General features: G+C 36.9%; 4 protein-coding genes across 4 annotated transcripts; 1 reads left to right on the top strand and 3 right to left on the bottom strand.

Annotated features, from left to right (window-relative positions):
• Positions 1 to 3,648: 3,648 nt before the first annotated feature.
• LOC147369197 (olfactory receptor 2AJ1-like) lies at positions 3,649 to 4,605 on the top strand. Its single transcript, XM_086413804.1, has one exon. The coding sequence runs from the start codon at positions 3,766 to 3,768 to the stop codon at positions 4,603 to 4,605; it is 840 nt and encodes a 279-aa protein (XP_086269930.1). The 5' UTR covers positions 3,649 to 3,765.
• An 11,162-nt stretch (positions 4,606 to 15,767) lies between these two features.
• LOC147369196 (olfactory receptor 2W3-like) lies at positions 15,768 to 16,827 on the bottom strand. Its single transcript, XM_086413485.1, has one exon. The coding sequence runs from the start codon at positions 16,732 to 16,734 to the stop codon at positions 15,787 to 15,789; it is 948 nt and encodes a 315-aa protein (XP_086269611.1). The 5' UTR covers positions 16,735 to 16,827; the 3' UTR covers positions 15,768 to 15,786.
• A 26,082-nt stretch (positions 16,828 to 42,909) lies between these two features.
• Positions 42,910 to 43,881, bottom strand: LOC147369195 (olfactory receptor 2W3). Its single transcript, XM_086413484.1, has one exon. It carries the CDS (start codon positions 43,879 to 43,881, stop codon positions 42,910 to 42,912), a length of 972 nt encoding a protein of 323 aa, XP_086269610.1.
• An 11,003-nt stretch (positions 43,882 to 54,884) lies between these two features.
• On the bottom strand, positions 54,885 to 69,687 carry TRIM58 (tripartite motif containing 58). Its single transcript, XM_086413483.1, has 6 exons — positions 69,265 to 69,687; positions 64,878 to 64,973; positions 62,875 to 63,105; positions 60,743 to 60,765; positions 60,546 to 60,646; positions 54,885 to 55,672 (listed from the first exon to the last, which is right to left on the bottom strand). The coding sequence occupies exons 1-6, from the start codon at positions 69,685 to 69,687 to the stop codon at positions 55,083 to 55,085; spliced, it is 1,464 nt and encodes a 487-aa protein (XP_086269609.1). The 3' UTR covers positions 54,885 to 55,082.
• Positions 69,688 to 72,089: the final 2,402 nt, after the last annotated feature.

The following is a 72,089-nucleotide window of genomic DNA, read 5'->3' as shown; positions in this document are numbered from 1 at the left end:
TGATATGATATTCAGGAAATAGAATCACACATACAGCTGATTCACTTCATTGTAGAGCAGAAACTAACACAACATTATAAAGCAATTATACTCCAATGAAAAAAGATACATGTTGGCTGTTATATATGTCTCTAATTTGTGTATTTGATATGAGAGAAGGTAAAATAACACTGTGTGGATCAATTCATAGTCCTAATTATAGCTAGACTTTAAATTAATTTCCATATGGTGAAACTTTTATTATCCCTGTGCAGCTGTCACTGTCTTAAGGAATTTGAAATAATCGATTACTATTATTGTAACTGATTATCATTAATTGTATACCATTATCACAAAATCATATACGTGCATCTGCATCCTCTTATTATCCCATTTTATACATGAAGAATGAAAGGTCAAATAACATATCTGAGATCACTAAACAATGGTGAAGGCTGGAAAGAAGTCCACTTGCTCTCTGGGACTTCCCTGACGGTCTTGCAGTCAAAAATCCTTGCTTCCAATGCAGAGGGTTCAGGTTGGAGCCCTGGTCAGGGAACTAATAACCCACATGCAGCATTGCATAGGTATTAAAAGACACTATTCTACAGTCATATCTATTAAATTCTCAATTGGGATATTGACTTGGTAATTTTTGAGTTGTCAAGATGGGGGAATTTGGTGCTGATAAAAATGATTATGAAATTGATTGATATTTTTGTTCTTAAGAAGGCAGACATTTAATTGGGGCATTTGAAGGCCAATAGAATGACTATGTTACCTAAGGGAGAAGATAGGCAAACAAGGGATATTTTCCCTGAAGATCGTACAGATAAATTATAATTTGTCACACTCTTTATGGCAGAGAGATGTCTGATGACTATTTAACGTTCTTAGTTCATTGGTAATGTATGAACCTGACATTAAGCAATGAATCACTCTGAATATTTTTGTGTGCAATTCTTTTGTTCATGTTAATAAATTTATGTTGATATTTTGAGGGAAAAATAAAATTTATAGCTAATATTTCTGAAAAGAGTTGAATTTATTTGATACAAAAAAAATTAATTGAAAGGCTTGGTGATGCAAGGCAGTGTTCTACTTAGGTAAGCATTTACCTTTCCCAACATCATCAGCCTTGTTTTGCAAAATAGCTAAAAGTAAAATTAAGGAATAATTTATTCAAAATTTTAATTTAATGTCAACAATAAATGAAATTGAATAATACTTTTTAGTACCAGATTTGTGCACTTACTATGTGTAAGTTTTGGGGCTTCCCCAATGGCTCAGGAAATAAAGAATCTGCTTGTAATTCAGAAAACACAGGAGATGTAAGTTCAATCTCTGGGTCTGGAAGACTCCCTGAAGGAGGGCATGGCAGCCCACTCCAATATTCTTGCCTGGAGAATCTCAAAGACAGAGGAACCTGGTGGGCTTGTATAAGTTGGACTTCCCTAGTGGTACTAGTGGTAAAGAACATGCCTGCCAAAGCAGGAGAAACCCTTTCGTCATGTTAAAAAAAAAAAAAAAAAATATATATATATATATAGGCAGTTAAATTATCAGTCAAATCTGTAAATGTGTTTCTAAAAACATCATTAGCATATAAACCTATTGAGAATATAATTTTAACCATTTTATGGGCTATTATATAAAATATCATTTGTGGAAATCATTTGGACAATATTAGGTTAAACAAAATTCTATATTAATACTAAAAAAAAGTCTATGATTATGTCTACTTTCTTACATATTAATTTTCACTTTGGATGGGCAAACAGAACCAAATACTCACTTCATGAGGTCTTGGACTTCAAAACTATCATAAACCAAGTTATTTGGTGGTAAATAAGAAAAGTACCCTGTTTGAAGTAACTCAAAATTTCAAAATTCTTTCTGAGTGTCTAAAATCTTAATGGCCCTATAATAGCACTATTTGCTGGATGACGAACATCAAATTAAGAGATGGCTAAAGATATAGGATAGCCTTTTAATAATTTACTTAATATTTTATAGTTCCCTTATCCTACCTAGACTCCATCTGCACCTGCCAATGAGTAATATTCACTACTGACTCTGAAAAATATATAGTTTTATACTAAATGATGCATTTGTATTTAGATACAATACAATTAATTTACCCTCAGGGATTAAAGTACATGTGTGTGAGTTTTTCTTTTTGTTTTTTTAAATTTTCTTACTGAAGCATTTTTACTCACTTTCTCTTTTCCTTTGAGCAAAGTGTATGCAGCTTCACAGACACTTTTCATAAAGACATGGGATAAAAACAGACGCCAAATAAAGCCTGAGTAAAGGTAATCTTTTTCTTTTTTTCTTAATTGAGATGGCTTATTTAAAGAAATTCTCATTCAGGAGTCAATGCCAATTTTAGTGAAATTTCTTATGTAAGAACAACATAACTGATGGTCAGATTTCAAGCCATAAAAGCAAGTCACTATAGAGCATGACAACAAATAACTCATTACATTCTTCAAGGAGCAAGTCTAATAGTTTGCTATTCTGCTTTATTATGTCACAGTTTTGAGGGACATCTTGAAAAATATAATGTCTGTGCATTAGAAAATTACTTCTCACACTGTATTTGAACCTATCAATGGAGTTTTTCTTCACTTTTTCCTCTAAAGACTAGATTATTTCTTCATTATATTAATTACTGTATGTTTTTTTTACTCCCTAAATTTCACTGAACTATCCACACAGATGAAAATTACCAACCCAACTGGCTATATCAATAACAGGTGTCTGGTTGTTTGCTACTGTGTTTCTTTTGCATAATATCAAGAGTCTTGTGACTATGTGGTATCAGTATTTGGAATCTGACTCAGAAAGCAGCCTGTTCAACACTGAACTTCTTTCTGTACTTTCTGGATGGTCTTAGATTGTCAAATTCAAAAAAAAAAGTAAAGTAAAAGCAATCTTACACATTGTTTATTTAAAAACAGAAACCTTAAAGATTTCTCTTTTAGAGAAATTTGGTAACATGTTAAGACTAGATCAAAACATTTGCAAAAATTTAGATCTAGTTATAGTAGTTCTAGTTCCCTTACTCTATATCTGTATATGTTAGTTGACTCTTTGAGAGTCAAATTCATATTTTGAAATCAAAGAAAGTTATCCTTTGAAAGCTGTTATAATGATCAAAACATGACATATGTAAAATACTCAACACATTTTGTGTAGGTGTGTAGATTACTTATTCACTTAGGATTGAAATCTTTATTTTATCTTTAGTACTTAGAAATCAGAACTATCCAAGACCATGGAATGACTTTAAATATGTGCTGAATTTTTTATAGATAAATAGGCAGATCTATACAGATACATACTTTTTATTCTTTTAATTAAATTGTACTTAAAATTTTCAAAAAGTTTACATTTTTCTTAAAATACTGCAAGTGTAGAGTACTTCTTCAGACGTACTTATAAAACTGTCTTAAGAAATTTTGCACTAAACTTGTGATAGTGACAACATTCTGTGGTAAAGACATAGAATTAAATGTAGTCAAAACTTTATACATAAAATATATCATTGATATTTCTAAGAAAGAAAATGAAAGTGATACATTGTAAAATAAATGTGGACCTAAAGATATTTGTAAACTCTACCCAAGGAAATGAATTGGGATGGACAGAATGGAGATATGGAACAACAGGACCACTGGAACTGACTTTGTTCTCCTGGGGCTATTTCACTGCATCCTAATCCCCAAGCTACTTTTTACTTTCATCTTTCTAGTTTTTCTTGTGGCCCTTATTGTCAATATTATGATGGTGATACTCATTTGGTTGAACTCTCATCTCCATACTCCTATGTACTTTCTTCTCAGTCAACTTTCCTTGATGGACCTCTTGTATATCTCTACTTTTGTTCCCAAGATAGCCATTGACTTTTTGTCTGGACGAAACAACATTTCTTATACTAACTGTGGAATCCAGCTCTTCCTCTTCATGACTCTGGTGGGAGCAGAGTGCCTTCTTCTGGCAGTCATGGCTTACGATCGCTATGTGGCTATATGCCATCCCCTTCACTACTCAATTCTCATGCGCCCTACAGTTTGCATTTTCATGGTGGCTGGCACTTGGCTGGGTGCACTTATCAATGCCTTCGTCCATGTTGTCTATGTTCTGAATCTTCCTTTTTGTGGCTCCAGAGAAATCCATCATTTCTTTTGTGAGATCCCAGCTCTCCTGAAACTTGTTTGTGCTGACACTTCTCTTTATGAAAATGGTCTTTTTATCAGTGGTGTTATATTTCTCCTCTTTCCAATATCTGCCATAATGGCCTCATATGGGCAGATTTTCTCCACTGTTTTAAGATTAGAATTAAACATGGGGATGAGGAAGGCTTTGTCAACTTGTTCTTCCCATATGATTGTGGTGATTCTCTTCTATGGAACTGCCATCATCAAATATTTTCTCCCCAAAGCCTATCACACTGCTGAGCAGGACAAAGTGGTCTCTGTCTTCTATACCATCCTCACGCCCATGCTCAATCCCCTCATCTACAGCCTGAGAAACAAAGAGATGTCTGGAGCCCTCAGGAAAGTATTGAGAAGAAAAATAACCAAGTTGATATCTATTGAGAACAGGAGAAGAAAGAACTGACCTTAGTTACAGAAGGATTTTACAGTAACAGAGATGAGAAATATATAATCAACAAATGGCACTTTTCTGTAGACATCTCATGGCCAAACCACTTCAACCTTATCTTTAGTGGACTGCTAATGAAACATAGCGTGCCTTCCTTCTATGCTTCATAAGATCCTCACCAATTTATTAACAAAAATGCAATGTCAGCAATTTGCCAATCAGCAATCAATATAAAAAATAACTTTTTAAAAAAAAATTAGACAAGAGAAAAAAATGTGAATACTAAGTAATATTGATTCTCTACCACATTTTAAAGTAATTTTCCCTAAACCATTGAGTTGTAACAATATTTAAGTCAATATTTATAATACATTGGTCAGAACTTTCTTTTTTCAATTCTTACTATAACATATTTAATTTTGAGCATATGATTCAAGTGTGGCTCACAAACACAAGATTTTCTTCTTATTCTCACCATTTTATACAGGAACTGGTGTGTTTTTGTTTTACTAATTGCTATAACCACAATAGTTTAGCTTTGGTGTTATTTAACTAATTATCTATAGTAATTTGTCTTAACTAATGATACCAGTATACTTAACTATTTTTTAAATTTGTCATAGCATTTCTTTTCAATTTATAGATTTATTTCTATTAAGGGTTCCACTTTGTGTAAAATATTTTTTTCTTGATAAATTTTCACAGGTGAAAATAATGAATCCAAGGGAATAATTATTTTTCAATGTTTCTATTCTTATCAAATTGATGAGTTATGTACATTTATAACATAACAAATAAATGCATGTATGTATATGTATAGTTTATACAATCCAAATCATAAATTTAGTATATATGATTTTATACTTTTCATTTTATTGAGTTAGTAAATGATAGAGAACTTATTATAATTGAAAGATATATTTATTCATTTAGTTTTACTTGATTTGGAAAATTTCCTTGTGTGTGTGTTATGTAAACATTTTTATTTTGGACTTTTTCATACTATACTTACCCATTTATTATTTCTAATCTTTAAATATTTTTACATATTTGACTTATTTACATATTTGAATATATGACCTTTAACAATTTATTAAAAAATAGCCCATCCATTACTTATCTTAAGTTCTATGCTGTGTCCATAAATTATATATTTGAATTTATAAAGCTTTCATTGAGTAATTTTATTATTAAGAAATATTATTACTCCACATAATTTATTTGGTACTTTCACTTATCTTTCCACTGGTTATTGCCTTTTAAATGTAAATTGGAAATACACTACCTAGATTAAAAATATTTAACCCTTGTGTCTATATAAGACCTGCAGCTGTATAGTCCTGCAGTCCTAAAAAGCCACACACTAAAAAAGAGAACTAGACAACTATGTCATACCATACATAAAAATCAACCAAAAATGGATTAAAGAATTGAATATGACCTAATTTTTAATTTCTTTAACCAAATATATGTTGAAAAAAATAGTATATGTATTCTGTCTAGTTTTTTTTACTTAACATTTTGCTTGTCAGATTGTTCCCAAAGTTTTAATTTTAATTTATTTTGACCTTTATAAACTTCTATAGCATCAATATGCATAAATTATTTAACATTCAAATGTATTAGACATTGGGGCATTTTCTGTTATTCACTGTTATAAACAACTACATTATCAATACTTGTATACATATATCAGTAAAAATAAACAATTTAAAAATGTCTGTGAGTATATTTGCTAGGGAGAAGGTATGCACATTTTAAAATTAATAATGTGCATTAAATTACTAGGGGCACCATAAAAAATCAAAACAAACTTTGATGGATTAAAACATTAGAAATTTACTTTCTCACAACTCTGTAGTCCAAACATTCTATTTCAAGTTTTTGACTGGTCTAGGCTACCTGTGAATGCTCAAGTGTCAATCTTTTTTAGACTCTTTCACTTCTGATTGTTTCTCACATTCCTTGGCTTGTGTAGCATAACTCTGATCTGTCTTTTTCTTCACTTGGTCTTCTTTCCTTTGTATATTTTAATGTGCTCTTTTCTCTTATAAAAACACTCATTTGATTTTGAACTCACCCTAAATCCACGATGATTTCATCTTGAGATCCCAAACTAAGTACAAATGCCAAGCTCTATTTCCAAAGGTCACATACACATGTTCGAAAAGAACATGAATTTTGGGGAGCCATCTTTCAACCCACTACAATAGATAATGCCACAGTGTTTTCTAAATAATTTTAGTAGTTCAACTCATTCAAGCATGAATTCCTTTAATTTCACAACCTTAAAAAATGCATGATTTTCAAAATAATATATTTATGTGCATATGATGAGTGTATCTGTATGGTCTTGTTGCTATTTATTTTGCCTATTTTTGATTACCAGAAAAGTTGTGTGATTCCTCACATATTTACTGTCCATTTTTACCTCATTCTTTCAGAAGTTGCATTTAAACAGTTTGTCTTTTTAAAAAAAAAAATAATGAATTAGGCATTTTATTGTTAATTTTAGTAGTTCTTTATAAAATATGGACAAAACTCATTTCCAATTACTCATGCTAACTATATTATCCTTCCTTGATATGGGTTCTCACACTCTGAATGCTGATATTTATTAAAAATTAACATTATTGTGGTAATAGTTATCAGTTATTCCCTTCAAAATTAATGTTTGTATATGTTGCCAAATAAATTATTTCACATCCTTCAATCAAAAAGTTATTCTTCCATATCTCTTCCAAGACACTTATGTGCATGTTAAGCTATTTCAGTCATATCTGACTCTTTGTGACCCTATGGACTGTAGCCTGTCAGGCTCCTCTGTTCATGAGATCCTCCAGGTAAGAATTCTAAAGTGGATTTCCTTGCCTTCCCCCACCGGATCTTCCCAACCTAGGGACTGAACCCACACCTCTTATGTCTCCTGCATTGGCTGGTGGACTCTTTACCACTACTGCCACCTGGGGTAAGCCCCATGCTCTGTGTGTGTATATATATATATATATATATATATATGTATACAGACACACATATATAAATACATACCATATATGTATATGTATTTACATATACGTATATATGGTATGCATTTATATATGTGTGTGTGTGTATACATACACACACACACATATATACACAATGGAATACTACTTAGCCATAAAAAATAATGGAATATCATTTACAACAATATGGATGGATATAGAGATTATCATACTGAATGAAGTAATTCAGATAAAGACAAATATTATAGGATAACATTTGTATGTGGAATCCAAAAAAAAAATAAAAATAGATTTATGTAAAAGAAAAACAGACTTACAGACATTGAAAACAATCTTATGGTTACCAAAGATGGAAGAGGGACAAATTAGAGGTATGGGATTAACAGATACACATGACTATAAACAAAATAGTCATGTATAATTTTTATAAAAATTATATGCAGCATAAAAACTTCTATGCAGCATAAAATCTTTATTCAATAACTCATAATAACCTATAATGAAAAAATTGGAAAAAATGTTTTTATTATTACACAATACCATACTTCAATTAAAAAGAGGTCACTATTTCAAGAAGATATAACAATAGTAAATATATATTCACTCAACATGAAAGCACCTAAGTAACCTAAATATGTTAAGCAAATACCATCAGATCTAAAGATAAAAATAGACAAGTGTATAATAACAGTAATGTGTCTTCAATAATCTACTATCAACAATGGATATCTTATCCACAGAAAATCAGCAAGGGAATGTTGTAACTGGATACATTAGAGCAAATGGACTTAACAGACATATACAGAATAGTCCATCTAACAGAATCAGAATACACATTCTTCTCAAGTGCACACAGAATATTCTCCAGGATAAATCATATGAATGGACACAAAACAAATCTTAACAAATTTAAGAAGGCTGGATTCATACCAACTATCTTTTCTGACCACAGTGGTAGGAAACTTGAAATGAACAACAAAAGGAAAGCTGGAAAATTTACAAATGTGTAGAAACTAAATACACTGCTGATAAACAATGGGTCAAAAAAGAAATCAAAAGGGAATTTTAAAATTCTCAAATAAATAAAATGTAATCATAACATATCAGAACTTATGGAATTCAGCAAAAGCATCTCTGAAGAGATATTTTAGAGTAATAAATGCATAACATTAAGAAATTAGGGATATCTCAAATATACAATCTAACTTTTCACTTCTAAGAACTAGAAAAAGAAGAACACATTAAGCAGAATGATATAACAATGGATATAAATGGATATAAATGGATATAACAATGGATATAAAAGAATGGATATAACAATAAAAAGGAAAAAGTGAATTAGGGACTAGAAAAACAATAGAATGGATTAATGAAACTAAGAACTGGTTTTAGAAAAGATAAACAAAATTGACAAAACTTCAGCTAAACTAAGAAAAAAAGAGAAACTATTCAGATAAATAAAATTAGATGCAAAAGAAAAATAAGACCTTACACTAGATATAAAAGAAATACAAACAATCATAAAAGACTACAATGAGCAACTATAAGTGAACAAATTAGATAACCTGGAAAATAGGGATAAATTCCCAGAAACACATCAGCTACAGAGACTGAATTGGAAAAAAGCAGAAAATCTCAACAGATCAGTAATTAATATTGAGAATGAACTAGTAACCAAAAATCTCCCATCATAGAAAACCCCAAGAAACTCTTTTCTTCACTTGCCAATTCTGCTAAACATTATATTATAGCTAATGCTTCCCTCAAGCTCCATCAGTAAATCATCTGCCTGCAATGCAGGAGACCCAGGTTTGATTCCTGGGTCGGAAAGATCCCCTGGAGAAGGAAATGGCAACCCACTCTAATATTCTTGCCTGGAGAATCACATGGACAGAGGAGCCTGGCGGGCTATAGTCCCTGGGGTTGGAAGGGGTTGGACTTGACTTACTGACTAAACCACCACAATAATTAATGCCAATTCTTCTAAAACTCTTCTAAAAAACTGAAGGGGATGAAACACTTCCAAACTCTTATGAGACCAGAATAACACTTATGCCACAGTCATATAAGGAAACTACAAGAAAAACAGAAACCTATAAATGAATATCCCTAATAAATTTAGATGCAAAAAATTATCAACATGTATTTTAACAAAGGACTTCAAGAATAATAAAAGCCAATTATGACAAACCTACAGCCAACATAATACTCAGTAGTGAAAAGGTGAGAGCCTTCCTCCTAAAAACTGGAGCAAGATAAGGATACCCATTCTCACCACTATTTTTAAACAGAGTTTTGGAACTCCTAGCCACAGCACCAGACAAGAAAAATAAATAAAAAGGAATCAAAATTGGAAAGGAACAAGTGAGGCTCTCAATCTTTACAGATGACATGATACTTAACAAAGAAAATCTTAAAGACACCATCAAAAAATTTAGTAAAATTGCAGGATACAAAGTTAATACACAGAAATCTGTCATATTTCTACATACTAATAATGAAATATCAGAAAGGTGATTGAACTATACACATTACTATATACATAACATAGACAACTAATAAGGACACACTGTATAGCACTGACCTACATGGGGAAAGAATCTAAAGAAAGGTGGATATATGTATATGTATAACTGATTCACTTTAATTTACAACAGAAATCAATACAACATTGTAAATCAACTCTACACCAATACAAATTTTAAGAAATAAAATCACATCATATAATAAAATATTTAAGAATAAACCTGACCAAGGAGATAAAAGATTTATAAACTGAAAACTATAAAACATTGATAAAGAAAGTTGACGATGAATTCAAAAAATGGTGAAAAAGATATCAAGTACTTGGATTGAAAGAATTAATATTTATTAAATGTCCATGAAAACCAAATCTATGGATAAATTTAATGTAATCCCAGTCAAAATATCCATGACATTTTTCACAAAGCTAGATCAAATAATTCAAAAATTTACATAGACTCATAAAAGATGCAGAGTTGCCAAGCAATTCAGAGAGAAATGAGCAAAGCAAGAGGCATAACCCTCCCAGATTTCATAAAACAGTCCAAAGTTACAGAAACTAAAATGAAATGGTGTTGGCACAAACATAGGCATGGGGCCAATGGAAATAGAGCCCAGAAGTAAATCCAGTTAGAACCAAACATGGAACAATGGACTGGTTCAAACAAGGGAAAGGAGTACATCAAGACTGTATACTGTCACCTTGCATATTTAACTTATATTCAGAGTTCAGTTCAGTTCAGTCACTCAGTCGTGTCTGCCTCTTTGTGGCCCCATGAACCGCAGCACGCCAGGCCTCCCTGTCCATCATCAACTCCCGGAGTCCACCCAGGCCCATGCCCATTGAGTTGGTGTTGCCATCCAACTATCTCATCCTCTGGCGTCCCCTTCTCTTCCTGCCCTCAAACTTTTCCAGCATCAGGGCCTTTTCCAGTGAGTGAGCTCTTTGTATCAGGTGGCCAAAGTATTTGAGTTTCAGCTTCAACATAAGTCCTTCCAGTGAACACCCAGGACTGATCTCCTTTAGGATGGACTGGGTGGATCTCCTTGTAGTCCACGGGACTCTCAAGAGTCTTCTTCAACATCACACTTCAAAAGCATCAGTTATTCTGTGCTCAACTTTCTTTATAGGCCAACTCTCACATCCATACATGACTACTGGAAAAATCATAGCCTTGACTAGATGGACCTTTGTTGGCAAAGTAATGTCTCTGCTTTTTAATGTGTTGTCTAGGTTGGTCATAACTTTCCTTCCAAGGAGTAAGCGTCATTTAATTTCATGGCTGCAACCACCATCTGCAGTGATTTTGGAGACCCCAAAAATAAAGTCAGCCACTGTTTCCACTGTTTCCCCATCTATTTGCCATGAAGTGATGGGACCGGATGTCATGATCTTAGTTTTCTGAATGTTGAGCTATTTAAGCTAACTTTTTCACTCTCCTCTTTCACTTTCATCAAGAGGCTCTTTAGTTCCTCTTCACTTTCTGCCATAAGGGTGGTGTCATCTGCATATCTGAGGTTATTGATATTTCTCCTGGCAATCTTGATTCCAGCTTGTGCTTCCTCCAGCCCAGCATTTCTCATGATGTACTCTGCATAGAAGTTAAATAAGTAGGGTGACAATATACAGCCTTGATGTACTCCTTTTCCTATTTGGAACCAGTCTGTTGTTCCATGTCCAGTTCTAACTGTTGCTTCCTGACCTGCATACAGATTTCTCAGGAGGTCAGGTGGTCTGGTATTCCCATATCTTTCAGAATTTTCCACAGTTTATTGTGATCCATGCATTCAAAGGCTTTGGCATAGTCAATAAAGCAGAAATAGATCTTTTTCTGGAACTCTCTTATTTTTTCAATGATCCATTGGATGTTGTCAATTTGATCTCTGGTTCCTCTGCCTTTTCTAAAACCAGCTTGAACATCTAGAAGTTCACAGGTCACGTATTGCTGAAGCCTGGCTTGGAGAATTTTGAGCATTACTTTAGTAGCATGTGAGATGAGTGCAATTGTGCAGTAGTTGGAGCATTCTTTGGCCTTGTCTTTCTTGGGGATTGGAATGAAAATGAAACTTTTCCAGTCCTGTGGCCACTGCTGAGTTTTCCAAATTTGCTGGCATATTGAGTGCAGCACTTTCACACCATCATCTTTTAGGATTTGAAATAGCTCAACTGGAATTCCATCACCTCCACTAGTTTTGTTCGTAGTGATGCTTCCTAAGACCCACTTGACTTCACATTCCAAGATGTCTGGGTCTAGGTGAGTGATCACACCATCGTGATTATCTGGGTCGTGAAGATCTTTCTTGTGTAGTTCTTCTGTGTATTCTTGCCATGTCTTCTTAATATCTTTTGCTTCTGTTAGGTCCCTACCATTTCTTTTTTATTTTATTTTCTTTTTAAACTTTACATAATTGTATTAGTTTTGCCAAATATCAAAATGAATCCACCACAGGTATACATGTGTTCCCCATCCTGGTCCCTACCATTTCTGTCCTTTATTGAGCCCATCTTTGCAGGAAATATTCCCTTGGTATTTCTAATTTTCTTGAAGAGATCTCTAGTCTTTCCTATTCTATTGTTTTCCTCTATTTCTTTGCATTGATTGCTGAGGAAGGCTTTCTTATTTCTCCTTGCTATTCTTTGGAATTCTGCATTCAAATGGGTATATCTTTCCTTTTCTCCTTACTTTTAGCTTCCCTTCTTTTCACAGTTGTTTGTAAGGACTCCCTAGACAGCAATTTTGCTTTTTTGCCATTTCTTTTTCTTGGGGATGGTCTTAATTCCTGTCTCCTGTACAATGTCACGAATCTCGGTCCATAGTTCATCAGGCACTCTGTCTATCAGATCTAGTCCCTTATATCTATTTCTCACTTCCACTGTATTCTCATAAGGGATTTGATTTAGGTCTAGTGAATGGTCTAGTGGTTTTCTCCACTTTCTTCAATTTCAGTCTGAATTTGGCAATAAGGAGTTCATGATCTGAGCCACAGTCAGCTCCTGGTCTTGTTTTGGCTGACTCTATAGAGCTTCTCCATGTTAGGCTGCAAAGAATATAACCAGTCTGATTTCAGTCGACCATCTGGTGATGTCCATGTGTAGAGTCTTCTCTTGTGTTGTTGGAAGAGGGTGTTTGCTATGACCAATGTGTTCTCTTGGCAGAACTCTATTAGCCTTTGCCCTGCTTCATTTTGTACTTCAAGGCCAAATTTTCCTGTTAGTCCAGGTTTTTCTTGACTTCCTACTTTTGCATTCCAGTCCTCAATAATGAAAAGGACATCTTTTTGGGGTCACTTTGCTTATTTAGCTTATATTCAGAGTACAGCATAAGAAATCCTGGATGAATCACAAGGTGGAATCAAGATTGTCAGGAGAAATATCAACAACCTCAGTTATAAAGATGATACCACCCTAATGGCAGAAAGTGAAGAGGAACTAAAGAACATCTTGATGAAAGTGAAAGAGGAGAGTGAAAAAGCTGGCTTAAAACCTAACATTTGAAATGCTAAGATCATGGCATTTGGTCCCATCACTTCAAATGATGGGGAAACAATGAAACAGTGAGAAACTTTATTTTCTTGCACTCCAAAATCACTGCAGATGGTGACTGCAGCCATGAAATTAAAAGATACTTACTCCTTGGATGAAAAGCTATGACAAACCTAGATAGTGTATTAAAAAGCCGAGATATAACTTTGCTGATAAAGTCTGTATAGTCAAAGCTATGTTTTTTCAATAGTCATGTACAAATGTGTTATTTGGACCACAAAGAAAGCTGAGCACCAAAGAATAGATGCTTTCAAACTGTAGTGCCAGAGAAGACTCTTGAGAGTCTCCTGGATAGCAAGGAGATCAAACCAGTCAATCCTAAAAGAAATAAACCCTGAATATTCATTGGAAGGACTGATGCTGTAGCTGAAGCTCCAATACTTTGGCCACTTGATGTGATGAGCTGATTCATTGGACAAGACTCTGATGCTGAGAAAGATAGAAGGGAGGAGGAGTAGGGGATGACAGAGGATGAGATGGTTGCTTTTACTCCAGTCACACACAGGTTCAAAGGAGGACCCTGGGAAACCACTCTAGTACTCTTGTCTGGAGAATCCCATAGTAAGAGGTGCCTGGGTGAGCTGCAGCCGATAGGGTTGCAAAGAGTTGGACATGACTGAAGTGACTTAACAGGCACATACCAGTCACTTCCTTTAAGCACTAATTGCTCAATTTACAAGCCAAGAAATTATTCTTGATTCTTATCTCTTTTCACTCCATAAATTGCATCAGAAAACCCTTGGTTTGATCTTATATAACACACCATTGATTTAAATTTTTTCTCTTTTCACTGTTAATGCTTACTGTGAAACATCACCTAATGTTGCCTGATTTATTGCAGTAGATTCTTGATTCACCTTTGTTCCATAACATTCATTCTCTGCAGAGCAGATGAAGTGGATGTGTAACACTGTAAGTCAGATTGTTTACTTTCTAAACAGTTTTCTGTGCTTACACTAAAATTCCTACTCTTTAACATTGCCTGTAAAATTTTAATGCTCTGGCCTTTTCTAAACTCTCTGATAGTAGTATATACACTTATTGTCAATGATAGAATCCACATATAATGCTCATTATTCTGATTTGAATGCATGCAAAACTTACTCTTACCTTAGGAAGTTTGAACTTGACATCCCTTCTCCTGGCATGATTATTGCAGGTCTCCCTTTTCATGATCAAATGCAGCTGAAATATCTCACTAGATACCTCCAGGGAATATCTCATTTAAACAGCTAAATGGTTACTTTCCAACATATAATTCTGTATTTTTTCACAACATTAAATGAGTGGTTTTTATATTTTTATTGTCATTTATTATTATGGCACACACAGTAGGGAAATTTTACAAACACAGGGACCTAGTCAATATTGATCAGAAATTTAATTGCAGCACCTAGAATATAGTGCTTGAAGCAGAAAAGTCATTCAATAATTGGCATTGAATTAATGAACAGATAAAAAGGAATTATAGCCACCCTTTGCTTAAAGAGCTTTTATTTTTGTTGTAGGACAATGAAAGTAAGATGCAAATTCTTGTTCCTTGTTCCTAATAGCATATTATCAAGACTTCTAAAAAGTGGATAATTAGATTCCACTACTCAGTGTGCTCTTAGTGATCAAATATTTCTGAAAATCTGGTAAAATAGATTTCATTTCTTCTTCCAAAGTTTTCCTTCCAGATTTATTATTAATAGAAATGTGGTTTTACTTACTGTTTCTACCTTTTTAGAACAGAGTGTATTTGGATTTCTTAGATATTTATACATCAGCAGTGATTGAGAGCTGGAGAAGGAAATGACAACCCACTCTAGTATTCTTGCCTGGGAAATCCATGGACAGAAGAGCCTGGTGGACTACAGTCCACAGGGTCGCAACAGGTCAGACATGACTTTGCCACTGAACAACAAAAGGGATCAATAGACCTTACATTGAGAAATATTGATTTTGAATTATTTGAATATCAGAATTGGGCTACTTCATGATTTGCACAAAGAGTAGGAATGTGTCACAGAGTGTGAAGAATTTTGCCAAAACACTGAAAGATGGTGGTAATGAAAAATAATAAACATCCAAAGTTTTTAAAGAACAAAACATTTAAAAGGGAATTCCTAACATTGTCTTTTATTATAATTTCTTCTTTAAACTGAGATTTACCAAAGTCAATCTTCTCAATGCCCCCTTCACCTCTTTGTTTCTGAGGGTGTAGATCAGAGGATTCAGGAGCGGGGTGACAATGTTGTAGAAGAGGGTGAGGAACTTGCCTTGGTCCTTGGAGGAGCTGGCTCCTGGTTGCATGTACATGTAAATAATATTTCCATAGAAAAGTGAGACCACTGTGAGATGGGAGCCACAGGTGTTGAAGGCTTTGTGCCTCCCAGAGGATGACTGAATACTTAATACAGCCCTCACAATGTAGCCATAGGAGATCAGGATAAACACTAAGGGCAACAGCACAATACCTATTGCAAGAATAAAGGCAATGCCTTCAACGGCAGCTGTATTGACACAGGCCATCCGAATTAGGGCAGGCATCTCACACAGGAAGTGGTCTACCTTCTGGTACCCACAGCGGGGTAGCCACAGGGTCATTGGAGACATGATCAAAGAGTTGGCCACCCCACAGCCCCAAGCAAGGGACACTAAACCCAAGCATAACTGTGGATTCATGATCACCATGTAGTGCAGGGGCTTGCAGACTGCAACAAACCGGTCATATGCCATGACTGCCAGGAGTAGACATTCCACACCACCCAGACCCAGGAATAGGAAGAGCTGGATGGCACAGCCTGTGTAGCTGATAGTCTTGTCATGTCCATTTAGGTTATACAGAAGCTGAGGGATGGAGCTGGTGGTGAAACTAAGGTCCAGGAGGGAGAGGTGGGTAAGGAAGAAGTACATGGGAGTGTGGAGGTAACGATCCAGCCGAGACACCAGGATGATGGTGGTGTTGCCCACAAGTGTCAGGAGATACGCGATCAAGATAACCACAAAGAGGATTCGCTCCAGATGAGGCCGATCAGAAAATCCCAAAAGGATGAAATTTCCCTGGGTGCTTTCATTGGTTACATCCATCTCTACTGCAACTCAGCAAAACTGGAAAAAAAAATAATAATAATGTACAGCCTCTAACTGTTCTGTATGCCTATCATGCTAATAAACTTTGAAACTTTTAGTGAAAATATGTGACCATAGCTTAAAAGTTTAAAAATAAACAGAGAAAAATTACATAGAAATTTTATAATCTGGCTATAGGAAAACTACTTAAAGCAAAACACAAAACATGAATATCATTTAAGAAAATAAGTTTTAGTGCAAATTTAAAATAGAATAATTTTTAAAGAGAATAAAAGACTAGAGAAAACAAAATATGCTGAGGAAATTTTCCTATAAAAATTAAATATGAAAATCTTATAAATCTTTGAGAAAATAATTCTTAAAATTTAGAATTTGTATATTCTTCCTTTAGATTCTGAGGTAGCTGTACCATGATACACATAAAGAAAAAATTGCTCATTTGTACAATACCTTACCCTGGAGAGAAAGTTGGGGTGTCATTCTAAGATTAAATTTACTTCTTTTCCTTTTCTGTGAATACATTCCCTGAATGTTTCTGAAGCTGGTTGGAAGTGGTTGATAGCTATTGGCATTCATTAATCCTGATAAAGTTCAACTTCTCTGAAATTACTCCCCAAAATCTCAGACTTGATAGAACATTTTGGGGTCTCTTGTCTCTATGGTTTTTAAATACCTGGGCCAGATGTGATTTATCCACCTCTTAGATGCCACCACAGACGATGACTTCAGTTGTCCTCTATGATCAATAGAGCTTAGAAACAATGCATTACTTAGTCATATCCATAGCCCATACTTTACACAGGTTAATATAGCACCTTGTGAATGTAGCTCTTTTGAATTACTCCCACTCTCTCCTCCAGATCCATGTATGAAAGATGTAGAAAATTACATCCAGGTTCATCCTACAATTCCAGTACCTGGATATTTGACTTGTATTCAGTAAAAGAAGGCTTCCTTTGTGGCTCAGCTGGTAAGGAATCCGCCTGCAATGTGGGAGACCTGGGTTCAATCCCTGGGTTGGGAAGATCCCCTGGAGAAGAGAACGACTACGCACTCCAGTATTCTGGCCTGGAGAATTCCGTGGACTATCCATTTGGTCGCAAAGAGTCGAACACAACTGAGCGACTTTCACTTCACTTCACTCAGTAGGAGAACCACAATGATTCACATTTTAATTAGCTATTGTAATAGTTACTGAATTCTTAATGGATCTGGAGAAAAGATTATTTTTAAATCTGGATTTTTAATACTGGGAAAAGTTACAATTTCTTTATCTGATTTATTACTGCCAGGAAAATTTTTCACTCTTTTGGCAAGATTCAGCCTTCCTCTGTGAAGGTTCTATCATTCTTTATTTGCAATATTTTTCTTATCTTTCTCTTCTGATAGTTTGTGTGTGTGTATATATATATATATATATATATATATATATATATACACATATACATCCCCACATACTTATTTTCTTCTTAAGATACCCTCTGTTCATGTATATAGGCATTTATTTCACCAAACCTTGCATTATTCCTACCTTTTGATTATGATTATATTTTATGGACGTTTTAGGATTAATTTATTATTCTCTTTCTTGCATTGCTGTTGAACACTTACATAAGAGATGTATAATAAATAATACCAAATTGATTCAACTTAGAACAAAGTCACTTTATGCCCGTAAACTCTCTACCTAATTCTTTGGACTAAATTGTGTGTCATACTTATCTTTATACATACAATATCAAAAAATGCCATATTTCATTGCCATTCTTAGAACACAATTAGCTCGGTGGCAGTGCAGAAGTGGGTTCCTAGTGCCTGCTGTCATATCAAATAAAAATTTCGATTGGACATTCATTCATATTCAATTTTAAATCTTTACCACCTCAACTTTTGGCTTTTCTATATACGCCTATCCTACTACAGCTGATTAAATCATCTTGTTTTGGGCTTAAATTGGATGATGGGGTGGTTTTCTATGTTATTATCTGTTTCTTGGTCTGTTTTTTCCCCCCCATCTCGTTTCTTCTCTCTTGCCATGTCTTTCTATTTTCTCTCTATATCTCTACATATATATTTACTTAATTTATTTCAGACTGTTTTTTTTTTTTTTCCTTCAGGACATTTTTATTTGAATAACTTTCTGTAGTTCACAATCATCTTTACTTTTTGGGTCAAGGATATGAATATATTTTATCTATTTTATTTTGTATGCCCTTACATATAACTGCCTGTTATTTTATTCAAAATTTATTTTCTGTGGGATATCTATTAGAGAACTCTAATATAGTTTAAGCATTTGATTTTGTATAGTTTTGTGGTCCATTTAACTTCGAGTTTGCTAATATGTGGCATGTGAATGTGCCCTAGCATCATTTAACCTCTGGGCCACCAGGGATGCCCCTAAGAATAGAGCTGATTCTTCTTTAGCCCTTTGTATATCTACATTCTCTGGAAGACCAAAAAAAAAAACAAAAACTAATTAGCAATTTAATGAACAAACTAAGAAATGAAAAAGGTCAGAGGAAATAAGACATGAAAACTCTTACTCATTATTTTAGTGGCATGTTGCCAAGTGCAGAGTCAAAGAAACTAATGTTGTCTGAGTACAAAAGTAAAAGAGACAGATAGTCTAATTCCAGCAAAACACTCTGCTCTGTAATTTCTGTCTGTCCTTTGTCCTCTTCCTCTTGTGCCCAGGGAAGGTCCAGCCTGAAGCTAGTGGGCTGTGGGTGACTTCCTCCAATGTCATAAACAAAGGGAGTAATCCATGTGAGAGAGGAAAAGGGGGAATCTCTCCTAAACTTGGTCCTTTCCTAGTTAACACCAAAGGACCTCAACTGCCCTGAAGAGGGGGTTTTTATGGAGATGACAAGGCAAGAGTAGTCTCTCTGGAGAGAAGCCTGGATGACAGGGCAAAGAGGATCTAGAACAATAGGGATCTTTATGCTCTGGGGCATTTCAAAGCCCCATGAACCATTAGTGTTTAAATTGGAAGGTTGAGAGGCAGAAGTCACAGGGGAAGTCTGTTGTGCTTTGGTATAACTACATTTTTTTTTTTCTCACTCTGAAACAGAAAATGAGCAAAACTGAAGATTTTTTTATTTTATTTTTTCCCTTCTTTTTTTTAATAGGAAATGTCCTTATAACATACTTTTAGCTAAAAATACAAAATTAACCCATAATTTTATAAAAGATAATGAATCATTTAATTTTCCTCTTTTTTCCAAGAAATGTTTTACTATCCTAGTCAAGCAAGACATAAGCATCCACCTACAAGAAGATACAGCACAGTATTGTCTCATTTCTCTATTTTCTTACCACAGTAGGATTAGGCTTCAAATGAAACCTGAAACTCTTCCATAGAGCAGTTAATGGGGAATGACATAGCAGTCTGTGTTCATAGATTCTGGTAAAGAATATGACTTGCTGGTTTTAATGTTTTCTGTATTTGAAAAGGGAGTGTCAGCACATATGCATTAATACTTTAGCTCCAAAAGTTCATTGGGTAAATTTGAACTAACAATCTATCCTGTTGTGCAGTAACTTTTTTGTGTAAATGTATTCCTGGTTCTCTTATAGAGTTTGTGAAAATAGGAGATTAAAGGAATTTGTTAACATGATATCAATTTGGTAACAGTGCATCAATCATCCAAATAATTTCATGAAATGAAATCATCATACAAAGAGTTTCTTGAGCAACATTAACCAAATAAATCACTTAAAATCTTCCATTTGTTAATCTTTTGCTTTCAAGAAAATAAAAGATATCTTTGCTTCATTTCTTCTCTTGGTACAAAACATAAGGTTTATTAGGAGCTGTGAAGCACACAGGAAATATAGTAGTTGCCTGATAGATACAGAAGCAATTTAATGAATTTAATGAGTCCCAGTGCTGAAAATTCTTCTGCCCAGGAGACTCTCTGCCCAAGAGACTCTGCACATGTTTAATTCTAAACTTGCTCTGCACGCTTTGTCTCAGAATGCATGATCTTAATTCACTCTCCCCATACAGGTTCACGTGTAGCGCTCTCTGTCTCTTTAGCTGTGGGATGAACTTCCTACACTGACACAGCATAAACTGATTAGAACCTAATAGGTCCAAGATGGTAGAAGAGATGACTTCCACTAGACCTTGAGTCTCAGTTTACACTCACTGTAACACATCAGCAAGCTAAATGACTCATCCATACACACCATGACAATTCTGAGGCCGATCATCAAAGATCAAAAATGGTTAGTTGCCCAATTCCTGTAAACTTCTGGCCATTCCTTAAAATAGTTGGAGTCCCACTCATTAGCCTATAAAATTACCCAGCTCATAAAAACAAACAAAACCATATTTTAAGGCTGTTCTCACCTTCTGAGATGGCTCAGTCTGTCTGTGGAGTGTTCATCTCTAAACAAATCCACTTCCTACCTATCACTTTTGTCTCTCACTGAATTCTTTCCATGATGAGACACCACAAACCTTAAGTCCTGAAACCAGATGTGTGATCTCAGTTGGAAGACCGTGGGCTTTGGGCTTTGGCCTCATGGGTTCAAGTCGCAGTCAGAGTTCATGGTTTCCCAGGCATCTTGCATAGCAACCTAGAGACATCCGTGTCTGGTTGGAGATTCTGAACTGATCATCTTCTCCTTCTGGTACAAGACTGACAACTGTCACCTCAAATGCCCATCTTTACATGTTGTATTGAATCTGCAGTCTTCTGTGGCCCATATCTTCTTCCTTCATTGTTTGCTCTTTGTTTTTAGAGGAATATTGTGCTTTAAACAGTTTTCTGGAGCCTGCAAATTTTTGAGAAGCTAAATATCTTTGTTTTACCTTTTTACATGAAGGATATTTTAGTTAGCTATAATATTACATTCAGGAAATTCTCAATTGTACTTCAGTTCATTATTAAGAAGTTAAAAACTATTCTACTTTCTGGTACTTTTTTACCTCTGTAAAAGCTTATGACTCTATTATTTATCTTGAGCATACCAAATATCACAATATTGCCATCCACTGACCTAAGAAGTCTCAGGAAGCACTTTAATGTGAACTTACATGACTTTCAGAAATCACAACTTAGGAAATGTTCTTGATTTAGTGCATTGATAGTCTTTCTTCCATTTCCTCTATTCTCTAGCTGTAGAAGTGCTATTACTCAGTGTTGGGTCTGCTACACTAATTTTCTGTTTTTCCTCTTTTATGTCTTGTTTTTATTCTTTTGTGTTTTTATTTTACCAATTCCTCATTTTGGTCATCTAACATTTCTATTGATTTTCTAAAACTGTTTATCATATTTTTAAGTAGAAAGAATATATTTTAGCTTTGTCAAGGAATATTTCTGTGGATCTTATATTTGTTGCAGTTTATATCTTCTTTTATATTTCTTGAAGGTAATTCCTCTAAGGTTAATTCTTCTTCCTGATCCATTTATATTTCTTCCATGTTTCATAATTTTGTTTGTTCTGTTTATATTTTTCATGAAAAGGAATCTCCTAGTATACCTCATGACCCTTCTTTGTTCATACAAATGAGTGTCATTCAATGGAAGTTCTAAGAAGAGGCAAAATATTTTTAAAAATCAGTGAATATATGTATCAAATGAAGATAATGCTTTTATGTAAGAAATCTAAATTACTATGATCTTTGGCTCTCTTCTTTTGAACTGGTCAGCTTCTATGTAGAGAAAATTCCAACTACTTCTCCAAGGAGTATTAGAATGACTGCCAGAATAATGAAACAAATGGGACTAAATTGCTCTACAATTCAGTATGAGAATGATTACATACACTTCTGTTGTCAGTTTGGTCATCTGTCTGTGGATGCAATTGACTTAACCTCTGGCTCAAAGCTTCTAAAAAGAAGCTTTGAATTCCCACAAAATACTGTCAGTCATCTAAATCTGAATCTTTATATGAATTTTCCAAAATTAAAATAATGAAAATGAAATCAGTTAAAGTTAACCAAATTTTATGTCATCATATAAATAAACATCTTAAAGTAACAAGGTCAAATCTGGGGACCACATTGGGACTGAAGGTCAGTAATAAAAAACAGCAAACAGGAACATGTTATGGGCTACAGAGTTTCTGATTGAGTTCAGTACTCCAAATTCTAAGATAGCCCTTAAAATCCCATGTCCCAGTACAGTGGTCCTCCAACATTTTTGGCACCAAGAACTGGTTTTGTGAAGACAATTTTTCCATGGGTGGGGATGAGGAGGGAGTGAAGGGGATGGATGGAGAGCTGCAGATGAAGTATCCTTCACTGGCCCACTGCTCACCTCCTGCTACACTAGACAATACTGGTCCACAGCCTGGGGGTGGGAAACCTCTGTCTTAGTATACTCATTTTCTTTATTTAATGTAATGATTACTTATCTTCCTCATGATTGCATGTGTGCTAAGTCGCTTTAGTTGTGTCTGACTCTGTGAGACCCTTCAGACTGTAGCCTGCCAGGCTTCTCTGTCCATGGGATTCTCCAGGCAAGAATACTGGAGTGGGCTTCCATTTCCTCTTCCAGGGGATCTTCCTGACCCAGGGACCAAACCCAAGTTTCTTACATCACTTTTATTGGCAGGCAGGTTCTTTATCACTAGCACCACTTAAGTTATGTCAAAAGAGATTTTTTATTTAATTCAACCTTAGTTCTCCTATTAAGTTGAATATATATATATATAGCCACAAATATATATATATATAAATTTATAAGATCAGTCTTATAAATAAAACATTTTTTTAATTTAAACACTAGTTGACTAGGACATACAAAACTTTAATACTGTTTAATTTTATATTTATTTATTTATTTATTTATTTTAATTTATTTTATTTTTTAATTTTACAATATTGTATTGGTTTTGCCATATATCAACATGAATCCACCACAGGTATACATGTGTTCCCCATCCTGAACCCTCCTCTCTTCCCATACCATCCCTCTGGGTCGTCCCAGTTCACCAGCCCCAAGCATCCAGTATGGTGCATCGAACCTGGACTGGTGACTCATTTTGATATATGGCAAAACCAATACAATATTGTAAAGTTAAAAAATAAAATTATGCCGGGAGCCGGCATATTGCATATTGAGTGCAGCACTTTCCACAGCATCATCTTTCAGGATCTGGAATAGCTCAACTGGAATTCTATCACTGCCGGGAGCCAGCGTGAGGAACTCCGCCCATGACAAAGGTCATGAGGAAGGAGGCTCGGCATACGCAAAGGTGGGATCGAGCTTCAGGAGTCCCCCTGGAAATTCTCGAGCATCTACCCCCAAAACCAGAGTCTGCCTACTTTCTGCTTTGTGCTTTCACCTACACCTCTGACTTTACGGGGGCTGTCCCCGACTACCTCTCTCTGAAAAAAGTCAGCTTACAGCTCCAGTTAATCATTCCTGGGTGTGACAGTGTTTAACTTACAAACTCCTTTGGAAATCCTCTAGCCTGCCTGAATAGGTTTTTCCGGCCACATGTGATTGTTCAGAGCCTCCCAACTGTGAGAGGCAGGAGATGTTCTAAACTGTCTAAACAGATTCTTTTGAGTAGTTAAAAGATTGATTAGAAATTGTATTGGTGAAGGGTTTTTCACTTATTGGGCCAATGTTTGCTGCTAAGTCTCCATACCCCTTACCTACTGTGTCCTTGGCAGTGTATTGATTGATATAATGGGTGTATAGAAATGTAAGTAGTAGCTGCAATGTTTGTAACCTTGGACCCTTGAGTTAAATCTTTTTGAGCCCACCTCACCTTTGCCCTATAGGAATGCAGCTTTGTCCAATCCTTTTTTGGAGGCTGGTGCCTGACTTTGGAATAATCACCTTTAGAGAAAGATAAGTTTCTTAAAATGTTAACAGGCCTCCTGGCCAGAAGATGATGTAATTCACCTGAACTTTTGCATATGATAAGTTTGAAAGCCTGGCTTCAATTAGGACCAGGAACTGCTGTCCTTGCATGACTCCACCCCTTCCCCCATTATCCTCTATGCACAACTTAAGGTATAAAAACTACTTTGGAAAATAAAGTGCGGGCCTTGTTCACCGAACTTGGTCTCCCCATGTCGCTCTCTCTCCCAAATTCTGGCTGAGTCTCCATCTGGAGCGCGGAACCCGCCATGCTTGCTAATTATGCCTGGGCTTCTAAGATCCGACTGGGGAGGCCTCAGTGTCTCCTCTCCTTCGGGAGAACGGACGGACGCCTGTGGCCTACGTAAGTGGTGCAAACTTCTTGTCTTGAAGTTTTATTGGTCTCCCGCGTAAACCAAGCTACTCAGCCTCTTTTCTCCACTGAATTTCCTCACTGAGCTATCCTCATTCTATTACTCTTTATATCCTTAATTAACGTTTAATTAAGCAATTGTTTCCTGATCCTCGCCAACGCCGTCTCTCCCTCGAATACCCTGGATCAGCCGGGGCTGGTCCCTGGCAAAATTAAATTTAAAAAAATAATAAACATAAATAAATAAATAAATAAATAAAGCAGAGATATCACTTTGCTGAAAAAGGTCTGTATAATCAAAGTTATTGAGGGAAAAAAATCTAAAAAAGAGTGGATATATGTATATGTAAATTTTTTTTAAATTTTATTTTATTTAATTTTACAATATTGTATTGGTTTTGCTATATATCAAAATGAATCTGCCACAGGTATACATGTGTTCCCCATCCTGAACCCTCCTCCCTCCTCCCTCCCCATACCATGCCTCTGGGTCATCCCAGTGCACCAGCCCCAAGCATCCAGTACGGTGCATTGAACCTGGACAGGCGACTCATTTCATGTATGATATTATACATGTTTCAATGCCATTCTCCAAAATCATCCCACCCTCTCCCTCTCCCACAGAGTCCAAAAGACTGTTCTATACATCAGTGTCGTTTTAAATAACTGATTATAACCATATCAAACAAGTAAAGGACCATAGACTGCCTGTAATCTGGTTGGGCATTCCCCACTAAATATAACACTATTGACCAGTCAAATCAATAAGACTTGATTTCACAATATATGTATATACCTCGTCACACATTTCAACTTATCCAGAATACTAGTTTCCTAAGTTTAGCATAACCACAGAATTCATAACATTTGAATTGTCATAATATTTTAAAATATCTGACTTTTATCTCCTTTGTAAAAAGGTAAGTGAATTTATTCATTGGTGTCTTCTTTTCCTTTTAAGTTAATAGACTCAGATATGCATTTATCTTTCAAGATATTTGTTTTATTTTTAAACTATCTTATAAGATACTGAATTTTCTAAGAGTATTTTAAAATGAAATACAATCTTTGGTAGGAAAAAATATACTTTAAAGAAAAGGTATATACAATTTATATCACATCTTCCAAGGTTATCTAATTCTAGTCTTTTACTTTTTGAACTATTTTAGAACTTTGTCAATGCAACCGAATATCTTTCACCAGTAAAGTTAAAATTGGTCAAATAAACAGTTTATTGGTTAAACTCTTACCTTAGCATAAAAAAATTGATATTTTACTTATTTTATCTCTAGCTTCTCTTCCTTCCATGGTGGCTCAGGGGTAAAGAACCCATCTGTCAATGGAAGAGATGTGGATTTGATCCCTGGATCAGGAAGATTCCCTGGAGAAGGGAATGGCAAACTAATCCAGTATTTTTGCCTGGAAAATTCCATGAACAGATGAGACTGGAGGGCTACAGTCCCTGGAGTCGCAAAAGAGTCGGACATAACTCAGCAACTGAACAACAAAATCTCTTTCTTAACCAATACAATATTGTAAAGTAATTAACCTCCAATTAAAATAAATAAATTTATATTTTAAAAAAAATCTCTTTCTTCATCCCAGTTATACCATTCAAGCCCTAGAGTCTGACATACAGAGTGAAGTAAGTCAGAAACAGAAAAAGCAAATATCATATAGTAATGCATATATATATATAATTTAGAAAAATGGTACAGATGAACCTATTTCCAGGGCAGGAATAGAGATGCAGACACAGAGAACTTGTAGACACAGTGGAGAAACGGGATGGTGGGATGAATTGGGAGAGTAGCACTGACATATATACATTACCATATGTTAAATAGATAACTAGGGGAATCTGCTGTATAGCACAGGGAGATCAGCTCGGTGCTCTGTGATGACCTAGAGGAGTGGGATGGGCACATGGGAGGGAGGTTCAAGAGGGAGTGGATATATGTATACATATAGCTGGTTCTGAAGAAGGAACTGGCAACTGACTTCAGTATTCCTGCCTAGGAAATCCGATGGACAGAGGAGCACGGCAAGCTACAGTCCACAGGGTCACAAAGAGTCAGACATGACTTAGCAATTAAACAACATGGCTGGCTCACTTTGTTGTATAGCAGAAAATTACACAACATTGTAAAGAAATCATACTTCTACAAAAAATCAAAAATTCTTACAAAGTTAAAATTCTAAATTACCTTTAAGGAGTTTATTTATGAACATATAAATGTAATTAATTATTCAAATAGCATAACTTTTGTTGTAATTATTATCTTTCTAAAAAATTACTTCATCTCCCTAGAATCTGACATGTATTGAGTAATTTTGTAAAACTCCTTTTGGTCTTAGGACATTAGGTTTACAGTACTTTGACTACATTATACCTAGATATTGGTATAAATATCTCTGGAGAAACATATACTATGTGAGAAAGAGTCACCAAATAAAGATAGTATATGGGAGAATAGAGCTTAAGCCAATTCAGAAGTTTTAGAAAAGATGCCTCTTGGAAATCTAAAGATGTTTGAACTTACTGCATATTCTAGTTCCTTGAAGAGAAGCAATCAAACAACTGAGCAAATTCTGTCTCTTGGATGAGTTTCTCACATGCAAGCTGTAAGTCTCCTTTCTTGCCTATATTCCTCGAGATTTTCTTGGGTTTTCTGGATACTGCATATACGTCTAAGAGTTTATATGACTGCTTCCTGAAAGATGCACTATTTCCTTGATTAAGTCAGTGTTTCAAGATTTATTCATTTATTCCAGTAAGGCTCCTAAATATGAGACTGGTGCTGTAACAAGGATAACAATTTACTTATATTCTTTTTTTTTTCAGCCCAAAGTTTTGTTTCCTCTTTATTTTTTTTTAACATTTTAAATTTTATTTTATTTTTAAACTTTACATAATTGTATTAGTTTTGCCAAATATCGAAATGAATCTGCCACAGGTATACCTGTGTTCCCCATCCTGAACCCTGCTCCCTCCTCCCTCCCCATACCCTCCTTCTGGGTCGTCCCAGTGCACCAGCCCCAAGCATCCAGTATCATGCATTGAACCTGGACTGGTGACTCATTTCATACATGATATTATACATGTTTCAATGCCATTCTCCCAAATCTCCCCACCCTCACCCTCTCCCACAGAGTCCATAAGACTGATCTATACATCAGTGTCTCTTTTGCTGTCTCGTACACAGGGTTATTGTTACCATCTTTCTAAATTCCATATATATGCGTTAGTATAGTGTATTGGTGTTTTTCTTTCTGGCTTACTTCACTCTGTATAATAGGTTCCAGTTTCACCCACCTCATTAGAACTGATTCAAATGTATTCTTTTTAATGGTTGAGTAGTACTCCATTATGTATATGTACCACAGCTTTCTTATCCATTCATCTGCTGATGGACATCTAGGTTGCTTCCATGTCCTGGCTATTATAAACAGTGCTGCGATGAACATTGGGGTACACAATTTCCCTGATTCAAATGTATTCTTTTTAATGGCTGAGTAGTACTCCATTGTGTATATGTACCACAGCTTTCTTATCCATTCATCTGCTGATGGGCATCTAGGTTGCTTCCATGTCCTGGCTATTATAAACAGTGCTGCGATGAACATTGGGGTACAATGTGTATGCCCAGCAGTGGGATTGCTGGATCATAAGGCAGTTCTATTTCCAGTTTTTTAAGGAATCTCCACACTGTTCTCCATAGTGGCTATACTAGTTTGCATTGATAGCACACTGTAACTTATAAAAACTAATCTGTGTTGGAGATAAAAGAGAGAAAGAAAAAAAAAGAAAGAAAGAAAGAAAATGATATACATGGACCTTCCCATTCCCTCTCCCTTATCTCAAAACACATACATTTTGAACTATGGGATGAAGCTCTAATTTTTTATGCTTCCTCTGGATGGCAATATTGCTTAGCTTTGTGACAATAATAGACTTCTCTATGGGCCAGGACCGCTAGTGGTAAAGAAACTGTCTGCTAATGGTGGAGACTTAAGAGACACAGATTCGATCCCTGGGTCAGGAAGATCCCCTGGAGAAGGGCATGGCAAGCCACTCCAGTACTTTTGCCTGAGAGAATCCTAAAGACAGAGGAGGCTGGTGGCCTGCAGTCCATAGGGTCACACAGAGTCAGACATGACTGAAGTGACTTAGCATGGCATGGCATGGGCCAGGAACACTCGTGTTCACATGTTTATATGAACATTTCACTAGTTTCTAAGTCTGTGTGTTTCAGTTATTTCCTCTGAGCTGGGAAAATAACAAGTGGACGATAACACATTGTCTTTTTATGCCAGATTCAAGTTGTTTGCTACCTAATGCTCATAAACAGACTATTGCCTGTGTTTTATCAAGTAACATTTATTACCCTGCCAAAGTATGCACTTTCCCCTTGGATATATTCAGGAGCAGGAATTTCAGTAAAACATTGGGAGACTAAGGAATAAGAATTTATCAAGTGCACCTTGTTTCACTGATAGTCTAATTCTTTTTATCTAGGAACTGATGACAATCCAAAAATGAGTGGAAGATCGTATTTTTCCTTTAGCTGGCTCAAGTCAGGGTTTTGTCTATCCAGATTATTGTTAGTTTGAAAGATTATATAAGGACCCCTTAGGTGGCCAAAAGATTTAATTTCCACCATGTCAAGATTAGCTAACTGTAGTCAGAAGTCTTTGGATGCACACAGTCTTCAATGTCTAATAAATACATAAGCCTGTCTCCATGATACTCTTCCTGGCCTTGAATCTGTCTATTCTTCCATTCCTAGGGAATCTGAGAATCTCCTTCAGTTATAACTTCTCATATACATTTTCAGAATAAAAAGGAAATTGATAAAGTACCTTTTAAAGGTTTTAGATTTAAATATCAAGTTCTGCTCTTTTCTAGACATGAGAAGTTACTTAACAAACATATTTTTCTATTTTGTTTTATGTATACAGGGAATTATAATAGTGACAAATCTATATCATTGTTGTGGATGTCATACAGTCTGTTTGACACACAGCCAATGCACTGTTTGCTCCATGGGCCCAGGTACATAGTGGCCAAGGTGTCAGTGAAGGGGACAGTCATGTGCTTAATTATATGATCCACCACCTACGCTTGGTCTACAGTTTCATCTTTACCTTTTATGCTACAACTGCTGCATGTCCCATCTGGTAACACTGGAAGCCATTACAGAGCTGCTGAATAGCAACATTCCCCGATGAACACAGTCTATGGAGAGCAGACTGCTCTAGACTCCATCATATAGTGTAGTGATTTATCTTTTCAAGTATAGTTGCAAAATCCACATGCATATTTGTCATCACTTGCTAGGGTGATTTCTGCCTGCTTGATTTTCTGTAGCCCTACATGGTGATCTGGCCTTCCCTGGTAGGTCAGATGGTAAAGAATCTGCCTACAATGCAGGAGACATAGGTTTGATCCCTGGATCAGGAAGATCCTCTGGAGAAGGGAATACCTACCTACTCCAGTATTCTTGCTTGGAGAATTCTGTGAACCGAGGAGCCTGGAGGGCTACTGTCCATGGGATCACGAAGAGTTGGATATGACTGAGATACAGAACACATGGTGTTCTACCCAAAACAGTTGTCTTTTTAACATTGCCTCCCATCAATGGGCACATTTTATTGCCAATGAAATGGAGCAACAGGCTCAAATTCTTGGGTTACACCAGTCATACCTAGAAGGGGTTGGCTTGATAGAGCAATGCAATGTTCTCCTGAAGGTCAATTCTGGCACCAGCTTTGAGAGTGCACACTGCAAAGTTTGGGTCCCATCTGCCTAATGTGCAACACACTTTAAAACAATAGCCAATGCATGGTGTTGACCTTCCCTTAGCTAGATTGTCAGATACAAGGAGGAATTGTAGGTAACTCTACTCACTGTTACACTTAATTATTTCTTGGAAGCATTTTTGGGCTCAGAAACATCTTATTGGACTTAGAGGGTATGGTGGACCTGGTGTTCTTTGAGGGACCATTTACCCAGGAAAGCACCTAAGTTTCTGTTCAGTTAAAAGCTGAGAGTTTATCCTGGTTATTTAGTTCTTCGTGCCATTGCTCAAGCTGGTTTTAGAAAAGGCAGAGGAACAAGAGATAAAATTGCCAACATCCGCTGGATCATCGAAAAAGCAAGAGAGTTCCAGAAAAACATCTATTTCTACCTTATTGACTATGCCAAAGCCTTTTACTGTGTGGATCACAATAAACTATGGAAAATTCTGAAAGAGATGGGCATACCAGACCACCTGACCTGCCTCTTGAGAAATTTGTATGCAGGTCAGGAAGCAAGAGTTAGAACTGGACATGGAACCACAGACTGGTCCCAAATAGGAAAAGGAGTACATCAAGGCTGTATATTGTCAGCCTGCTTATTTAAATTATATGCAGAGTACATCATGAGAAATGCTGGACTGGAAGAAGCACAAGCTGGAATCAAGATTGCCGGGAGAAATATCAATAACCTCAGATATGCAAATGATACCACCGTTACGGCAGAAAGTGAAGAGGAACTAAAAAGTCTCTTGAGGAAGGTGAAAGAGGAGAGTGAAAAAGTTGGCTTAAAACTCAACATTCAGAAAACGAAGATCATGGCAGCTGGTCCCATCACTTCATGGGAAATAAATAGGGAAACAGTGGAAACAGTGTCAGACTTTATTTTTGGGAGGCTCCAAAATCACTGCAGATGGTGACTGCAGCTATGAAATTAAAAGACGCTTGCTCCTTGGAAGAAAAGTTATGACCAACCTCGATAGCATATTGAAAAGCAGAGACATTACTTTTCCAACAAAGGTCCATCTAGTCAAGGCTATGGTTTTTCCAGTGGTCGTGTATGGATGTGAGAGATGGACTGTGAAGAAAGCTGAGAGCTGAAGAATTGATGCTTTTGAACTGTGGTGTTGGAGAAGACTCTTCAGAGTTCCTTGGACTGCAAGGAGATCCAACAAGTCCATTCTGAAGGAGATCAGCCCTGGGATTTCTTTGGAAGGAATGATGCTAAAGCTGAAACTCCAGTACTTTGGCCACCTCATGGGAAGAGTTGACTCATTGGAAAAGACTCTGATGCTGGGAGGGATTGGGGGCAGGAGGAGAAGGGGACGACAGAGGATGAGATGGCTGGATGGCATCACTGACTCGATTGATGTGAGTCTGAGTGAACTCCGGGAGTTGATGATGGACAGGGAGGCCTAGTGTGCTGCGATTCATGGGGTTGCAAAGAGTCAGACACGACTGAGCGACTGAACTGAACTGAACTCAAGATAATCTTTTTTAAATTAATCCAAAATCAATAAACTTGAAAGCTTAATGACACCTGCAAAAAACTTCACATTTATTATACAACATCACTTAATCAAAAGACTGACATCTACTACATTTGCCATATTCTGCTGATTTGAAGGAAGTGTTAGTTCCCACCTGCACTGTGGGGGAAAGGAAGATGTGAAGGTGTGAGCATTGAGAAAGAACATCACAGGGAATCATGTAGAATCTGTCACAACAACCACATTGTCAAGATTTTCTTTGATGTTCAGGTAATTATTTTCCGTATCTTAATCCTGTTTTGAAAGAGCCATCCTGCCTGATAAATGTCAACTTTTCACAGATGGAGAAAGTATAGAAACAATTGGCTTTGGCTCTCTTTAAGGTTATAAAATAGGATAAAACAGACTCATAAATGAATCTCTGTTCTGGCTTTTTTCCAGTATGTATGCATTCCTTAAATATTCTGCTGCTTTGACGAAGAAATGAAACATTTTTCACCCTATGGTTATCCTCTTAATTAAGTAGACTTAAAAAAAAGATTTTGCTAATTAAATGGATATCATCACTCTTGTTATTTTTGATTGGCAGTTTCTAGTTATTTTATTTCCCAGGTCAATTATTTAGAATACGATTGAAATCAATCAACTATTAATAGGGACCTAATTTGCCCATGTGTATCCCAAGGAATTTTTCAATTAGAATAGAGGATAATCCTGCTTCTGAGAGTGAATGCACAATCATCCCTGTGTCTTGCTTGTCATAGCCATGATCACATGGTCTGTGATAACAGTGTAATAACCAGAAACAAGTGGTATATGAAGAGCTTGACAGTGTAGACATAGTGATAAGTGCTTTTTCCTATCCTCAATGCTTTCTTGAAACTAAAGTTGAATAGGTTAGTTCGAGGTAGACAGGAGGTGAAAGGTTATTTGTGGCCTTTGTGGTTGTCATTGTTCTGCTACAGTAAATGTGCAGTGGATGGCAACAAAGAACAAACAAGCATTCACCATGGGGTCCGAGTAGATTCTAACAGGTAAAGTTACTGTTTACTATAAGTTATGAGTGCCACATCAATTTCTTGTGATTTTTTGATAAAATAAGTAAAGCACTTAACAAAATATTGGGACAAGTAAGTTATCTCCTGGATAACTTCTGTTGTTATTACTTCTAACTAAGTGCTCCTTTGCCCCCTCTATCTGTAACTGCAGAGCAAGAATTGTTCCTCATTTAAGAGAAGACTGCTTTCCCCACGTGTGCTCTGATCTGCTTTGTCTCCTGTCTCCTTTGAGAATTATGTTTCTTCCTTCTTCATCTTGAGTGATTTCTTGTCTCTTATATCTATTGCATCCCAGGTAGCTAAGTGGTAAAGAACCCACCTGCCAGTGCAGGAGTTTCAGGTTCAATCCCTGATTTGAGATGATCCCTGGAGGAGGAAAAGCAACCCATCCCATTTCTTGCTTGGAAAATTCCATGGACTGAATTTCCATGGAATTCCAGGAGCCTGCCAGGCTACAGTCCATGGAGTCGCAAAGAGTTGACACGACTGAGCACACACACACTTCTTCATCTTGAATGATTTCTTTCCTGTCACATCCATTGCATCAGTAATTACATACTCTAGTGTCAGTTACACAACATTCCCTTATTGTGTTATTACTTCATTCATCTATTCAAAAATATTTCATGAAGAATGGCTGCCAGCTTCTGGAGATGACGAAATGACAAGACCCTATATTTGTAGAGTTTGCATGCACCAATTTTCTCTCTGATGAGGAAGAACTTTGTTTTTTTAGGGATAATAAATAAATCACAGTTTCTTGTGATTTATTTTTTAATTTTTTTATTTGACTTTAAATGTGAATTAGGTCAAATGTATCAAAACTTTTTTTAAAAATCCACATGCTGTTGACTTGATATCTTTCCTCTTTTAATTATGCTTTCAGAAGACTTTAACACTCTCAACTAACTTTTTTCAAGAAAAAAGTCTATTGGGGGCAGAGGTCATTCCTTCCCCATCTCTAACTCTGGACTATTTTTGTAGCCCTCTTCCTTTCTTAGACAAGCACCATAAAAATGAGGATTAAGTTTTATCTTGCCCTGTATTAAATGGTCAGCTCATTAGAAATCCTAATGCTTTCCTAAAACTGCTTTCAAAGAGGTTTCTAATATCCCCGGGATTGTCACATCACATGGACATTTGCAGTTTCCTTTAATGACTCTCTGATCTCACTGATATGTGCTCCTCCCTTTTGGCAACTTTCCTCATTCACCTCAGCTAGTTTTATTCCTCCTTTTCAATCATCTCTTCTCTCTCTCACTCTCTCTCTCTCTCTCTCTTTTTGCCACTCATAAAGTCCTTTGCCTCAATTGACCACTTCAGCATTTATCGTTTCCTGGAATATATCTGTCTTCTTCATGATTTTGACCATAATTATTTTCAGAAATTTCCAAATAAATACCTGATATATGTTCTACATAGAATTTCAGACTCTTCTTTAGGAAAGGGAGTCTCCAAAAGGAACTTCAACTCAAAGTGTTCAAATTAAAATTCAGAGTTTGTAACCTGCACATAGACACTTGACTCAAATATAATACCTGTTCTTTCATCTAGCAGTTGTCATATCTTTAATTATTTTACTTTTGATATTGTAAAGAATCCGCCTGCAATGCGAGAGACCTGAGTTTGATCCCTGGGTTTGGAAGATCCCCTGGAGAAGGGAAAGTCTACCCACTCCAGTTTTCTAGCCTGAAGAATCCCATGGACAGTATAGGCCATGGAACAAAGAGTCGGACACAACTGAGCAACTTTCACTTTCACTATTTGTATTGTATATCTATGTGTCTGTATGTTCAATTTTATCCAATTGTAAGAATCTTTGTAGTCATATCTGCTGCTCTAACTCTAGTTCCTGAAAAATTAGCTGGCACATAACAGGTGCTCACAGGTGCTCACCATATTTAATTGACGATGAATCAGTAGATGAAGGGTGCAGTTTTGGTCCCCTTTGCAACACCTACCATGAAGATGAAAATTGTGGATCAGTCTAATAGGTGAGACTCATTGTGGAGTACTAACTCACCACACGGCTATAAAATATCTTGCCTTATATGGCTCTTCAAAGCTCCTTTCCATCTGCTAGATAGGAAACTGCTTGATTCATGAATATCCTTGAATAAAGGCAATAAATTTCTTTTATATTCAGTTGAATTTTTATTTTAACAGAAGAGGAAACTTTATTGTGGTTAAAAAAGCAAAATAAAAGCAATTAGTTTCTCAAGTGGAGAAATACTGTACTTTAAATTGCAGTGTTTGCAGGACTTATTAATATGAGGACTCCAACTTACAGAACAGGAAAAAGTTTTCCTGGGTCCTCTTAGGTATGAAAATTAAAGTGACAAGGACAAATTAACAAAAGAAAAACACATGAATTTATCTAATTTAAGTTTTATGTGACATGGAACTTCAGAAGGAATTGAGACTGCCCCCCACAAAAAAAGACTTGGCTCTGAATATTTTTATGCTAGGTTTGATGAAGAGTGGACTGTCATGGTTGAATGTGATAGTTTAAGGAGTATGAGGTAAGTGTAGTAAACTCTGGGAAACTTAGTATAGCCTGTTTGCTAGAATTCTTCTTAGTAGCCCTTTGTCTTTAGAGATAAGAATGTCCCATTACTCAGGGTTTGGGGAGGGTACCTCTCACATGGGAATTTTATGACATATTTCAGGGGACATGAGTGAGGGAAAGGTCAGAGTCTTTTAGCATATATCATTCTCTCAAACTCTTTCTGTTTAAACTATTCAACATGCTAAAGCACCATGTTTTGGAGTAACATTCCCTGAGTCCCAATAGTCCACTCAGGATTACATACAAGTGATATAGCACAGTGGCTAAACTCCTGCATTCTTACTCTCCCAGGAACTGGATATTAAAATAGATGAGCTCTAACTTTCTCTCTTGTAATACAGATGTGACACTACCCACTTCACTATCTTTAATGAGGATTTAATGAGTAAATGCAGGTAAAACCCTAATAGTGGCAGCCACATATCAAAGACCCCAAAAGTGCTAATTGCTTTTGTGTTCAGTTGCTCAGTGTGTTCAACTCTTTGTGACCCCATGGACTGTAGACCACCAGGCTTCTCTGTTCATGAAATTTTCCAAGCAAGAGTACTGGAGTGGGTTGCCATTTCCTACTCCAGAGGATCTTGGTGACCCAGGGATCAAACCCACCTCTCTTACATTGACAGGTGGATTCTCCAGCACTCTGTCACTTGGAAAACCCTAATTATTTAAACAGTGTAGAAAAAAAATTGTGTTTCTGAAGAAAACTATTATCTCTGGCACACATGTCTGGCTATCAGATTCTAGCCCCCTTTCATTGAATTTGAGCTATTTGTACTTTTTGTAAGTTGTAGGCAATTAATAGATATGCATGTCATGCTGTGTCTACTAGACATTTATTTGACTGCCTTCCACCCAGTGGACAAAACAGTTTTGCTGTATTCTCACTTCAAATCAACATTTCTTAACTTAGTAAAGTTTTACTGGCTTCAATTTCCATTAAGTTCTTTATAGCATCTGCCTGAACACCTCAGATCCTATGAGTAAAAGAAAAACAAAAAAAAAACCTTTAACATGAGTTCACTTATATTTATGAGTCATGATTTTACTGAAATTTATTTTTTAAAGTATGCATGGTAATTGTGGCATTAATAGGAGAGGGAGTCCCAGCTGTAGTTTAAAAATGAGTTGATTAGACAAGAATCAAAATAGAGATGGAAAATAAAAAATAGGTAGACAAAAAATAAAACTTAAGGGCTGTTTAAAGAAGAGGCACCATTAAGAGAGAATAAAAAAGGAGTACCTGAAAAAAGTTGCAGTCAACAGGCAATGATTGGAACAGAAACCATTCACCCACTAGAGAAGCCAATTTATCCTATTCTGTCCTATGTCACATGTTGACAAAATTTTAATCTCAATTTTTCAACATGTGGAGAAATAACTGTGAAGCAAAATGTGCTGCAAAATTAAGGAGATGACTTTTTCGAGCTACTGCAATATAAAGGGCATTCCTTAAAGAAAGTCAAATGACAAAAATAAATTAGTAACAAGTTTTATGCCCTTTATTTCAGGGAAAACGATTCAAGGATTGGAGTTCAGTGCCTGACAAACAGTGGAACGCTCTTCCACAATGATGTCTGGGCAAGAGTGAGCTGTATAGAATATTAGAAATGGCAGTGCAAGAAGAGTGCATGATCAGCTGAGGTTGCACATATTATTTCATTGGCCAAAAAGTTCCTTAATTTTTTTTAAGTAAAAATGAAGACACATTTTTTTTTTCATTTTCATCAATAACTTTATTGAGCAATGTATTTACCATTTTGTTCCACTACCTTCTGCCATTTTAAAGACAACTGTGTAATTTCATTTTTCCAAAACTTTTTGTCTTTTTGAGCAAAGAAAAGATACCTATTCCAGGTACCATTTACAGTCTTTTGAGGAATTGAATTGTTTTCCATTAAGAGAATTTTGTAAAGATTAAATGGACATCTGAATATGCAATGTTTTGGTGAATACAGCGGCTGAATCACAATTTCTTGGCCAAGCTGTAACAGTTTTTGCCTAGTCATCAAAAAAGAAAAAAAAAATGTGGACTTATAGTATCTTGATGGGAGATTAGTCATTTTCTGTTGACTGATTCTGGACACTTTTTTGCTGAGTGTTGCTTTCAGTCGATCTAATTGGGAGCAGTACTTGTCAGAATTAATTGTTCGATTTTCCAGAAGGAGATCATACTGGAGGACTCCTTTCCAGTTCCACCACATATACAACATCACCTTCTTTGTATGAAGACTGGCCTGTGGTGTGGTTGGTGGTAGTTCATTTTGCTTTTCACACAATCTCTTCCACTGCACATTATTGTACAGTATCCACTTTTTATTGCCTAACAATTTGTTTTTAAAATGAAACAATTTCCTTACATTTCAGTAGAAATCATATGTAGAAATATGGTCAATGAGATTTTTTCATTTAACTTATATGGAACCCAAACATCAAAGTAATTAACATAATCAAGCTGGTACAAATGATAGTCAATGCTTGATTTGGATGTTTTGAGTATGTGGGCTATCTCCTGCATGGTACAACATTGAATGTTCTCAGTTAATGTCTCGGTTTGATTGCTATCAACTTCAACTTATCTAACTGATCAGGGAGCATTGTCTAGCCAGAAACCTCTAGCACAAAACTTCACAAATCACTTTTGACACATTCAAACAGTCATAGCACCTTCTTCATACACTGCACAGATCTTTTCTTTCATTTCAGTTGCATTTTTACCTTTCTTAAAATAAAAAAGCATAATATGCTGAAAATGTTTTTTCTTCCATCTTCAATATTAAAATAGATACACAAAAATTCATCAATTTTGATGTTTTTTTTTTAATGCATGCTAATAGCTGCCACAGAACAATCTAACATAACAATTCAAATGAAGTTAAAGACAACAAAGCACTACTAGAGCCATTTTATGGGGGTAAAAAATGAATCTTTGGCCAACCCAATAAATAACAAAAATTCAGCTGAGTATTTGAAAGACCTAATTTGCTTTATCAAATAATTCATGAAACAGGCAACATTCCATCCAACAAGTAGAGAAGAGTTCTGAGGAGCTGTGCAAAATGGAAGGCCTACATAGGCAGAAGAGAAAGAGTGGGTGACTTCAGGCTTAGGTAAAGGACCTCCTGGGGATGGAAGAGGGTTACATGGTGGACTTCCTCATCGGTTCTGATGAGAAAATTCCAAACTGAGCTGTTGAGACTGTATTCCTGAAAGAGGTTGTGACTGCAATTAAATTGGATATTAAGTCTTACTTTGCTGACATGGGTCTTAGCACAAATGGCTCCATTTTGGGCCTGTTTCTCTTCTAATGCATATCTGACGTTATTTTAAAAAACCAAGGACCAACCAAGAATAAAGTCCAGAATTACCTTGGAGCATTTGGAGATTGGCTGCCTGGTTATACTGCATTTCTCATCAAGCAGAACACAGAATTTCAGTTTGCTGATGTTGCACCCTAGGGATAAGCATCTCCATCTTGGGCATTGAAATATATTTCAACATGAGGAAAATCTCCTTGTAAAGAAAATGGCTTGAGGATCTTACTTAGCAGCTGAAAAAGGGAGTAATGAGTCTTTGGAAGAAGAGAGAGGGGACATATATGAGTTATGTGAGGATGAGTCATTCTTCACAGTTTGCCCTTTACTGGCACATAAAAAGAGTAAGGGGATTTCTTATCTGTAGTTATTTTCTGGAAGAATGGGACTCCAGTAAAATCAACTTTGTTCTGGCTTAGACCCAGTGAGTGGAGTATCTTACACAATTCCATAGCAACTATATTTGTTGGTTCCCCCATGTCATAAAATAATCAGAGATATTATAGACAACAGATCTAAATGGAGTTGCTTATTATAAACTCCACATCATCAGACTTTTAAAATATAGTTTCAGCTTTCCTAGAAATGGAATCTTAAGCCAGCCAATTAGGATTGCATGATCAGCATTAATTAGGTAATCTACCTTAGATACTCTTTTCTCTCCTATAAGGAAAGTAACAAGTAATAGCACAAAAACAAATGTGTTTTTGCCAAGTACAAGTCTCTGCCCTCTTCTGCCTATAAGCATCTTTCATTTTGCACAGTTGTTTAGTTGCTTCCTTTCTGCTGGAAGGATGATGCCAGAGCATAAATCACTGAATAAAGCCAATAAAATCTTTAAATTTTACCCAGTTGAAATCTGTCCCTTAACTGAAGAAGCACAATAAAAATCACCACAGTGCACACTCGACTACTTTCATTCCTTAGAGTTTTGTGAACATTCTTTGCTATCTTTAGGGTATTTTCCAAAGTTAGGAACACTGGCGATAGTCTAGTTACTATTCCTTAAGTCCCCTCTTCTCAAGAGGCTGCTCTTCAAGCTCACTTAGGGTGTCCAGCAAGTTATTTCCAAAAAGAGAATGAGTTTGGAAAAGCCCTATGAGCAATTTTATAGGGTTGATCATCTACAAGCCCTGGTTATCTCTTAAATTTCCCCCCATCAGTTCTGCATCAAGGAAGCATTGTGGAATTTTATAACTCTAGGCAGAAACTCTAACTCCCATACAAGTAGCTCTCATTCTCTTATTTCGTCAGCCCAATTGTGTCACTGTGTTGTGCTGTACTGAGTTGCTTAGTCATGTTTCACTCTTTGCTAACCCATGGACTGCAATCCGCCAGGCTCCTCTTTCCATGGGGATTCTCCAGGCAAGAATACTGAAGTGGGTTGCCATGCTCTCCTCCAGGCTTGCCAACCCAAGGATCAAACCCAGATTTTCTGCATTGCAGGTGGATTCTTTACCTACTGAGCCACCCCAGAAGCCCAAATCATTACTTCTTTAAAAAAGCAGTTTGGAATGTTCAAACTGATCCCCTTGAAGTACAGACATCTCCCTTCCAGTAGTCCCTGGCTCATATATACTTAAATGACCCCAATGGGACTCTGTCCTTGGAGATAAGGTGAGAGAGTGAAGAGGTTAGAAAGGGAGGGTGAGAATACAAGGCTCACTGTGGAGAAGGAGAGGCTGTGAAGTTGAGGGAACTGAAAATAGACAGGATGGCAGCACTCAGTCAGCCTCTTCTCTTTACTTCTTCCCCATTTTATTTCCCCTTAATCTGTGAGTTCTATCTCAGATTTTTCCAGAGTGTGTGTATCCTGCTAAAAAAATTGGTAGGTGATTAATTTCCTATGGCATTAAAGTGTGATCTGAAAAAAATAAATAAATAAATAAAGTGTGATCTGAGAGGCAGCAACAAGGGAGTGAGGGCATCCCTTGGAAAATTTGCAGAAATGCAGAATTTCAGGATCCTACTAGACTAGTAAATCAAAAACTAAATGTTATAAAGATCCTGGGTAATTCATTTGCACGTTAATTGGAAGAAACCCTTGATGGGGTTCAGTACATATTGTCTCAAAATATGGCGTTTTGGTGTATTGCATATTTGAGTTGAAGACATTTGTGAAAAGGCAGGAGCAGGAAGGACTTTCTGACCTTCATCTGAAGTGGTTCATAAAACCCTTCAATGAGGTTACCCTTCTTATTTCGTGTTCCTTGAGGAAAGGAATATTTTTATTTCAAAGATGGAGGAACATTGAGAGGCATCTAAATACACATGCCTTGCTAAGTTTTCCCCAATTTCTTACCAATAGCTCAGCTCCCATTGCCTATCAAATTTCTTCACCACTGTCCACTCTTCATCAAATGTGGAATAAAAAAATACAATTTTGGGGGTCTTCATTTCCTCAGGCGGAGAAGGCAATGGCACCCCACTCCAGTACGCTTGCCTGGAAAATCCCATGGACGGAGGAGCCTGGTAGGCTGTAGTCCATGGGGTCGCTAAGAGTCGGACACGACTGAGCGACTTCACTTTCACTTTTCACTTTCATGCATTGGAGAAGGAAATGGCAACCCACTCCAGTGTTCTTGCCTGGAGAATCCCAGGGACGGGGGAGCCTGGTGGGCTGCCGTCTATGGGGTCACACAGAGTCGGACACAACTGAAGTGACTTAGCAGCAGCAGCAGCATTTCCTCATGAAGTATCCTATGCCATGAAAAACATATATTAAATAAATTTGTGTGATTTTTCTCCCATTAACCTATCTTTGTAAGTTTAATTTCAGATTCAGACACTCAAAAAGGTTCCAGGAAAACTTTTTCCTTTCCTACATCTGGGACTGTATTATGCAAAGAAGGGAAATAAGTCATGCTGCTTGTTTTACTTACTAAATGCTTACATATTTTTACTCTTTAAAAATTTGTGTAGCAATAGAATCATCAGTCACATAGAACATGGAGAAATTTTTTGGTTCAGTTCTATTTGAGTAAATGATTTAACCTCAAAGCCTCAAATACCATATGGGCAAAATAAGGGTAATACAAGTCATATGATCTCCACACATGCAGAGAAGTTTAGATGACTTAAGAGCACCTGACTCATAACAGGAACTTAATAAACATCAGGTCCTTCTCACTAACAAAATAAAAACATACCTGAGAAATAGTGATGCTTTAAGATTTAAATGACACACATATTATTGTTATAGGTTAATTTCTTGGTTTATCCAGAGTTCTTACAACAAACTTTGCGGAAAATGTCAAAGTTTGGGGACAAAGTGTAGACAACACACATGACTCAATGAAAGGCTTTGGATAGGAATTTGAAAAATGCAAGCATCCCTATGCTGAATTCCCATGTTGATGGCTGTTGACTAAGAGAAGTGATTGATCTGTGATCATTCTCACTAAAACACCCATCATTGCATTAGTGCATTAAAAACAAACAACAACAAAGGCAAAATTCTTATTAAGAAAAGAAGTTTCCTTCTTGGCACTCTGGTACAAAGTTGGAGAAACTCATCTTTATATCATATCACTGTGTCTTCATACCTGCTTTACAGATCACCTAGAGGTTTTTGGGTGATATGTGTTTTCCAGTTCACTCATCAAAACATATACTGTTTTGATGGAACTAGACCAGTTGTAAAGAAGTCCAGGGAAAGGTATATAAATTGGGAAGCAAAGACCCAGATCTGATCCAACAACTGCAGATTCCATCAATGGTGCCTGATGGAGTTCATAACCAGGCTAGAGATGCCTGTCTGGTCCTTTCACTCTTACTCTTTTCTTCTCCCTGTCATGCAGCAACAACCTCCTCAATGCCCCCTTCACCTCTTTGTTTCTGAGGGTGTAGATCAGGGGATTCAGGAGTGGGGTGACAATGTTGTAGAAGAGGGTGAGGAACTTGCCTTGATCCTGGGAGGAGCTGTTTCCAGGTTGCATGTACATGTAAATGATGTTTCCGTAGAAAAGTGAGACCACTGTGAGATGGGAGCCACAGGTGTTGAAGGCCTTTTGCCTGCCTGACGCTGACTGAATCTGTAACACAGCCCTCACGATGTAACCATAGGAGACCAGGATAAATACAAGCGGTGAGAGTACAATGCCCACTGCCAATACAAAGACAGTGCCCTCAATGGCAGCTGTATTCACACAGGCCATTCGTATCAGGGCAGGCATCTCACACAGGAAGTGGTCCACACTGTGACGCCCACAGCGGGGTAAACGTAGGGTGACTGGGGACATGGCCAAGGAGTTGGCCACCCCACAGCCCCAGGCTATCAACACCAAGCCTAGGCAAAGCCGGGGATTCATGATCACCATGTAGTGCAGGGGCTTGCAGACTGCAACAAACCGGTCATATGCCATGACTGCCAGGAGTAGACATTCCACACCACCCAGACCCAGGAATAGGAAGAGCTGGATGGCACAGCCTGTGTAGCTGATGGTCTTGTCACTTCCACTCAAGTTATACAGAAGCTGAGGGATGGAGCTGGTGGTAAAACTAAGGTCCAGGAAGGAGAGATGGGCGAGGAAGAAGTACATGGGAGTGTGGAGGTGAGGATCCAGCCAAGACACCAGGATGATGGTAGTGTTGCCCACAAGGATCAGGAGATATGCGATCAAGATAACCACAAAAAGGATTCTCTCCAGATAGGGCCGATCAGAAAATCCCAAAAGGATGAAATTTCCCTGGTTGCTCTCATTGGTCCCATCCATCTCTACTGCACCTGAAGAGGAATATTGATACTAATAATGTGAACAGCAATAAAATGGAGTGTTTACTATGAATGTTTACAGGCATTCTTCTATGTTTTTTACATTTATTTACTCATTTAACTCCAACTAGAATGGTACAAAGTTGGCACTCTTACTATCCTTGACCTACAGAAACGGAAACTGAGACAGATGTATGTTAAGTAAATTATCATATTCTAGAAGGGGCAGAATGAATTTTGAACACAGAAAATGGGGCTTAGAGTCTTTATCTTTCACTGATGGTAGTGCCTCTAATCCCAAAGTCAGGAAAGATAAATCCTCCCATGGCCCAACTATTGATTCTTCTTGAGACACAAGTTCTTAAGCTCCTGCTGTAACCTCAAAGGCCCAAAGACATACCCATGTTATGCAGAATATTTGTCTGTTCTTATCCCAAAGACACACTTCATTCATTTGATTATTATTCTTGAGGTAATTTTAAAGTATCTGTATAGATAATATATAAGACAATAAAATATTACTAAATAATATGCACATAAAATTAATCTCTCTTTGTCTCTTTCCTGCCATCTCTGTCTCTATTTTTCTGTCCCTATGTGTGTATGTCTTTCTCTCTCTCTCTCTCTGATAGGTCTTGCATAGAAGGAATAATTCTTTTCTTCCAAAATACTATATACTGCTTGAGGAAAAAATATAACATTTTGTAATGGATAATGCAACTTTAATGCAATTATTCACATATATGTTCAGAATTTCTATCAAATTGCAATTCCAAGAACCTATCACATTCAGAGCAAAGAATGTTTGAGGACAAAACCACAAGTCTTACAGATAGATATAGAGAAGTAGATTGCAAACAATTTAAGTTGCAATTCCAATCTCCTCCGTTACGATCTCTTAACCAACAAGATACCATTACAAGCTATTGGAAAGATCACTTACCTTTACATAGTTTTCCCATCTAATATGGTAATACTCAAACTACTTACACACATGTTCTGTTATTTTATTAATATGAAAAAGTTGGTAAATATGAAAGTTTATATGTATGCTATATAAAACTCATATGACATATAAAAAATGAGATTAGGCAGGAAAATTCTGAAGGAAAAAAAAAGTCTAATGAAAAGAAACTATCCTTATATATATCCAAACATACACTGAAAATATAATAATTTAACATGATCGGAATTTCCTTGGTGGTCCAGTGGTTAAGAGTCCACTTTGCAATGCAGAGGACATGTGTTCCATCCCTGGCTGAGGAGCTAAGATCTCATATGCTGTGGGCAACTAAGCTCACACCACAGCTAGAGAGAAGCCATCAGGCTGCTGAGAAAGATCCTGCAAGCTGCACCTAAAACCTGATGCAGCCAAATAAATAAATATTTAATATAAACAACAAAAAAAGAAAAAAGAACAACAACATGATCACTGAAAAGGCATTTGGGGTTGGGGAGTGTGGATCCTTAAATTACTCCTTTCAACAAAACTAATTACAAATCAAATATTTAAAGTGTTAAAAATACAGCCACTATAAGAAAGTCAACCATTGCTCAATACACCTCTCTCTTGCTCTTTTTTTTCTTTTTCCTGATCATCTTGGATTTAGGTAGATCTCACTAGATAAGTTGCAATTTTTGAAAGTATGAAGCAAAATATATATTTGATTCCATATTTTTTAAAAAAATCTATACTACAAAAAGATAACTAACAAAGTCTAAAGAATAATGTCAATACTATCGAACTTCAACATGAAAACTGAAAGCTGTCTTAACAAGAAAATATGTAACAAAGTAATGTAGATAATAATTTGAGCATTTTACAGAAAATAATTATTTACAATAATGTGACAAAACATCAGAATTGTTCTCACTGATGATTGAGTATATAAAGTATAAATATAAATGTATTTGCTTCTTAGATATGTATTTATAGGTGTGGTATATACAGAGTTGGGGAAAGTGTGGGGAAATGAGCCCATTAACTCCTGATAGGAATTTAAATTGAAATAGTATCTTTGGCAGAATCTTAGAAGAGATCATTAATTATGAATAACATATATGCTGACATTCTTCATGTTATTTTAACAAAAACAATTATACCTTATAAAATTTTAAATCACATGTGGTTTTTTGACTCATTAATTCTGAATATTGGAATCTGTCCTGCATTTATTAACATACAACATGTAATGTAATTCCTCCAAAGTCTTCATTATAGTATTGATTGAGACAGATAATACTCATAAATAATATATATGTTCAGTTATTGAAATGATTTAATAAATAACAACCTTGTGAACTTGAAACAAATAACTACTAAATAAAAATAATATATGTATGTGGCTTCACTTGGCATTTTTTCCAAAAATCTTATTAATTTTAAACAAGGAAAAGGCAAAATGTAATGTATAGTGAGGTTATATGTGGTCTGGTCCCATCTTTTCGGTCAGTAAATCTATATATAAATATTCATACCAAAATAGAACCAATATCTAGAAATATGTACATTGAATTATCAAAAAGGCTCACTTCTAGAACATGAGATGGAGTTTAAGGGAGACTTTAATGTCTACACATCTTTTGTTTATAAAATAGGAAATAGTAATCATGAGTTGTTATAAAATTTAAAAAGAATATTTATACATGTATGTGTATAGGATTATATACCTAGGAAATTTCCCTAGAAATGATTCTGTCTTTTTTAAAATCAGTTAATGTATCTTTTTAACTTAGTTATTCCTTCTTTACAGAAATCATTGCCTCATCCCCCTTAATATATATATACATATATATATATATACATATATATATATATATGTAATTATCAAACTGAAAAAGGAAGAAAAGTAGGAAGAAAGGAAGTTAGGAAGAAAAAAAAGACTGAAAGAAACTTTCAGTCTACATAATAATACCAGTGTTTTGAAACAAACTGATGCACAATTTCATACTCTTAAAATTGTAAATCCTGGGATATAAGAGAAAATTGAGTATGAGGAGCTGAAGATGAGCCAAATGCAATGACAAGGCAAGAGTGGTTTTCAAGAGAACTGGAAATCCAGTCTCTTGAATTGCTTTTACAACTTTGATGCTGGCTTCAAGAATGGCTTCTTCACAGGAAGATTAAAGAAAACTGAAAGCGAGTGCTCTTGCTAGTTTTCAATCAAGAAGCTGTGCCTTTTCTCCTGTTCAAGTGGAACACTTGTCCTAAGCACTGGGGACCTGAGATAGCGTCCACAAGCCTTGTTGCTGTCACACACCTTTCTACCTGGAAGAAACCCACCTCTCAGATGGGATCCAGAGTACCTTCACTTTCTAAGCAGCTCTGGGAAGGAACTAATTTCTCCCCTTATATTCAAACTTTGGAAGGAATATAATAAGTTTTCCTTTCTCTGTTTGAGGTCCTTCTTAACATATTGGTTCAGGGTTAACAGCCTCCCCTACCTTCTCACATCTCCACCGGTGGTTTATACTTCGTAAGAACCTTTTACAGCCACCATGAATATCTTCATATTTAATTCAATCGTGCACTTGTGTTTTGCACACAATGAATTTTATTGTATGTCATGTGGATTTGTCACCACTGTCTTGGTGAGGGGAGAGAATGGGCAATAACCTAGTTATCTTTCATTTTACATACATGGGCACAGCTTGGGAGATCAAAGAATAAACAATTCATTGCTTACTATTGTAGTTCAAGTCTTCCCTATCTTGGAGAAACACTTCCTCTTCATTGCTCAATGGTAAAAAAAAAAAAAAAAAAAAAGCAGTAACAAGTGCTAAACTGGAGAGATCAAAGCTCTTCCTACCCACGTGGGTGATGACTCATAGAAAGGTCAGGAAATGAATCCAATTATTGACAACTCACAGTTTTTCAGATATGATTTTTCATGGAGTTGGAGATAGCAGAACAGATCACCTGCTTGAAGACTATTGATTTTTAAAACATGTTTTAAATTGAGCATTTAGGAGAGTGTGCGCTGACACTGTACCTAGAGGTAAAATCTATTTTCCTTGTAGGTGCTGGTCAGCATGTGAACACTGTGGTCCCCAAATGCACTGTTCTACCTCAGAAATGCACAGAATTAAACAACAAAGCAAAAACAACAACAACAAAAAAAAAACATATTTTTTTTCACCTCCTAGAAAGCAGGAAGTCATACAATTAAAAATTTTAGTTTATTTCCAAAGCATGTCTAACCTTGCAGATTCAATAATCTCAAACTCACACAAATTTCATATTCCAGTAGCTATACTGGCATATGAAAGAAAATGGGGTTGATGATTTCAGAGTGGACAGCAGGCCTAGATCTTCCCAGTCTAGAGCTGGCATTTCTCCATCTCCTCCCATGAGGCTATAATATCTTTTCAATGCTATTCTTTTTAATGAAACACACATCTTAGATCTTACTTTCTAATGTTTGCCTGACAGATAACAAACTGCAGCCCTAGTACAAAAAGTGAACTTTTATGCTGCATTTATTCATATTTTGTCCCTCACTACTTTTATATATTATACTTTAAAAATTATTTTGCATTGGTAAAGTTATTGCTTTCTTATGACTAAAAAATAGCTTTATATATGTATTTGTCTGTAGATTTGCGTCTTGGCATGGAGTCACAAAGAGTTGGACATGACTGAGCGACTGAACAACAAATGTCAGTTATAATCCATACATTTTCCAAGAGCAAGGAGGATGTTTATCATTTTCTTTTTTCTATTTCTTTGATACGTTTCATGTGTTGTTTTTTTTTTTTTTAATTTATTTAACAAACCAACAAAAGGGTGCAGATTGATGAGCAGAACTCCTTTGTTGGATATTCTGAGACTTAGTTTCCAACATGGTAGATAGGGGGATCCCTACATCAACAAACCTTGGACACCAGCAGAGTATCTGAGAATTCAACTCAATTCTAATACTACCCAGAGAAAGTATCAGATTTTACAGGTTAAATGTTCAGTCTTACAAGACTTCTTCCACTGCCTAACCATTTCAGAAGCCAGTTGCAAGCCCAAACTATTACCTGTGCTTCTGACCAACTGGATACAGATTGAAGGTTCCATCAATCCCCTCCTTGGACTTCAGATCCCAGCCACAAGTCCAGGTTGTTACCTGTGCTTCTGAGCAAATGGCTCTAGATCAGAGATTCCCATGACACCCTCCTCAGGTTAGATGACTTTGTTAGAATGACTCGTAGAACACAGAAAAACATTTTACTTACTAGATCATTAGTATATTTTGAAAAGGATATAACTCAGAAACAGCCAGATGAAAGAGATGTAGAGGGCAAGGCATGTTGGAAGGGCATTCTCCGTGTATCTCCACATGTTCACCGACCAGGAAGTTCTCCCAACCCTGTCTTTTTGGGCTTTAATGGAGGTTTCATGAAATATCATTGATTGATTACAACATTGGCCACTGGATATTGATTCAACCTCTAGCCCTTCTCCTCTCCCCAGAGGTCAAGAGGTGGGGCTGAAAATTCCAACCATAACTGTCCCCGTCCTTAAAGTACTTTCCAGAGTCACCTCACTAACATAACAAAAGACATATTTATTATCAACACTTAGGAAATTCTAAGGTTTAGGGAGCTGTAAGTCAGAAATGCATAAAACTTACAAATTATAATATCACAGTTCCTAAATCCAGAAGTCTACTCACCATTTTTACTCGTAGGCTACCAGGTATCATTAAAAGTCAGAAGTCAAAATGTGTGGATCTTATTATAGGAGGATTGTGAGTTGTCTTACTCCCGCCTGTGTGCACACAGGTGCTCCAGCCAAGTGCAATTCCAGATGTGGGAGGAAATAAAGGCACTTCTCTTGGGTTGGCCCATTCCTCTATAAGTGAAGTGGACCACAATATTTGTGTAGAGGAGTTTATGCTGATGACAGTAAGATGCAGTTCTCCTGAGAAAGACTGGAGATGGACCAGTGGTCTGGTTTTCTCAACAGCCCCAACCTCTAGGGAAATTTCTGAACCCACAGGGGTCATTAGTACATACACTGAGGTGTGATGTAGGTATACATCACATCAAACTCTATAATCTCCCATAGGGTCCAGACAGAAAATGAGGACTATGAAAATTTGTTCCTTGATATGAAAAGGACTTATTACTTTACGTAAGTAAAATTGGAGACTCAATTTTTCTTCCATAAATATAGACGGAATATTTGCTTCCTTTCTCTGTTCCTGAGAATTATCATGTATCTAAAAATTAGCCAAAGTATAATCAGTCCCATCCTACTTGGAAGAATAATTTTTTTTTCCCTTAGTTCTATTGATAATACTGCAAAAGTATTTTGTCATTTTTTTCCTAAGAATTTTTTTTCATGAAAAAGAAAGGACTCATTGACCTAGACAGCTGAAAAATTGGATAGGTGCAATGGTTAATTTAGAACTTTATTATTAATTTAAGGAACCAGTAGGGCAACTGATTTTATTTATTTACTTAGGATTTGAAGCGAAGATGTCAGCATAGTGGATTTATACTTTAGTTTCAAAAAGTAACTAGGGTAAAATTAAGCAATTACCAGGAACTCTTGATTTATTAGACTGTGTATATATGACTGTGCTTTTAATGTTCTTATTTAAGTGATGTGACACCCCAAGGCTAAATTTTTTTCAAAATATAAATAATAAAAGTCAATAAATGAACAGCAATTGAGTCCCTGAAAATGGTCAGACAGTATCAGAGAAAACCAGGCTAGTTTGAATCAATTGGTTAGGGGATTTAGCAAAATAATAATCTGGGATCTTTTGAGAAGACATAGCTACAGAGCCACAGAGTAAAGAGTGAAATATTCAACATAGGAAAATGTGTGGAACTTATAGGTTTGTAGAATATGTTTTTTATATAGATACAGATCACTTCCATCCTTCCCTCTTATAATAAAAAAGGTAAATTTGCAGAAGACCCCAGAAGCACACACAAAATGTACATTGAGGAGTCAATTCTTGGAGAGCAGACAGATTTAATAAATCCCAGTGTTCCCAATTTATCTGCCCTTTGGGACAATAAGCCTTAATATCACCACTGTAAATTAGCTCAGTTCCTTCTGCCTGAGGATGAAACTTTTCCATTTCCTGTTCCCAATCAGCCCCACACTAGTTCCCTTCATTCAGCGCCTTCTCAACATGCTAGAATATTAGCTAACTAGTTAATTCACAAGACAAACCACTCACAGGAGTGGGACATGGGGAAAATGATCAAATTAGTTATTTGAATGAATCATCTAGTCTTTTGATAAACTATAAACACGACTCTGGAGAGTTATAGCTTCAGAAAAGCTAGAACCTAATGTTTGAGATTGACTTTGTAATCATTCCTTATGATTTTAGTCATTTTTTATAATGATTTGGCCTAAAAAAAAGTCCAGCAGATAACTAGAGATAGATGGTTGAAGGGAAGTGACAGTGGGGAGAGTACTGGAGGGAGAGAAGGTGGCTCTATAGTGCAGTTAAAACAAAAAGGAGTTCACAAAGCATGGAAAAGTTGGTTTCTACAAAATTTTTATTCCATATCACTTATATAATGCTCCCCACATTCTTAGTATGAAAATTTGCATATGGAATGCATACAAGGCAATGAATGAGTTGAAGTTGTCACTGTATTGTCATAGGGAATCAAAGCTACAAGTGGCTCAATGGAACCTGGGCATAGCAATTCATCTTGTCACTGGAACCAGTATCTCTACAAATTTATTCAAATTTCTTCTACACTTAAAAATTGGTTTACTCTTTTAACACTTGACATTAAGCTTTATTGATTGGTGCTTCTCTAGTTATAAATTAGTAATAATAATAATACCATTATATTTCACAAAATATTTTCAGATCTATCACTTAATTCTGCCTAACAAAAGTTAATCATTTATTTATTCAACAAATGTGCATTGAGTTACAACCACATAAAAACCAGTGAGTTGTTTGAGATACGTCAGACATATCATTATCAATAGAGAGTGATCCCTCTCCTCAGGATGCTTACAATCTATCCAGAAAAGGCAAAAGCAAGTAAATAAATAAATATTTAATAAATAGGACAATATAATATATTAGAAGCCAATAAGTAGTATATTGAAGAAAAGTGCCTCCATTGCACCCAACAAAGGGAAGTTGGAGGGTGAACTCTGGGTGAGCTCTGGGATAGGTCAGGTTGTATGGTTCTCACTAAAAAGCAGGATTTGAGCATGCCCTTGTGATTCAGGCAGTAAAGAATATGCCTGCAATGCAGAAGACATGGGTTCTAGCCCTGGGTCAGGTTCTATCCCTTCTCTTTCCTGGAGAATGGAATGGCTACTTACTCCAGTATTCTTGCCTAGAGAATTCCATAGTCACAGGAGTCTTGGCAGGTTTCAGTTCATGGGGTCACTAAGAGATGGACATGACTGAGCGACTAACACTAACATGAACTAAGGAAAGAAAGCAAATGAATTAAACATCAGGGAAAAGGAAATTGCAGGTGGAAGGCACAGTTGGGAGAAAGGCTCAATGGTAGCAAGTGCCTGGTCTGGTGTAAACTCAGCCAGGATGCCAGGATAGATGGAGAAGAATAAAAAGGGAAGTAAGGGGAGGAAGTCAGAGGAGAAACTTGTGCTCAGATCTTCTAGGGTCTGAGGGTTTGTTATAAAGATTTTGGCTTTAACTCTAAGATGAATAGAAGGTAATAGCAATGGTACTACAATCTTGGTGCTAAAAGGATCAGCCTGGCTGCTGCATTGAAAAGGGACATGGAGGGGCCAAAGTACAGCCAGGATTGCTATTAGGAACCTAATAACTCAGAGGGAGAGAATCGATGTTCAGACCATGGTTACAACAGTAGAGTGGTTAGAGCTGGCTGAACTCTAGATACGTTCTGAAGGTAGAGCCAACAGAGTTTACTGATAGACTAGTATGAGAAAGTAAAATCAAGAAAAGAGTTAACCAGATTGTTGGCCTGAGTAATTGAAAAAATGGAGTTGTCATCCACTGGAAAAGCCTCTGTGTATCGTGTTTGAGTGTGTGCGTGTGTATGGAATTGGGAAGGCAAAAAATAGGGGTTATAATAGGAGATGCACAAAGCTTTGTGAAACGTGGAATACAAGGGATGAAGAAAGATTTAAGTTGGCTTAGTAACTGACATAAATCATAAAAGGATACACAATGAGATAATAGGGTTAAAAAGAGACAGTAGACACTGGGATGTTAGCTTCCTGGGGAGGAGGCATTCTTGAGATTCCCTTTTCACCCCTTGAAGAGGGTAGCAGGCCTGAGGTCATGAGGCTTCCTTGTCCTGGTGAATGGGTGGAGCCCCCAGGGGTGACATGATCTTAGACCAGTGACCCTGTCCCTCTTGATCCTTTTGGGAAAGGGGCTCTACTGTCCTGAGTGTTTGTTCTATGTCACAAGCTCCTGTCATAGATGCTATGCCACTATAGACCCTATAGTGACATGAACACTCAGGAGTTATAGTAAGTTTCCAGGCCCCATTTAAGCCCTGATGATGGGAAAGTGTGAACTGAGACCCAGCTTTCTACTTAGATCATGAGTGGAAAAGGCCTAGGGTGTGCATTGTATGTAAAATATCAACAAGAGGGATGTAAGGTACGTTATTATTACCTCTATTTCTAAAACAGACAGAGGAATAGTTTGCTCGTGATCAAACATAAACGTATCGAATATGAAATCGTTGTTTAATACAAGGCCCCATCATTAGAATATGTAAAGCCATCTGGAAATACAGTTTGATGACATTTCCCCATTGCTAAAATTATTATAATCCATAAATGCTCCTCCAAATGTAAAAATGTCTGAAAAGAAATATGTTTATAGAAAGAAAGCCATATCATTAATGTTATTGTAAAGTATGTGAAAGATTTTAGTCAAAGAAACTTCTCTGGAAGAGAAAAGCTTCTTAAAAATCAAAAAGTCTTGTTAGGTAATGTCATCTAAAGTTTCTATTAATGAATAATTATTTAACATTTCAACATTTAGCATTTAAGCATTTGGTTAGCAAGTATTCATCAAATATATATATATAGAAGATGGAAGCATAGTTAACTTTCAATAATTTTTAAGAATTTTGTTTGGAATATATAGAATATACACTAAAAATAAGTCAAATATTATTATCATTTCATCATTATGGTCATTTTCATATTGTATTTAAGAGGCAAAGTTGAATTTAAAGCAATCCTATAAATCACAAACTCAATTATTTCCCAAAATATTGTAAGGTCAATATCATTGTCCCACATTATAAAAATCATACTAAGTAAATGAGTCTGAGAGAAAAAGAAATAATTGAAGTTTTACAACTAGAAAATGACTAGGTCAAATAACTAGTTGAATCATAATTCTGAGAAATTTCTGCTCAAAAATAAAAAAGTATCCATGCTGAATACCTGAAACTAACATTGGTTTATATTATAAACCAATTATATTGCAATCAAAAATATATCCAAAGAAAAAGGAAAATGTTCTTGTCAGAGGTATGGCATTGGACTCAGTGATATAATCAGAGGAATGAACTGCATCACTCTCAGAAATTGACCCCTGAATAAAGAGGATTTAAAGAATAATTAAATAGTCATAGGAATCATGAATAGATAAAGGGATGGTTCTGAATATATTAATCTAGAAGGAAATGGAGGTTAAATGATGAGATATAAAGCAAAAAAAAACATAGAAGCAATAAAGAAAAAAGAGAGGGAGACAGAGACAGAAAGAGGCAGGGCCCAGAGTGAGAAAAAGAGGAGAGAGAGAAAGAAAAGATTAAACAATTAGGGATCTGACGTTAGAACAATATTGGACTGTTTTGAACCAATTTAAGAATTTCTATTTCTAATTCTTAATATGTGGAAGACTTGGAATGAAGAGATATTAAAAGGAATGAGAAATTAAAATAAATGTATAGATATCTTTGTTTAATACAAAGTCCATTCATTTGAAGAAAACCTCATCAAAAAAGTATGTGGAGCCATTTGGGAAAACAGTGATAAGACTGCTCCATTTCTAAAATTATTATACAATCTTTATTCAAACACATATAACATATACTTTCCCTTTTGTTACTATGGGAAAATTTCCATAGTGACAAGGAGTAAACAGCTGACCTAAATGGGGACATCTGTTGAGCCTTCACATATGTATATACTATAGGCTCCATTCTATTGCAGAAGACTTTGCTAGGCTTGGGGTGTATCTCAGCAACACAATCTTAGGAAGAATCATCTCTGATATCAGAGGCAGAGTCAGAATGACCCCTGGATGTCCAATTTTCTAATTCCACTTCTGTCATAGGTGGTAAGATAAGAGGCGTTGTGTCACAGATGAAAAAATAAGGTCGAAGAAAACCAGAGAACAGGTGGTTGAACGTGTAGATAAAAGACCCATTCGTGATGTTGTAAAAGGAGATTTCCCCTGCTTCATAGTCCAAGAAAATCCCAATGCAGCGAGGCCGTTCCAGGTGGAGGAGAGGAACTGATGGAGAGGCAAGGACCATGTACTCACTTCCCTTCAGAAGCCACATGGCCCAGACCCCATTCTCAGGAGATGGTGTGATTTCCCCCTTTCTTGACACTGTGTCTTGACAGACACCTAAGCCCCATTCTGCTCTTTCTCCCACCATGACTTCCCAGTAATGCCTCCCTGATGAGAAGTTCTGCAAACCCAGGATACAGGGCCATGTGTCAAATCGCTCAGGGTTGTTGGGGACATCCCTCCACAGTTCTCCATCCTGCACACTGCGCAGATCAGCAGTCAAGAGGAGGCTAGGATGTGCGGTTGCAGGATCCAATTTTATGTCAACTGTGGAAACAATTTTGTGGAACATGTAAAAGAACAGAAAAGACTCGTGAAAACTTAAGAACCCATGATATTAATGACTGTCACACCATTCTTTACTCTCCCTCTAATACCTCATGGAGATAAAAAAATAAGTATTTCATCTTGCAGATGCTTTCTTGAGTTTGAGTATATTCCTCTGTTATGTCTGCATGATCCAGGACTAATTACTGCCCCAATTAAACCATAACCATTGATGATAAGACAAACCAAGTTCATAACCATTTAGATTCCTTTTATCTCTATCCACAGCACTTGGGTACTCTTTGGAATATCTGCATTTAAAATACAATTTATAACTCCCTTGGGATTTTTTTTCTTTCCAAAGCCTATAGAAAAATTACACTGATCTAAAACACACCACTTTAAAAGCTATGTTACTATGGTAGGAAGAATTCTAAGAGGAACTTCATGACCTTTAGACCCAGGTGGTTATCTCATGATTCTGTTATGTGACAACTGGGAGATTATATGAGTGGGTTCTAATCTAATCACCCTTTAAAATCAGATACAGTTCTTTGCTTATTGGTCTGGTGGTAGAAGGAAAAATCAGGGAGATTTGCATTTGATATGTCATTGCTGCCTTTGAAGATGGAGTGGGTCACACTGGAGGAGAAAGGTGAAGAACCTCCAACTGATAATCAACAAGGAGATGGGGATGTCAGTCCTCCAACTGCAAGGAATTGCTTTACATCATCAGACTGAATAAGCTTGCAAGTGGACCTTTCCCTAGACCCCTTAGAGATGTCCAGTCTGGTCAACACCTTGATTTTAATCTAATAAAATCTTAAGCAGAGAAACTAGCTGATCCCATGTGATTATCAGATCTGAAGAATGGAAGCAAATGGATGTGATTTTAAGTAGCTAAGTGTGTGGTAATTTGCTATGCAGCAAAGAAAATTAATGAAAACTACTATTAATACCTATACTGTGAAGTCTCAGTATATTGATATGACATTTTATTTGTACATATAATTTAAAAATACATCTACTAATGAAAATGACCTCAGTGAAGCAAGAAGGATGTAAAATATTCATGTCTGATTTTTTTTGGTCAACACTCAAAACTAGTAAATTTGATTTCATTAATTTAAAAGCAAAACCAAATTTCATAATTAATCATGTTTTAATTTTTAATATAATAACAAATATTAATATGATGATTCCATTATTTGTCTCAAACCACTTCTAGTTATCTTTTATTTCTACTCAAACCTAAGTGGCTACATCATCTATGCTATCACATGGAACCAGCCTCAAGATTGATATTATCTTTCTCACATTATAGATAAGCAGAATGAGCCCTAGGGATCATATGATTTTCCCAAACTCTGCTACTGCTAAGTCACTTCAGTCATGTCTGACTCTGTGCGACCTCACAGACAGCAGCCCACCAGGCTCCCCAATCCCTAGGATTCTCCAGGCAAGAACACTGGATTGGGTTGCCATTCCCTTCTCCAATGTATGAAAGTGAAAAGTGAAAGTGAAGTCGCTCAGTTGTGTCTGACCCTCAGCAACCCCATGGACTGCAGCCTTTCAGGCTCCTCCGTCCATGGGATTTTCCAGGCAAGAGTACTGGAGTGGGGTGCCATTGCCTTCTCCTCCAAACTCTAGAGGTCATAAATAACAGGAACTGAAAGTGGGTCTCCATGATGTTGTGGTAGAATTATTTAACAGATGTCATGTCTTCATATATCATTCCCACTTCAAGAAAATAGATCTGTGAAAAGGTTGTGAATAAATCTATTTTTAATTCTTCTCCCAACTCTTCTTAAACTCTTAAAATTTCTTAAACTATCATCAAATAGAATAATATCCTAACCAAACTTCACCTTCTTCCCAGTGCCCCATGAATGATCAGTCCTTAAAGTTCACCTTAAATGACTTTTCTATAGCACTTAACACATTTGAGAATCCTTTTGTCCTAGAAAACATTTCTCTTTCCCAAAGACACCAGTCATCACTCTTTACTCCCTTTCTGCTGATCACCCCTTCTTGGTCTCCTCTGCTGTTTTCTCTTCTCCTCCTCCATCACTGCTATTGGAGAAACCAATGGTCTAATGATTGGGACCTCTTGCCTCTCTCTCAGATCACTTTTGATGTGTTCTTGGGCTGGCAGGTATATTACTTTCATTAAATTCCATTCATATGCTTTACTAATCCCAAATACTTTTAGCCTAGACTTTTCTCCTGGAACTCCATATATGTAAATTCATCTGCCTACCCAATATCAGCATTTGGATATTTAATATCCATCACAACATTGATGTGTCTAAAACCCAATTCCTTTTTTCTACCTTGCCTGCAGCTTTACCTTTCAATGTAAACAATAATTTCATTATGCCAATTCAGGAGATTTTAACTTTGGAATTATTCACAACTTTTCTCCCTTTCTGACACCTCATATCTAATCCAACAGCAAATCTTGCCAGTTCTGCTTTCAAAATATCAATATAGCAAGATCTTGTCTATTTCTCTGTACCTCCAGTACAACTTCCCTAGTCCAATAGAAAATAGTCTCTAATTGAGTTATTACAAAGGCTCCTAACAGCTTTTCCACATCAAGCCTTGCCCCTCTGTAATTTATTCTCAATAAACCACGCAGAGTGATCTTCATGAAACATTAGTCCAATCATGCTATTCCTCCATTTATAACTGATGCCTTATTTCACTTCTTTTTTTTTTTTTTTATTTTTTATTTCACTTCTGCTCATAGCAATGGCACCCCACTCCAGTACTCTTGCCTGGAAAATTCCTTGGACGGAGGAGCCTGGTGGGCTGCAGTCCATGGGGTGGTGAAGAGTCGGACGCAACTGAGTGACTTCACTTTCACTTTTCACTTTCATGCATTGGAGAAGGAAATGGCAACTTACTCCAGTGTTCTCGCCTGGAGAATCTCAGGGACGGGGAAGCCTGGTGGGCTGCTGTCTCTGGGGTCGCAAAGAGTCAGACACGACTGAAGCGACTTAGCGGCAGCAGCAGCATAGTGGCCTTCTTGTTGGGTCCTATGCTACCTGGACTTTGCTTGACCTCTACAGTTCTCCTGTCACTCACTCCACAATAGCCACACAGACTTCCTCATAGCTCCTGGAATGCATCTTCCATATTTTAAGCTCAGGTCTTAGAACTCATTTCTGTTGCCTGAAATGCTTTCTTCTAGATCAGATATTTGCTGTGTTTTCCCCTATGAATGAAGTCTTCCTTGATCATCAAAAATTCCAGATTAGATGTGCTAACTCAAGAACTTCTGGCCACACTTATTTATTTTTTCAATATTCTGTTTCATTTTCTCACATTTTGTGTACTTTCCATAATTTAAGCAAAAATTTACAACATTATGCTCCATATTTGTAACATCTTTGATGTTATTGTTCAGTTTTATATTCTAACGCTTAGAAGAGTAACTGGCATAAAATACACAATATTTTTGGAATTGACCAGTTAATTAATTCAATAAACATAAATGGGAATATAAAGACACTGATTATGAGAGTGTAATAACTTGCAACATTTCATACAGTTAAGTGAAAGTTGCTCAGTCGTGTCTAATTCTTTGGGATTCTCTAGGCCAGAATACTGGAGTGGGTAGCCTTTCCCTTCTCCAGGGGATCTTCCCAACCCAGGGATTGAACCCAGGTCTCCCGCATTGCAGGCAGATTCTTTACCAGCTGAACCACAAGGGAAGCCCAAGAATACTGGAAAGGGTAGCCTATCCCTTCTCCAGCAGATCTTCCCGACCCAGGAATTGAACCAGGGACTCCTGCATTGTAGGCAGATTCTTTACCAACTGAGCTATCAGGGAATATCAATCTCCCTGTAAGACCATGGATTAATCATTGAACAGGATTGATAAAATGGGTTTTCTTATCATGGGACAAAGCTGCTGCTGCTGCTAAGTCGCATCAGTCGTGTCTGACTCTGTGCGACCCCACAGACGGCAGTTTCCTTCTAAGTAATAAACCCAGTATTAAGTCATAGTCGATTTTCATTATTTGGCGTAAATTGAATATAAAAAAATTAAAAACATTGAATCTATATTGTTTTAAAAAACAAAATACTAAGACCCAACAAACTAATTATAACACTACAGTTATTCCCTCTTAAATATAATTAACTGAATGTTTTTGGCTTTATTGACTATCTAATTTAAGAAATTCATCAAACTGCCAGATAACGAAAGAATCCAAACTTTATATTATCTGATACACTGCAATGCTTTCATATACTGAAGATTTTTTTCTCTGTTTTCAGATATGTTTCATTTGTCCTCCAAACAATACAAGTTTTTAGCATTTTATAAAAAAGGACATAGACATAGATTGGAACTAATATTGCTTATGTCACAGATAATATCATTTTCAAACCCACTACTCCAACCAAATGTAGCTTACATGGGTGTCAGTTACTCTGATATTCTTCAGGACTATTCACAAATATCCCAATACTCTTTAAAAAAAAAAATCTGAGCCTACTGCTCTCTCCCTTCCCCCCTTGTAGTTTGACATGACCACGTGACTCACTTTCATCAATAATATCTTGAGGAAAGCTATATGTGTCCCTTAGGGTGGTGCATGATTCACCATGACTTTGCTCAGTTCTGTGCCTATCAGCAACAGGAAGGAGGTGGGGCTCTGTCTGCATGGAGTGAGATTATGTGAAATTAAAGCCTCCACAATCCAGTAATCAACCAATAACATGATCTCAAAATAAAACTTTGCTGATTTTAGCCACTAAATTTTGGGTTGTCTTTGTTACTGTAGCCTGACTGGTATAGTAACATGCAATAACAGCCAAATTCCAGGAGTCATAGTTCCTCAAGGTCTAAAATGCAGCCTACCTTGGAACTTTCTCAACATTTCCCTCATGCCAGGGATGCGACACATTGTCTTCAGCTCCATAACGATGGACTCGGGTTCCAGGCGTGTAACATTCTTACTTCTGAGAAGAGCACAAAACCTGCAGTTTTCATTAGGGTTATCCACCAACCTCCCCAGCCTCTCCCAAACCATTCTCTGATTCGGAAAGTAAACATACCGGCTCAAGGCTCCTCCCACACCCTGAAAATGAAAGAGAAACACAAGCAGGTGTGAGTTAGACCTCTGAACTGCTTTTGACAGACTGGGGACACACCAGGAACATCTCTTTAGGAATTATTGAAAATCATTAACTATTGATGTAAAACTATAAGAGATATGACTCCCTCTTTAAAAAATCTAAAACAGACTGTTATTGAGTTTTCTCATGAATTTAAAATAATATAATCAGTTTGCCTCTATTAAAACAAAATCAGACCACACAAACTTTAGGTTAATTCCTATAATATCTATTGGTTTAACAATTTTCTGAATTGATAATTCTGATAATTGGATGTTTTTATGAAGAGTTATTTTCTGTGAACAGAATTAAGGTAAAAATAGATTCTAAATATCTGCAGAATTTATTTGGGAAATAGTGAAATGTATAGACATAAAATGATAATCTCAGTGTCCTTGTAAGAAAACCCTAACTTCCTTATTCTCTGAACCAACATACTTTGTCTAAGTTATCTAAGTAGAAAAAACAGAAGTCATTAAAATTCAGCAACAGTCTATGTCAAAGTAGATTATTAAACAAATCACCTACACTGTATTTCCCTTATCCCTCTAAAAAATGACCACCAGTCAGATTAATTTTAACAGGGCATAAAAACAGGGAAATGATTAGCTTTATATTTCATCAGAACAACAGGTCTTATTTTGGTCCATTAAGGGTGAAATGTTGTTTCCTGGTACTGAGGAAGAAAGGGAGAAATGAGTATAAAAATGAAAGCAAATTATTTGAGGAATAGTCTCCCTAAGGACTTCCCTGGTGGATCAGATGGTAAAGCATCTGCCTACAGTGCAGGAGACCTGGGTTCGATCCCTGGGTCAGGAAGATCCTCTGGAGAAGGAAATGGTGACCCACTCCAGTAGTCTTGCCTGGAAAATCCCATGGACAGAGGAGCATAGTAGGCTACAGTCCATGGAGTTGCAAAGAGTTGGACACAACTGAGCGACTTCACTTCAAACTTCAAGATTTGTGTTATAAGACATTCTAACATTTATTCAGTGCTAATAAATGATAATTTCAAATATGCAGTATTTTAAGATACAGTAAGATGTGACAATGAATATTGTTGAAAATGCCAAAGTTCTTGTGTTTATTTACTGTTTAAAATTTTGAAAATTTATTCCTTTGGGACAGTTTGCTTAGTCTAAGTAGGCATAGCAATAATAATAAAAACAATAACAACAACAACATTTTACTGATGCATAAATATATTGAAGAAAATGGGACATATTTAATATAAAAGCTATGCAAATGCTTTTATTTAATGACCCCCCCTACTCTGTGACCAGTGCTATTTAATCACAGAACTTGTATGAAGATAGAAATTACTTATTTCAGACATTCTTAAATGAGTCATTGGGATTGAAACACAATGAAGCGTGCCCAGAAAATTTCTATTGCAAGTAAGTTCTAGCATGAGAGCAAGCATCCACCAACAATGATGACTTTCTCAATTCACGGGATTTAATGCCTTTAAGGAGGATTATTATTTATTTGTCTGTCTTCTCTATAATCTCAATTATACTGTGGGCAAGCTGTATGGAGTCAAATTAATCCCTCCTCACAATGCCTGGAATGGGCATGCACTATGGGCTAGAACACTAGCATTTGCTTTGAAAATTAATATGCCAATTTCAAAGTGAAAAATTTTAGATATTACTCATATGTTTGACCATTGACATTAAAATGGGTTAACAAGACTTTTTGGATTAGCCATGACTGAAATACAGCAATATCATCGTTGGCCCATTATGAGATTTTTTATAAAATGCTTTCTAGGCAACATAGTATAGATAGTCTGTTTTCTGTTTAATCATATGCAAATCATTAAATTAATTTTAGTTTTGAAAATATTTAAGGTTTTGTCTTTAGTATAAACTATTATGTATGATTCTCTAGGCTCCCTTCAGATTCTGATGTTAGGATTGAGGATTTTTAATAACATGCTTTCCAAGGAAATTCTAGGGTGATCCTGTCCTAAAGAGCAAAACTGCTTAAGGAGTTATCTCTGAAAGCTGCCATCTGTCCCCTTGGTCTCAGGTGTGCCCATCCTTCTTCTCCCAGGCACCCAGCCTCACCTCCAGCAGACCCAGGGCTGGTCGCTGGCACCTCTCCTCCAACTCCTCTGCCAGCTCCTTCAGGGCCCTGCTCTGCTGAACCAGCCGGTTCTTGCTTTCCCGAAGCTTCTGCAGCGTGGCTCGCTCCTCCTCCTCCAGTCTTCTAAGCTGCAGTTGCTCCTCCAGGGCCAGGAAGCCACGATACTTTTCAAACTCCCACCTGAAGCGTTGCCTCTGCATTTCCACTTTTTCCTGGAGTGACAGTACAACAAATCACCAGCAGTTGGGGCAGAGTATTTGGCCTCTACCTTCATGTATGGGCGGGGAGCGTGGTGGGGGGTCGGGGGCCTTCCCTGGCGGCTCAGATGGTAAAGCATCTGCCTGCAGTGCAAGAGACCCGGGTTCAATCCCTGGGTCGGGAAGATGCCCTGGGGAGTGGCATGGCAACCCACTCCAGTATTCTTGCCTGGAGAATTCCTTGGACAGAGGAGCCTGGTGGGCTACAGTCCATAGGGCTGCAAAGGGTGAGGTACGACTGAGGCGACTTAACACACACACACATGGGGAATGACATAGTGAAAAGGGGTTTAGTTGCAATTCATTGTTCTCTCACATCACCCTTTTAAATACTATAATTACACCTATAAATATAGGACTAAGGGTTTCCACAGAATTTAGAATTTCATTTATTAAAACTATGCTTGTTGCATTTTGGCTCACATAGATACATTCTTAAAGGTAAAAATGATGCAAGTTGACTTGATTTAGAACAAGATTCTTGGAAACATCTCTAAGAATAATCAGTGGAGGGTTCAAGACATGCATGAAATCAGATCTCAGATATAGAGTTCCTGATTTCATAAATTTCTGGTCAGGTCAGGATTAAAAACAATTGACTTAGATTACTAACTTAAACAATTATTAATAAATGTCATTATTAATTAACTTTACATATGATATACATAACTATGGGAAAAAATAAGATATCACGGAGAAAAATATAGCAAAAACCCTTATGAAAATATCTGCCAGAGGATAGAATACAAGTCAAAATTTTCAAGAAAAGAAAGAATTACAAAATTATAGAGAATAATCAGAGAAAAAGGGTTCCTTGGGGAAAGAGAAGTATTTGGAAATAAAGTCTATATATATTGTAATATATAATATAAAAATATAAACACCTATGTCATTTCTATATACAGTTTCTCAGTATTGATCCTATTGATATTTGACCAGGTGATTTTTTGTTGTGATTTTTTTTGGGGGGGTGGGGACTGTCCTTTGTATTATAGGGTATTTAGCAGCATTTCTTGCCTTTACATATGAGATGCTAGTAAGGCACCCAAGTTGTGACAACCAAAAATATCTACTGATATTGCAGAATATCTCTTGGAAGGCAACATTGGTCCAGGTTCAGAATCACTTTGCGTATGTATGTGTGTGTGTATGTATAAATAGGTAAAGGAAAAAAGAGCTGATGATGGCAGAAATATATTAACATATTGACTGAAAAAAGACATATATTTATATCAATATATTGACTGAAAAAAGAAAATTCAGATTATTTTTATATATAAGATGATGACTATAAGCCTGTATTTCATATATGTGTGTGTGTGTGTGTGTATATATATATATATATATATGCTGTGAAATAGTAAAAATTTCATTCAACAAATACACATTTTTTAAACTAGTAGTGACAGTACAACTCTGTTCTAAGTGATGCAGTGAGTGAAGATCAGTGAGTTAAGATCAAGTGAGTTAGTAAGATCAAGATGAATAAAGTCTTTTTTTATAATTTGGATTGGGATAGTATTACAGAGATTAGAAAGAACACAATTGTACAAATATAATCTGAGGGGATGAGATGGTCCAGGATGATGCTGAGATCAGTTTTTCTTGAGTACCTCGGTAAATGGAACAAAAGCGCCAAAGCAGGGAGATGGTGGAAGAACGACTTAATGATCCAAATAAGGATCCTTCAGATAGGTTAGCCACCTGAAGCCCCAGTATTCTCTTACCTTCCAAATAACAGTTTTCTTCCCCACATTGGCCTCCTGAGTTGAGGCTTCCTCCAGCTCTTTCCTCACAAGCTCCTGTGCCACCTGGAGCTTTATCTGTTTGGGAAGATATGCTGCAGCCATTAAGGATACTCTCATTCAGTACTTAAATTGACCAAACACAGGAAGAAATACAAAGATCAGCTATAACAGGCAGTAGAAAGCTTATAAAAATGTTCGATCTCATTAATATTAATGACTGTTAAACATAGATATGTTTTAACTGTTAATGCCAGATATAATAAAGGATGTATCTAAAAACTGTGTTCATTGTATTATAAATAGCAAAACAGTAAATAATCAAAATAGGGCAATTAAAAATAGGGCAGTGAGGAAAAAATTATTTTATTCACTGGATAGAATTAAAACAAGGTGCTTCAGAATTTTTAATGGCAATAAATACAATTATAATGAAAATTAAAATAAGCATATTTTATGTAACCTGATACCAATTTTTAAAAATAAAAGTTCTTATAATAAATATATAAAATGAAATGAAAATATATTCAATAAACAAAATCTCATCTCCTATGCTTGGCTGAAAAGGTGATGCTATTCCTTTTATCTATATATTTCAACTTCTTAAAGTTATTCATTACTTTATAACCAGAAGTGTACTTCTTATTATTTTAAAGAAGAAATCTTGTAAGTTAGTATTTATTATATGAAAAAGAAATACAGAAAGTCATAAATCTTACAAGGGGTAGAAAAATAATTTAAGGAAAACTAAATCTCTTTTCAACCCTAGGACTCCTGCTAAAGGTAAGCACATATATTTTATTTACAGAGAACACACACAAAGATAGACACATATACACATTTTAAAAGTCTCCCCAAAGTCATTCAATAAGTCTCAGGAAAAAATTAAAACAAACAAAAAATTAAATTCTTCCCACAGTCATTCAACAAGTCCCACACACCAGTCTTTTTTTTTTCTTTTTTTTTTTAATGATAACATTCTAAGGTAGAACACATAAAATAGCAGTAGAAACCAACGAGACATTTAATAAGATGAAGAAAAAGGCAATTGTTTTTAGAATCTGGAAGGACTAGAACACTCCGACACTTAACAGACAAAAAAAAATTGTAAGTAAAAGCAAAGAGGCTGAAAGTTGTGTCACGTTTGGGGAAACAGTGATTAAGCTAGCTTTGCTGAATCTAAAAATTAATGCTTAAGACAAGAGTTACAGTAAGAGCACTTAGGGTCCTAAAAGTGATTGACAGGCTAAGGAGTTTGGAAGATATTTATTTGGTATTTAGTTGAAGGACTGCTGAAATAGAGAAAACTTCCTTAGAATATGACATTATCCATGCACTGTATGGTACCCTCTGGATTAAAGAAAAAAGGCAGGAATATACTCTAGAAGTCTAGTTAAGAAATAGTTAGCATCTGAATTTTGCAGAAGACAACCAAAATCAAGAAGAAAACTTAAAAAAGATATTTCTAGGTAGGTCCAGAGGGTACTTGAGGGAAAAAATAAATCACAACCTTGATTTAAAACAAAGTTAAAATAATAATAATAATTACATTATTAATTATTCTAAGTTAAAATGTATGATATAAATATACAAAATTAGTATAGGCTCTATATTATTAATAATTTATTAAATTAATTTATTATTATTTTATAAAGTTAATATCTTCACTTTATTTTCATTGTGATAGTACTTCAGGTAAGGTCAGTAGATTAAAGATGACTTTAACTCTCTTTGTGCAAGCAGCTGTTCCAAATATTGGGAATTTAAGTGTGTTCTGCTGCTGCGGCTAAGTCACTTCAGTCGTGTCCGACTCTGTGTGACCCCATAGACGGCAGCCCAACAGGCTCCCCCGTCCCTGGGATTCTCCAGGCAAGAATACTGGAATGGGTTGCCATTTCCTTCTCCAATGCATTAAAGTGAAAAGTGAAAGAAGTCGTTCAGTCGTGTCCGACTCTTAGCGACCCCATGGACTGCAGCCTACCAGGCTCCTCCATCCATGGGATTTTCCAGGCAAGAGTACTGGAGTAGGGTGCCATTGCCTTCTCCGAAGTATGTTCTGAATACGTCCAAAAACTTTTGATGAGCACCAGTAGGAAGAATCTTTTTCACAGAGTTGCATGGATGCCACTTTTGTGAGCCAGGTACTCCAATATTAGTCACCTCTTCACTGAGGATGCTCGTATCATAAGTCCAGAAATATGTGTTGAATAGAGAGGAATCTGTCGGCTTAACCACTGGATTCCTACGTCATAGTAACATGTATTGGCAACTTTAAAGGGGATCAGAGCCTTGTGCCCATCCAGACACCATTCATAGCAAACATTCAAACATGAAGGTGGTTTTATGCACCCTTATATTCATTGCAGCAGTATTTACAGTAGCCAAGACATGGTCTTCACTGGTGGCTCAGACAGTAAAGAGTCTGCCTACAATGCGGGAAACCTGGGTTCAATCCCTTGGTCATGAAGATCTCCTGTAAAAGGAAATGGCAACCCACTCGAATATTCTTGCCTAGAAAACCCCATGGACAGAAGCGTCTGGTAAGCTATAGTCCATAGGATTGCAAAGAGTCGGACACAACTGAGTGACTTCACTTTCACTTTCTTTCAAGACATGGACACAGCCTAAATGTCCATTGACACATGAATGCATAAAGAAGATGTGGCATATATATATATATATATATATGAATATTTTTGTTATTGATGTTGTTTAGTCACTAAGTTGTGTATGACTCTTTTGTGACCCAATGGAGTGTAGACTACCAGGCTCCTCTGTCTGGGAAATTTCCCAAGCAAGAATACTGGAGTGGGTTGCCATTTCCTTCTCCAGGGTATCTTTCCAACCAGGGATGAAGCCTGCTTCTCATGCATTGGCAGGTGGGTTCTTTATCACTGAGACACCAGGGGAGCCCACTATGTAAAATTACTCTGGCTTAAAAAGAATGAAACAAAGTAATTTATAGCAACATGGATGGACCTAGAGATTATCATACTAAGTAAAGTAAGTCATACTGAGAAAAATAAATACCATATAACATCACTTATGTGGGCTTCCCTGGTGGTCAGCATTAAAGAATTTGCCTGCCATGCAGGAGACCTAAGAAACACAGGTTTAATCCCTGGGTTGGGAAGATCCCCTGGAAGAAGGTATGGCAACCCATGGCAATCCAGTATTCTTGCCTAGAGAATCCAATGGACAGAAGAGCCTGGCTGACTACAGTCCATAGGGTCACAAAGAATAAGACATGACTGAAGCGACTTAGCACACACATACCCACACACATTGCTTACATGTGTAATCTAAAAAAAAATGATACAAATGAAAGTATTTACAAAACAGAAATAGACTCACAAACTTCAAACACAAACTTAAAATTATCAAAAGGCAAAGGTGAGGGGAAGGAATAAATTAGGAGTTTAGGATTAACATATATACACTACTATATACATATAAAATAGATTATCAACTATATATAAAATAGATTATCAACAAGGACCTACTGTATAGCACTGAAAACTCTACTCAATATTTTGAAATAACCTATATGGGAAAAGATTTTTAAAAAGAATGGATACATGTATATGTATAACTGAATCACTTTGCTGTATACCTGAAATGAACACAACACTGTAAATCAACTATATTCCAATATAAAATGACAATATTAATTATCATGGGCTTCCTAAGTGACTCAGTGGTACAGAATCCTCCTGCTAAGCACAAGACTTGGGTTTGATCCCTGGTTTGAGAAGATCCCCTGGGGAAGGAAATGGCAACCTACTCCAGTATTCTTGCCTGGGAAGTCCCATGGACAGAGAAGCCTGATCAGCTACAGTCCATGGGGTTGCAAAGAGCTGGACACAACCTAGTGACTAAACAACAGGAGCATTAATTAATATAACTATTATGCAAAAGCAAAATATTATACAAATGATAGTTATTAGGAAGTGTTTCCGAGAACATTTATGCACTTGTAACTAAGAGGCAACTGGACAACATAGCCTCCTACACCAGGGAGCTCTAGTTGTGAAACTCAGATTACCTATATCAGGAAAATTAAGACCAGCATGAAATGAAATGACCAGGGAGAGTTTCATGGCAGAGAAGAGCAGTCTAAAATAACAGTATGTTTGAGCTCCTGAATAGGAGTCCCAAACGATGGTATTTCCATGGAGCAAAGGTGAATGTGAGCCAGGAGGGTGGTTGGTGTGGAGGGCACTGCTCATTCAGATCAGGGGTTATCTTTTGGCTCTGTCTCTGGCAAGGGATTTTTCACACTTCTGACCTAGTCAGTGTCTTCCATTACAGACCAGCATTTCCAGATCAGGAGTCACAGCCCTCCACATTACATGGTAACACCTCTCACCTGGTAGCACCTGGCGGCCTCCTGCAGCGATATTGTGTGGTGGCTCCTGTGCTCTGGAGTGGTGTCACAGACCCAGCACAGCACTTCCTGGTCCTCCTCGCAGAAACGGGTCAGCTCCTCGCCATGCCTCACACACAAGCGTGCCCCCGAAGGCTCCGCGCCCAGCCCCAGCTGCCGCACGCTGTCCACCAAGCTGGCCAGCTGCCTGTTGGGCCGGAAGCTTTCCAGCCTGAAGGGACCCCGACACTGCGGACAGGCATAGATGCCGCCCTGTGCGCTGTCGGACTTCTCGCAGAACTCGGAGATGCATCTGAGGCAGAAACTGTGGCCGCAGTCCACACTGACGGGATTCTGCAGGAAATCCAGGCACACTGGGCACCGGGCCTCCTCGCAGAGCCGCTCCCCAGGGGACCCCGAGGCCATGGCCTGCTGGGCCTTGCCTGGCCCCTCAGATAGTACAGCTGTCTTCCCCAGCTGCCTGCACTATCTTTCCTGGTGTTCTGACGCAGAAGGGAGGAACCCCACAGCCTCATGAGAAGCAGACACAAGATGGGCTTTATCCACTGGCAAGCGTCCAAATGAGCCACGCCCAGTGAAAACTTGCAACTCAGACACAGTAAACCACAAGCATAAAATTAACATTCTAGCAATCCTAGCCTCCTAGGAAACTGATCATTTCTAACGAAATCCCTCGTAGGGTCGCTTATTGGAGCCTGTACTCTCATGTTTTCACTGTCAGTAAATTTCAAGAATCGCTAAGCTCCTTCCTTCAATTATTTTCTAAACTGCCCCATGACCTTATTATCTTTTTATGACATATTGATTTGTTAAAGTTTTTTTTTTGTCAAAATTTATTTTTTCTCAGTTCAGTTCAGTTCAGTCGCTCAGTCGTGTCCGACTCTGCGACCCCATGTATAGCAGCACACCAGGCCTCCCTGTCCATCACCAACTCCTGGAGTTCACTCAGACTCACGTCCATCGAGTCAGTGATGCCATCCAGCCATCTCATCCTCTGTCGTCCCCTTCTCCTCCTGCCCCCAATCCCTCCCAGCATCAGAATTTTTTCCAATGAGTCAACTCTTCACATGAGGTGGCCAAAGTACTGGAGTTTCAGCTTCAGCATCATTCCTTCCAAAGAAATCCCAGGGCTGATCTCCTTCAGAATGGACTGGTTGGATCTCCTTGCAGTCCAAGGGACTCTCAAGAGTCTTCTCCAACACCACAGTTCAAAAGCATCAATTCTTCAGCGCTCAGCCTTCTTCACAGTCCAACTCTCACATCCATACATGACCACAGGAAAAACCATAGCCTTGACTAGACGGATATTTGTTGGCAAAGTAATGTCTCTGCTTTTGAATATGCTATCCAGGTTGGTCATAACTTTCCTTCCAAGGAGTAAGCGTCTTTTAATTTCATGGCTGCAGTCACCATCTGCAGTGATTTTGGAGCCCCCAAAAGTAAAGTCTGACACTGTTTCCACTGTTTCCCCATCTATTCCCCATGAAGTGATGGGACCAGATGCCATGATCTTCGTTTTCTGAATGTTGAGCTTTAAGCCAACTTTTTCACTCTCCACTTTCATTTTCATCAAGAGGCTTTTTAGTTCCTCTTCACTTTCTGCCATAAGGGTGGTGTCATCTGCATATCTGAGGTTATTGCTATTTCTCCCAGCAATCTTGATTCCAGCTTGTGTTTCCTCCAGTCCAGCGTTTCTCATGATGTACTCTGCATATTTTTTTTACTTCCTGTTAATTAGCTCTTAATAAAGAAATATACTGGTAAGTTATAAGGAGATGCCCCCTCCCCCCCAAAAAAATGTGTGTATAATAATGATAAGTCTATAGCCTAACAACAATTCAAAGCATTTAAATAAAATCTGGTCAACTTCAGTGACTCCCATAATGACTGCACATGTGTTATTTTAGAAGTGGCAAAGCTGTAGGCTAAGGCATTGGTTAGGAAAAATAATATAACTACAGCCTATCAGTGCTGCAGCACTTGTGAGTTGGGGGAGGCTGAGATACACATAGAAGAAAGATGATTTGACAAAAGGGTGTGATCCCTACTTGGGATGAATATGGTGAGGTCATTAGGTCATCAGGAAAGTAGACAAATGTGGGAAACATCTGTCATCTACGCAAAATGCAATTTTTATTTCGTTGAGTTTGAAGGGATGATGGACATGCCTATAGCAAATCATTCAATTTGTTCCTCAGCACAAGCTGCCAGAATCTCAGACACAAGAGTAAGCAAAAAACAAATGGCTCATCGCTCAAGGGAGTCTTAAGATCTATAAGTAGAACTCATACAATTCTAAACTAAAAACTGGGAGAAAAGACACTCACCAGTGCTGCAAGAATATTACAGGGCTCTGAACAAGCTGGGGTTGCGGAGGGTGGGCAGTGGTCAGATTGGGCCCTTGGGAGTTTCTGAGTTAATAACTGAAGAGTGAATAGAAGTTGAAAGGAAGGGAGCTCTGGCAAGGAGAACAGTCAGAGGGCACAGAGTATATAAGCTGAACTATTGCTAGAGGGAGCAGGATGTACCCCATGACATGAGGCAGCCAGGCAGGCTGACGTATGTGTACGATGAGGATGAGTGGCAGTAGATAAGTTCCGAGTGAGTGGCAGGGGCAGATGACTCAGGTCCTTGCAGCTTCAGAGAGGTTTTGTTGTTGTTGTTGTTCAGTCACTAAGCTGTGTTCAACTCTTTATGACCCCACGGACTGCTGCATGCCTGGCTTCAATTCATGTCCATTGAGTCAGTGATCTTATCTAACCAGCTCATCCTCTGCTGCCTTCTCCTTTGGCCTTCAATCTTTCCCA

This window comes from Bos grunniens, chromosome 7 (genome assembly GCF_055505025.1).
Source record: "Bos grunniens cultivar Pamir isolate PY7600 chromosome 7, Bosgru_T2T1.0, whole genome shotgun sequence".
In the NCBI taxonomy this organism is placed as follows: Eukaryota; Metazoa; Chordata; class Mammalia; order Artiodactyla; family Bovidae; genus Bos; species Bos grunniens.
Note: the sequence above shows the minus strand (reverse complement) of the source record. Positions and strands in the feature narration are given on the sequence as shown.

Coding starts and splice junctions, on each gene's coding strand:
- LOC147369197 (XM_086413804.1), top strand. CDS start 3,766: ATGATGGTGATACTCATTTGGTTGAACTCTCATCTCCATACTCCTATG.
- LOC147369196 (XM_086413485.1), bottom strand. CDS start 16,734: ATGGATGTAACCAATGAAAGCACCCAGGGAAATTTCATCCTTTTGGGA.
- LOC147369195 (XM_086413484.1), bottom strand. CDS start 43,881: ATGGATGGGACCAATGAGAGCAACCAGGGAAATTTCATCCTTTTGGGA.
- TRIM58 (XM_086413483.1), bottom strand. CDS start 69,687: ATGGCCTCGGGGTCCCCTGGGGAGCGGCTCTGCGAGGAGGCCCGGTGC. Junction 60,766..62,874: donor CAGCCCTGGGTCTGCTGGAG/GTGAGGCTGGGT, acceptor TTTCATTTTCAG/GGTGTGGGAGGAGCCTTGAG. Junction 60,647..60,742: donor GTGGGAGGAGCCTTGAGCCG/GTATGTTTACTT, acceptor TGCTCTTCTCAG/AAGTAAGAATGTTACACGCC.